The sequence below is a fragment of the Lygodium microphyllum genome, chromosome 14 (assembly GCF_053477565.2).
Source record: "Lygodium microphyllum isolate KBCC chromosome 14, Lygodium_microphyllum_v1.1.10, whole genome shotgun sequence".
NCBI classification, from domain to species: Eukaryota; Viridiplantae; Streptophyta; class Polypodiopsida; order Schizaeales; family Lygodiaceae; genus Lygodium; species Lygodium microphyllum.
The window spans coordinates 19,408,183-19,472,828 of record NC_141148.1 but is presented as its reverse complement, the minus strand read 5'-3'; the positions used below and the strand labels follow the sequence as shown (position 1 = coordinate 19,472,828).

The 64,646-nt window shown below is 39.2% G+C and overlaps 1 pseudogene; it reads right to left on the bottom strand.

The window, feature by feature from the left end:
* Window positions 1-28,099: 28,099 nt before the first annotated feature.
* On the bottom strand, window positions 28,100-29,032 carry LOC148025385 (3-dehydrosphinganine reductase TSC10A-like; annotated as a pseudogene).
* Between the last annotated feature and the right edge of the window lie 35,614 nt (window positions 29,033-64,646).

The window sequence follows — 64,646 nt, the reverse complement described above, 5'->3', positions numbered from 1 at the left end:
TAAAGGGACTTATGAATTTTTTTTTGGCTAGGAAGGTTGTTGATAGCTCCATGTTTAGTGAATATTTTTTTAGAGAGGAATTGTGAATTTTTTTTTTGCTAAGAATGGGTTGTTAGCAACCCCTTGTTCGACGGAAATTTTTTTCAGAAGTCCCCTATAAGAAACGATGGAGGAGACGTGAAAAAAAAAATCATCTTAAAAAAGGGGTCGCAAGCAATCCTCTTCTCGACAAGTTCTTAGGAACCCCCTTCTCAACTCAAAAAAAGTCAAAGCAAGTCACATAATCTCTTTCTCTCTCTCATTTATCTTTGTCTCTCTCTTTCCTCTCTTTATATTTCTATTTCGTAATTAACTAAAAAATGATTAGTACTTCAGTTATTCCCTAAGCAATAAATTAAGTAGTGCATGTGTATATGCACATCTCTCTCTCTCTCTATGTGTATGTGTATGTGTTTGTGTATGGCCCTTATCTTCATTTCTCATTATGTGTATCTCTTGCAACTCTCTCTCTCTCTCTCTCTAGAGTCATTAGGACTCAATAGAGTTGAGAGAGACGAGTATATATTATATATATATATATATATATATATATATATATATATATATATTTATGAAAAAGAAGAGAAAAATAAAGTTTTAAAATAATGTTTGATGAGAGAGAAGAGATAAAAAATAATTATTAGCTAGGAAGATCAAATTGTGTGTATATTTATGATATGTTTTAATGTGAGACATAGTAAATTGAGACTTTTTGAATGAACTATATTGAAAATTTTGGACCTTCTGAAAAAAAAAATTCATCGCTTTTGGAAAAAAAATTTCTCATAACATAGAAAATTAATAATTAACATAACATACAATGGCTATTGTCTTTTGCATTGTGTATTTGGAAAAATAAAGACCTTATCAAAGATTTAAGAAGTTTTATACTATTGAAATTATAATCAAAATGTGACTTTTTAGTCTAATTATACTTGGGCTAAAAACTTTTAAATAGAGGAATTTCATCTATGAGAGAGAGAGAGAGAGAGAGAGAGAGAGAGAGAGAGAGAGAGAGAGAGAGAGAGAGAGAGAGAGAGAGAGAGAGAGAGAGAGAGAGAGAGAGAGAGAGAGAGAGTGTGTGTGTGTGTGTGTGTATTTGTGTAGGTGTGTAAAGATCCAAGGCTATTAATGTAGGAGAGGGTCTAAGATAGTATTATATGAGAGAGTGCTAGAAAATTTTGAAGCCAAAGAAGGGGGAGTTGGGACCTCCTTCTTTGGCTTCAAAATTTTCTAGCACTCTCTCCTATAATACTACAATACTACTTTTGGGCCTCTCCTACATTAATTTGAAATAGGTATATCTCTATCCAAACTACTTTTCACATTTCTTTCTCTTTTCTCTTATTAGTGATTTTTAAAAAGATACATCTTTCTTGTTTCTCATCAATAATTATTTTTATCTCCTCTCTCTCTCTCTTTCTCATCCAAAAGTTATTTTTATCTCTCTCTCTCCTCCCTCTCTTCTCCATTGAGTCCTAAAACCCTTCCATTGAAATTCCTTACATTCAAAGTATCTAGAATATATTTTTTATTTTAAAGGCTAGGCAAACCATTGATGAATTACTTAGTTAAGGTGGATTAGAGTTTATATGAGCAATAATCTTTAAAGCTATGTCTTTAGTTCTCTAATATACACTAGACAAACCTACTTGATTGTTCTCTCTATGTATATGTATGTGTGTATGCATGCATGCATGTTAATATGTGTGTCTCATTAAGGACTTGTTTCTATCTCTCTCATTAATATATATACATATGTATGTGTGTATATTAGAAGTCTTAACACGTGCATACACACATATACACACATATGATTAGTTCAAAGAAGTATAACTATATTTTATAGCCTATGAATATTAATATTTCAACAACATGATGTCAACTTAGCAAAGACTTGCACAATGAGAGACCAAGATGATAATCACACACACACACACACACACACACAAATGATATTGACTAAGCATCAAATTTATACTTGTTTTCACCAATCAATATCCCTTCTTGCCACCATAATAAATAATAAAAAAATGTGCAAGCTTTAATAATGAGTTTTTATTTTTTAACCAACATTTAATAAGGTCACTAGAGCCATGTATAAAGAAAAATGTTTAGTGAGTATTTGGAATGGATGCAAATGAAGATATGCTTATACATCAACCCATGCTTACCGAAGAAAACTTACATCTCATATTTGGAAAGAGAAGAACTTTTCCAGTGTCGCCCATAGTGTGACCAGCAAAGCAAAGACTTTGCTAATTATTAGAGTAAATGCATTTTATTTTGTTGAGAAAATACAAACATGTCTCGCTTTGGTTAGCTATAATTAAATTTATGATAATCTTTTACTATCATTATCTGTCAATTTGTGAAACAATAGCACACTTACCAGAGATCACCATAATATGAATCTAGATCCAGATTGCTTGCAAAAATGGTTTTGTATTGTAAATATGAGAGAGAGAGAGAGAGAGAGAGAGAGAGAGAGAGAGAGAGAGAGAGAGAGAGAGAGAGAGAGAGAGAGAGAGAGAGAGAGAGAGAGAGAGAGAGAGAGAGAGAGAGAGGAGAATGTGTAAGTGTATTTGATTTTGCTTATGTGTGCACAATAGAAGTTCTAATACATCATGATGTAATTATAACATATATACAAATAATTGGGAGAGGGGAGATGTGAATGTATACAGAGTGTGATATCGCTTTGTGTATGTGTAATTCAACCACTAACATTGTGATAATATTATAAAAAATAATCACATAAGTTTAATGTGGTGATGTAAAGCAATGAACGAGAGAGAACTACTAATGTGCTGTTAAAGAGAGAGAGAGAGAGAGAGAGAGAGAGAGAGAGAGAGAGAGAGAGAGAGAGAGAGAGAGAGAGAGAGTTGGAGGTAAAAAAGAGAAAGAGAGAGAGAGATAGAGAGAGAGAGGGTGTTATTGAGGGAAAGGAGGAGAGGGAGATGCATGTTGTGGGTCTCCAAGATATGAGAGAGAGAGAGAGAGAGAGAGAGAGAGAGAGAGAGAGAGAGAGAGAGAGAGAGAGAGAGAGGGGGAGGAGAATGAATTGTGGTTCTGATAAGGAGGAGGAGAGTAAGATGTGGTGGTGTAGTGTCGGGGCTAGTGGTGGTAATGTTATTGAAGGGGAGTGAGATGTCGGTGGTTGGTCTCCAACATATGAGGAGAGAGAGAGAGGGGAATTGGTTGCAGCTCTAATGAGGAAGGGGAGAGTAAGATGTGGTGGTGGTGGTGGTGGTGGTAGTGATGGCAATGGAGAAGCATCATTGGTGCTTGATATATGACCAAAGGAAAAAGAGGGCCAAGTGGAATAAAACTTGAGGTTGCCAAAAAAATCTCGCTCAAAAGCTCACTCCAAAAGCTCGCTTCTCGCACGCACTTAGTGATAAAAGTCAGAGAGAGAGGTTGGAACTAACACACAGTGAGAAGCCTCTTGCTCTCTCACGTATATTCCATTGTATATCTTTTTCATAACTCAAAATACTATTTACAACCTAAGGTCACAAAAGGACCATTCACACCAAACAATTAAGTCCTAATCACTGACTTATTTAATGTCTGCATCATGTAGTATAGCTGGACAACTCAAGTGTCGGGTACAGTCATACCAAAGATAGAAAGCTGAGCTTGAAGTCTAACACTTCCCCTCAAGCTCAAGACAGCATCTGTACACCAAGCAACTGTCTGAAAACACATAACTTATCTTTACCTAGAGACTTAGCAAAGATATCAGCAACATGTTCATCAGTCTTCACATACATGAGATAAACTCTTCCTGCAAGAACCATCTCTCTAATGAAGTGGTAGTGTACCTCAATGTGTTTTGTCCTGTCATGGTATACTGGATTCATGGCCAAGAGTACACTACTAAGATTGTCACATAGCAGAGTCATTGGAGCATCTACCTATATATCCAAATCAGCCATAAGCTTGAGTAGCCATGCAATCTCACATGCTGTCAATGCAGCACCCATGTACTCTTCCACCTCAGTACTTGATAAAGCAACTGTAGGCTGCTTCTTGCTGCTCTAGCTGATCATTTTGCTTTCAAACCTGAAAGCATAGCCACTTGTAGATCTACGGTCATAGAAGCATCCTGCCCAATCTGCATTCGTGTATCCAACCAGTTTCAAGGGCTTATCTCTCACGTAGAACAACCCATAATCTACAATGGACTTAATATATCTCATAATGCATCTAGCCGCATCCAAGTGTGGCTTCTAAGGCTTTTGCATAAACTGGCTTATGAGCCCTACAACATAGCTCAAATCAGGCCTAGTGATGGTCAAGTAAATCAGACTGCCAACCATCTGCTTGTACATAGTCACATCCTCAACTTCAGTCCCAGTGCTCATGTCTAGCTTTACATTCTGATCAAGAGGTGTGTCCAATGGTTTGCATTCAGCCATGCCATACTTCTTTAGCATTTCCATGGCATAGTGCTTCTGCATCAACCATAAACCATTTTTAGCTGTAACCACCTCAATGCCCAAGAAATACTTCAAATTACCTAAGTCTTTCATATCAAATTCAGTTTTCAGCATCTTCATTACATGATGTATGCCCAAGTCATCATCACTAGTGATCATCGAATCATCAACATATATGACCAACACTACCAAGCCACTATCAGTCTTTTTCGTAAATAGGCTGTGATTAGCCCTACCAACAGCAAATCCCAAGCTCTGCATGTAGTTATTGATTCTTGCATGCCAGGCTCTCAGAGCCTACTTCAGCCTGTACAATGCTTTTTTCAGCCTGCATGCATAAGTGCTGAAAATCAGGGTGTACATACCCTTCCGGCTGACCCATATAGACATCCTTTGCCAAGTCACCGTTGAGGTATGCATTCTTCACATCCATCTATTGCAATTTATAGCCTCTAGTTGCAGTCAAAGCAATCACAGTGTGTACGGTTGCCATGTTGGCAACATGGCTAAATGTTTCTCATGATCAAGTCCATATTGTTGGGCATACCCCTTAGCAACCAGCTTGGCTTTGCACCTTTCCACACTGCCATCCGACTTGCATTTGATTTTGTAAACCCATTTGCAGCCAATGGTCCTTTTTCCCTTCAGGCAGTGGCACAAGATCCCATGCTTTATTTTCGGCCAAGGCATTCATTTCTTCATCCATAGATGCACACTAGTTCTCATCTTTTACTGCTTCAGCATATGTACTTGGTTCTTTGATCTCCATCACTTTTGTCATGTAAGAATAATGCTTTGCAGAGTAGCCACTATACATCAACCTGTCGATAGGATATCTGACCCTCTACGAGCGTCTCGGCTGTGGTGCACTGCTCGATTTCCCTTTCTCATGAGGCGGAATGTACATGTTCTACCTAGTACCAGGTGTATACACAGCCGGAATACCAAGTTCACTGTCTAGATTATTAGCTGAGTTATAGCTAGAAGTCATCCTGCCAGGTGTCATCACACCAGATATATCATCAATGACTTTTCCTTTTCCTTTGCTATCCACTACATCATGTCTCCCCCTCACTAACATAGTGGTGACAGTGGATGGTGAGCCAGAGCTCTGCAATCTCCCTGTCCATGGAGATACCGTCTGACCACTAGGACCTATCATAGTAGTACTCTGCTGCAAATCAGTTGTTGTAAATACATGAGTAGAAGGCGTATCTGATGGCACTTCAGTCGGTGATACACTCGGGGGGTTCACTATGTATATATTCTCTATATAACGTGCGTTCATGGTCTATTTATAAATATCCTAACCTGTGAATTTTTCTTGAATAAAACACAACCCTTTTCTATTCAATCTGTAAGTAACCCCTTTATATGACATCCTTCTGTATGTAAAAATGGTGTTTTAAAAACCCCTCATTTTGAACTCACGTTATATATACATATATTCATGAGTGGCCATCTCATCAAAGATGACATCCCTGCTCACCAAAGTCTCCTTGGTAGAGGGATTGTAGCATTTGTATGCCTTCTTCTCTTGCGAATATCCAATGAAAATACACTTATGCGCTTTTGGATTGAGCTTCTTCCTTTTCTCATCTGGGATGTGCACATAAGCAAGACAGCCAAAGACTTTCATGTGATTTACATTCGACTTATAGCCATACAGCTTCTCAAATGGCGTCATCTCATGAATACCTGCACTGGGAGTCCTATTCAAGATATACATGGCTGTCATAATAGCCTCAGCCCAATAATAGAGTGGCATCTTCTTTTCGTTCATCATGGCACGAGCAGCTTCCATCAATACCCTATTTTTACGCTCAGCCACTCCATTCTGTTGTGGAGTATAGCTGCAGGTAAGTTGCCTACGTATGCCATTTTCAGCCAAAAAATTATCAAACTCATTTGACACATACTCCCTACCGCTGTCTGATCTCAAGTAAGAGATATAGCAGTCAAATTCCTTTTCAACTTGCTTTTTAAACAGCTGAAAAACAGCAAACACCTCATCCTTTTTCCGTAGAATATACACTCAAGTATAGCGATTGTAATCATTAATAAATGTCACATAGTACTTCAAACCTCCCATAGATGCATTATGGGCTGGCCCCCAGACATCAGAGTGCACTAACTGTAGTAGACATGTACTGTGCCTTATATGCCTAACAAATGGCAACCTCGACTGCTTACCAAACTGGAAAGCATCGCATACATGACCAATCTCTATGTATTGGAACTTGGGTAAACTTGTAACAAGCTATTTTTTCTGCATAATTTGCAGCCTTTGCAAATTCACATGTTCCACTTGCTTATGCCAAATTTCCAAATCTCTGATAGTGCCAGAACCATGAACAAATATAGCTGAATTCAGCTCTAGCACAGTGGCATCAAGAGTAAACATTCTGCCATTCTTGTGACCGTGAGCAATCAACTTGCATCCATTTCCAAACTCTTCAATAAAGCAACCATGCTTATTGAACCTAACCTGCAAGTTTTGCTCCTGATAGAAAGTAAGTTCTTCGTTATCAATAGGACATGCAATACGTCATGCAAATTTTTTCTTTTTGCCATCATGAACCACAAGAGGCACTTTGCCTTTATGCTCAATGCTATGCTGCGTGTCATCACATGTGCATACATAGCCATGTCTTTCAGCTACCACGTTAGTAAACCAATCACCGTGAGGGGTCATGTGGTTCAATGCCCTTGAATCAATGTACCATACTGCATCATCAGTGGATTTTTCAGCAGGCCTATCTTTCACATACTGCATGGCAAACAATCTATCTCCTGAAGCATCATCTGTCTAACTGGATGTAGCAAAATGTCCATGCTGTTTGCCCTTCTGATTGCCTTGCTTCTTCCAGCAGTCCTTGGCAATATGACCATACTTCATGCAGTAATGACAATCCTTATCCTTATTCAGATTGTCAGATGGACGTTGCTACTACCAAGAGCCTCTACCTCTAGGGCTAGATCTCCCCCTGCCTCTAAAGTTTCCACCACCTCTTGCATTCAATACATGATGGTTGTTATTGCCATAGGATGCATTTTGATGGCCTCCTCTGCTAGAACCATAGCCTCTGCCACGACTGCCACGACTGCATTGATTGGAATAAAAGACTATATCCTTGCTTTTGGAACTGCTTGAGCCTGTAGCCAAGCAAAGTTTAGCCTCCTCATGGATAAGCAATGCAACCAGTTCATTGAAATCAGGCATTTCTGTCTGCATAGACACAGAAGTATTAAAAGACTTGTACTCTGGACCCAAGCCATTCAGAGTCACAGCAACCATATCTTCATCTTCAACTTGAGTACCAATAGATGCCAACTGATCCGCAATGGTCTTGATCTCTGTCACACAATCCTGTATAGACCTGCTCCTTCTCTCCATATTGTTAAATTTTTGCTTTAACTGTATCTTCCTAGCACTTGCAGTGGTGCCATAGTACTCGATCAAAATGTCCCACGCATCCTTAGGAGAGTTGCAGTTCATTATCTGCATTACCATGGCATTTGATATACATAGAGACAACTAATGCAACACCCTGTGAGCTCTTTCTGTCCAAGCTCGATATAATCACCTTTGATCAGCTGTAGGTCTCTCTGGGAGATCAGGTTCGATTTCTACTCCAGTCACCAACTCCCAATATCCTTTCTCGATTAAGAAGTTCTCCATGCGGAACTTCCATATGGCATAATTATGGATGTCTAATTTCTCCCCCACAATCTAGGTAATATTGTCTGTCATGTCAGCATTTGCCATGTCGTATGTTCTGCTTGACTACCTGCAAGCCAAAAATCTTTTGGACAATTCAGTTTCAGCTCGCAATTGTTTATGATAGTTTCTAGCACTCTATGTGCTCAGACAATCAGTATTTCAGCTTGAAAACCAATGATATATACATCTCTTGACACTTGGCAATCAGCTAGGTATGGCAGCCTACATGTAATATGGATTGCATTCAATGCAAAACCAACATGTATTTGGGCAACTTGTTCATGTACAGACAAGCAGTCTCTATAGGCTGAAAAATAATAGTAAACAACAACTCCTCTTTGAGCTCAACATAGAGGGTACGTGCCCCAAGGACACTTATAGTAGTTCAGAGATCTATTTCTACATACGGGGTTCCAGACGTGTCAATTTGACACTGAGTACATCATGTACTGCAAGTACAAGTGTAGAATATTCTACTTCAAATTCCAGCCAGCTAAGACCAGCCAATCACAATGTATTTCAGTCCACAAAGCTCCTCACAATGTCACATGCATATGCCGCCATACATGGAGTCAATACACGAACCTGACAGTATCCAAGATTGTCCTGTGTTCCAAAATGCAGTGACTTATAAAGCATTTACGTTTCATTCACTGTTCATTGACATTCAAGACCATCTCAAACCATTTGCTTCAACTCTACATATTTGCATCAACTCCCTCCTCATTGCTCAATGCATTTGACAGACAAAACTCAAGTCATCAAGTACCTGGAGCCAACCAGAGTCATCTAGTTCTCTTCAAGAGTCAAGAGATACATGCAGCCCACAAATTTGTTAGTTTTCAATCAAGTAAAATGCTTCAAATCTAAGTGCATTTTATCAGTAATTTTCAGCTCCAAGACATTCAAACTAATACATATGACTTCCAGTGTATGGCCAAGCTCAATTGTAGCTAGAGTACATGTCAAAGACTTCAATGCACCAACCAAGGTCAAGTATATGCTGCCCTCTCACTGTTAATAGCAGGTCTTCACTGTATTCAGATTTGTGTATCACTGTTACAGCTCACACATGAGCTCCCATCAGTGCATTTTCCTCTTATAATCTTTGAGTATCTCCCCAAGAGCATAACCAAGCATTTTATCAGTTAGAATGCAACCAATGTGTTGATTCAAGAGCAGGGAAGCTTTAGCTTGCATTAGGCACAATCACGTAGATTTGCACTCTTGTTCCAACAACACTTGATGAAGATACTGATGATGCCCATGCACTCTAATAAGCTCAATGAAGTCTTACAAGACTCCCCAACAAGCCATTGCCAGTATTTCATCCAATGAAGATCACAACCTTACAATGCATATCTTCAAGAAATAATGGCAGCCTGCATCTTCAAGGAACATACTTTGCCTTCAAGCTTCAGGGTCTGCTCCACCAATGCCATCCTCCAAAGAGCCCATTCATGGCTCTGATACCATGATAAAAGTCAGAGAGAGAGGTTGGAGCTAACACACAGTGAGAAGCCTCTTGCTCTCTCACATATATTCCATTGTATATCTTTTTTACAACTCAAAAGACTGTTTACAACCTAAGGTCATAAGGACCATTCACACCAAACAACTAAGTCCTAATCATCGACTTATTTAATGTCCGCATCATGTAGTACAGTTGGATGACTCAAGTGTCGGGTACAGTCATACCAAAGATAGAAAGCTGAGCTTGAAGTCTAACACTTTGCAACTCAAAATATATATTTTTATAATTCATTGTATGTAATAAAAATCTAGAGATTGCAACATGTCCCATTACCGCCACTATAGTGGTGAATGGTTGATTGGTAGCTTGGATTTGTCATGAGCATGTAAGTCCAATATAAAATCTGACATCAATAGTGCTATGAAACCCACAGGCTCCAAAGATGTGCATCTTAGTTGGTTTATTGCAGTCTCATTATTTGCACATTTGTTTGGTTCATGTGATGTTCTGAAGAAAACAAAGATTACTTATCAATGTAAGTGTCCATCCGAGGTATGGATGAGTCAGCTATTGGGTGAGTATTGGCAAGTGAAAAGAACACATTTTGATGAGACGATTGAGTGCAGGGTCAACCAATCTGATCTCACATTCAGGTAAACCTTTTTTACTACTTTGAATGCCTTGATTTAATTGATATAGGTCTTGCTTAGATGAATTGTTGTGTTATTCGCATTTACTTACCATTATTTTTGTTTTTATTACAGGTATTTCATCACTAGACAAACTCTGTGCATTCACTTTTGATATAGAAGATAGCAACTTTTGCGAGGGGAGCGGATAAGCTTGGATCAAGATACCCAAGATGAGACACATATAGCTCTCATAGAGGTGGTTATCTTGTGGAATGGTCATAATCCTTTTGTGGTCAGAGCAGAGAGCCATTGGCTCATTTCTTTTCTGAGACAAGAAATCCAATTAATATCCAATAAGCCCCTTTGCAACTTCTATTTCAAGTTAAATAATAGGAAAGTTAGGATTTGTAGTGAGCAATCCATGACATGTAAACAATGTGCTTCTTCACATATCCTTAAGATAGTGGAATCCTTGTAATTTTTTAAAATAAAGAACGAATATAAACTTTTTTTTAACTTCTGAGTACTTTCAATTTAGATAATCTGAGTTTACTATGATCTAAGCGTGCGATAATACATACTGTAATTAGTCAATCGTACTAGTTAAAATCATTATTAAATTGCAAGTTAGAGTTCTATAATCTATGCAATATTGTCTTTGCATAATGATATATTGTAGCTTATCTCTTCTACTTATTTTTTAAAATTAAATATTAAATTGGATCCAAGGGATTTTGAAGGTCTTTTAGATTTCTTTTCTTAAAAATTTTCTATATCTTTTGTAGTTGGACTTAAATATACTCAATGATCCAAGTATATTCGAGGATATAATAATGTAGAACGAGGCATTTGTCTATATGAGTGATTTTAATGGTTACTTTAAGGTATTGAAATAAAGAAACTAAGGTAAGAGTTTTAATTTGAAACTTTAGGGTTAAAAAAGAACATTTATTTAAAACCCTAGATACATAAAAGCTATAACTCCAAACTCATTTTCACTTTCATTTTCTACTTTCCTACACTTGTGCTCTCATTCCTTCTCTCTTTGTGTGCCATGGCTACCACTCCCACCTTTGTCGCACGGATTAACTCCACACACTACGCACACATAGGAGACTAGATATACCCTAGGTTTTGCATGACCTTGAGTCTAGAGAGCTCGCTTTTTGCCATAGACCCTAGCTTTAGTATACTGGCATCATTTTGTGATGCGGCAAACCCTCTCACCTACTCTATTCCGTACTCTACTCTCAAATGGGTCCCCATAGAATTCTTATATAGTTTACATGCTGGATCAAGCCATGCAAAGGTAATAAATTGAGCCCTCATGCATGTTGGGTAGCATCTCTGCACCAGAGCAGTGCCCACCTCATCCCATGACCATGCCACGATGGATATAATCGAGCATGATGCAACATTTGCCATATATGTTTTGTGCACTGAGGTGCAAGAGGACAATGAGGAAGACATTGACACACCCTCTCAGCCACAATTCGAGTATTTCGAGAGGAAGCCTGAGGAGATCACAGTCAATTCGGGAGTAGAGGTAACACAAACCTTAGCCATTGTGCACCCACCTCCTTGCCCTATTAAGACGTCGACAAGTGATGAGCAGTCCCTCACTTCTCTCCATGCTATTATCATTGAAGGGGTGGAATATTTACTCATGCAAGATGTACTAGAAATTTTGGAGCTAAGGGAAGAAGAGATATATTGTATCATGGTGTGTGATGCACCTAACGATTTTATAGATTTTGATATACAAGATGTGCCATCACATGTTAATGAGGTGGCTCGATATGTTGGCATGAGTGTCGATGACATCTTTGCCATTGTGAGCATCCAAGAGAAAATTGAGAATGTGGTGCCACAGTATGAGATCTTAGATGAGAAGTTTGAGCAGTTGCAAGAAAGCATTTTTGGACCTCAACCCAATTACGTAGTACCTTCCCCAGAGAGCATTTTTGGACCTCAACCCGATTACGTAGTACCTTTCCAAGAGAGAGACGAGGGTGGCCCAGTTACAAGAGGAGACCTAGATGCTCCATTACAACAACAAATAGATGATGTAGAGAAGGTAATGTTATTGAATTCGCATAAAATTTTACCAGTAGGGCTTTAGGGCATCTGGAGTGTGTACATAAAATTTTGCCAAGATCGGGCCCCCAGAGCTGCCCTCCTGGCAACCAGAGGCAGATTCAGACCCCTGGACGCAAGCCTCTGGCCAGCAGGGAAACTCTGGGGACCCGATCTCGACAAAATTTTATGTGCACACTCCCATGCCCTAGAGGCCCTACTGGTAAATTTCTATGTGAATTCGATGTATATATCTTTAGCACACTCCATGCATAGTGAGTTTGACACTGAACTTGTGTGATGAAGGACATTTTCTATATAGATGCTTTCATCTAGACAAGGTGGCCGATATGGTAGCCAAGGAAGGGTGCAGGACTCGACATTGAAGGAGTATATCGGCCAGCTTGTGAGCGACATTATTGTATTCCATAAGACATGCTCTCTGGCTTTTGCTGAGAGAACTTCTTGAAGTTGAGGGCACTAACAAAGCTAGGTGCTTCAAGACCATCCCAACAACGAAATCTAGCCTAGAGAAAGTAGTGTTGCTTCAATGTTCAAAGCTCCTCTACTTATTCTCTAGTACTAGGTTTGGGCCACTTTTTTCCATGGTGGCCCGTGGCATGGTTGCTGGTGTTGAAGACCCCAATGTCATTAGGTAGGAACTACTAGGGAAAAATGTGTTGCTACCTATGATAAAAAATAGCTTTAACCATGGGGAGTCTAGCTCAAAGAAGCCTAGGAGAGAGTAGATGTACTTAGTGCCAAATGATATCTCATCACCAATGTAATGTAGTTTGTAATCTTCTCTTGAAGTAATGAAAACCGATATTTGTTGGATTTGCATGCAATGTAGTTTGTCATACACATATTTTATTATTATTATTTACTTGAATGTTATGTTTATTTATCGAATTTATACACAACATGATTCATACCCTAAATTTAATATGTAGTGCTATATCGAGTTCTTGCACAACATGTATTCATTCGAATGCATGTAATGATAACTCAAAGACATAAATAAAACAAATAACAAGTGAATAAATGAAAAAAAGATGCACCAAAAAATTTATATTCATATTCATAACATTTTACATGGGATCCATTACAACCAGGGTTTTACAAAATCTCTTTAGAAGCTACATTCTGTATATGTTTTGGTAGTACACCCTATTGTTGTTGATCTTCGTGAGGACTATCCTTCCATCACTGAAAGAACCTCACTATCCACAAATCCCTATTGATGACGGTGACTCTCCTTGCATGTACTGCTACATAGATTGAGTCTCCAAAAAATTCGATGACGTAGCTTCGGAAGCTTCCTGTAGTGCAATGAGGGCTTGAGCAATCTAGCGATTGGGTTGTTGCAAGCGTGTTCCATCTAGGAAGTGCCTTCTATTGTTCTTAATAAGTATGCCATCCATAATCTCATGCACTAGCTTCTATAATGGAGCCTTTGGTATCAGGAGGAGGTGCGTGGTCTTCTGGTAATGGTAGATCTCACAAAGAGCCAATGTTTCTGGCTTCCATTGACACTTGCGATGCTAGTGTGGTGGTGGTGGTGATGGAGTTGGGGGAGGTGTCCTCTGCATAGGATTTCTAGGGGGTGTCTCCAGGCTGCTTGTTTGGTGCATGCCATGTCTTCTAGGAGAGAAAACTCAAAACTCAAAAGTGAAATGTGTAAAATGAGGTGAAACTTTAAACTTATAGCAAAACTTTCAAAAAAACCTTAAACTTGAATTAATGTATCCAGGCTTTGGAAAATATGACCGGTGATCCGATTGATGTGAAATTTTACATGTGGACTCCTCTAGGGTACATCAACTACCTAAAATTTTTTTGGCGTCATCAGAAGTCTCTAGGACACTTGTCTCGAGACTAGTGTCTGGGGCCATGAATCCCCAGATGCCAGCATCAGGATAGGACACCTGTCCCGGGGCTGGCATCTGGGGCCTTGAATCCCCAGATTCAAGGCCCCAAACGCCAGCCTCGAGACAGGTGTCCTAGAGACTTCAAATCCAGGGCTCAGATGCCGGCCTCAGACAGGTGTCCTAGAGACTTCTGATGGGGCCAATTTTTTAATATCCATAAGTATTTATGATGCCTGTCATGTGGGTGAAATTTCACTAGATTTTGATTTTTAAAATTGACAGTTCAATTATCTTTTGAAAATACATTAATTTGATTATACTTCATTGATAACAGAAAAACTCACCATCGTGCAAACCAAAGAGGACATTATCAATTTTAAACCAAAGAGGACATTATCAATTTGCTACTAAACTTGGCTTTAATCTCTATGTGTGAAAAGATGCATGGAAGGGCCTAAGTAAGGACTTTAAAAAAACAATTGAACTAGGGGAAGTTCTAGGAGCATGTGACAACACTTCAATAATAAGTAGATAAGGGTATAGAGCAATTAACAAGGTGGTGGTGAAAAATCTTTCTCAACATCGTCAAAGTGTTTTGGTTTCTCTTAGACCATTATGATTGCAAAAGAGAGGCAAAGGCAAAACATGGCAATCACAAGGCTCTTAGGTGTCAACAATTGTATTAAAGATTCAATACATTTTACAAAGGGAAAGAAAAAAGATATGATAGTTTTTTAGTATAATTAATTCAATAATGTATGGGTGGACCAAAAGAGTACGTAGGTTGCAATGGTATATGCTTATGCTATGATTGTAGAGAATAGAGAGGGCAGATTTGTACTTGTATTGAAATTATACGAGGCATAAATATTAAAACACCAAAAGATGGAGCATATGAGTATTGCACTTATGAATAGGGCTCTACATTATACAAGGGATTTGTTACCACATGAAAAGGTAAAAAGCATTCAATCAAAGAATAATATGATGAATACGTGTAACATAGGTGCCCAACGAGAGCCATGAGACTCTCAAATGGATTTTTAGTCACACCATAGGTTTCCCAAGCATCATAGAGTCATAAGAAAAATGAGAGCTACTTGTCTGAGATAGAAGGCATTGGGTCATTTGAAGTAGAATGTCATTTAAGTGTTGGCTTGAAAGCCTTAAAATGCATGTTTGTGATTTTTGGTGGAGCAACAACACCACATCCATGCTTATATTGTATGGATGAAATGACATCCTCAAATTTCTCTAATACAAAAAGCATGGGTATTTCCCCATCAAGGGACAAGACAAATAGTCGAGCTAGGGCATTGAACAATGTAGGAAGAAGTTTACAAAGCAATGCCATCGATGAAGTGCAAGATAGAAATCAAGAGGCTATCTTTCGAATTCCATTAGAAAGAGTAAATATTTGTATGTTTCATATAGAGACTGAAATTCTTGATGAGCTTTTAAGGTTGCATTTAGATTATGCTTACTCTATCAAGCCTACATCACTTTCAGATGCCTACATCAAGAAATGTGAAGAACTCCTTTCAAAAATGGGCTTTCATAGTGGCTATAAGCAACTTTGAAAATATATACAACAATTTGAAAAATGAGGTGATGTCTTAGCTAATATATCATGGGAGGGGAAAATGATAGAATATTTCTCTCCAACTTTGATAATGTCCAAAAAAATGCAATATGGGAATGTTGGAAAGAATTGTATGCACATAAAAACCAATGTAGCAAGTGATGCTTTAGTAGAAGATATTTATATAAAGGTCTAAATGGAGCTCCATAACTTGAGCTATTGGAGTTGATTCCTTACAATTCTCTTGAGATTATACTTCTTTCCCTTGTATATGGAAAATGTGTAAAGTAGTTGGAATCTTCCATGACTTTCTCTATCCAAACAAGGTCTTTGAATGCCTTGAACTCATCCTAGGTAAAACCCAAGTTGGCCAAAATGACATGTATCACATCGAAGGGAGCATTGAATGTAACCCTTACATTATCAAAACTTGAAGAATGCCCATCTTTGTGAAGGAATCACAATAGCTTCTTTGTATGAGTTTCTTCAATAATGACCTCCTCTCCAATACTAACACCACTTTGGAACTTAGGATTCTATTGCTCCTCTAGATTTTCTTCAGATTCACACTCTCCTTGAAACAAGGCTCCTTCCATAGCAAGGTATTCCTCATCGATGAGAATATCTTTCAAACTTGGAGAATCATTCTTAAATTCCATTTGATCCTAGGAAGGGAGTGAGGGAAGCAAAAAAAGAAACAATACATAAGGGCAAAAGAAACTAGTTGAGACCCAATGATACATAGAAACAAAGTCAATCTCTAATGAAAGACGGCATGGAAGATAAGACAAAGAAAACTTAGTGAAAATATCAATATTGAATAGTGACTTTCATGTTGAAGCCTTTGTGATAAAATGGGATTAGATGTTGAAAGCACAATCACATAAGTCTAGATATGGAAAGTGGAGTGAAGGCCCTATGGTTGTGTCCTTGGACATATGGTAACCTAGTCCCTATGGTGCAGAAGGAGAGTTTTTGAATAACTCATTGTTGCTATTTGCATGGCATAGGGTCTGGAATAATTTACTATATTGATAAACCCAATTGAAGAGAGTAATGGATCTAGAAAGTTGTGTGAAGTCCTAGCAGTAGGTGAGTTACAGGAAATTTGGAAGATGTGGATCCTATGGCACATGAGGAGACTTTCAAAAACCTTGAGCATTGCTTTTTGCGTGCTGTAGGTTTGATTTTAGAATAATTTGATGTTGTGTAACCCAATAAAGGGATAACTAGATGTGGAAAGTGGCATCAAGGCCCTACGAGTGGGTCCTTAGCGAGATGGACATATGGCAACCCAAACCCTACAATGCAAGAGGAGACTTTCAGAATGGATTAGCATTGTCCTTTGTGCACTATACAATCCAACTAAAAAATAAATTGCTATTGTGTAACCCAATAGAAGGGATAGCTAGCTATGAAAATTTGTGTCAAGGCCCTATGGATGGGTCCCCCTCTAGAACCTATGATGCGGGATAAGTTTTTTTAGAATGGATTAGATTTTCTCTTTGCACATTGTATGGTTTGACTACAAAATAATCTACTATTTTGTAAGGCGATAGAAGTGATAACTAGATGTGGAAAGTGGCATCAAGGCCCTATGGGTGGGTCGTCAGATAAATGGCACAGCTGCACCCTATAATGCTAGAGGAGGTTTTTGAAATGGATTATATTTTCTCTTTGCATGTTGTGATGTTTGACTCTATAATAATTTGCTATAGTGTAAGCCAATAAAAAGGATAACTAGATGTAGAAAGTGCCATCAACAAGTACCTCATTGGATAGCCACCTTGCACATTACATTCCTTCCCTTCAATAATAAAAGCCTATATTACATTCCATCCATTTAGTTGTAATAGTGTGGCGTGATTGTTTATGTAGCCAATTATGGCTTGTACCTATAGTTTGGAAAAGATGTAATGGTTCGAATGAATGGGAGATACAGTTGTGGACTTAGCCACATAAGACTAAATCTTTACAATTATTGTAGTTGAACCATTAGAAAGGGAAGTGTGTCACACAATCACAAGAAAATATCATGAGAAGGAAGGATCTCTTACAAGTAGGTATATTATTTGTAGAGCCAAAGGAAATGTCCTTACCTCTATGAAAATAGTTGGGCAAAAATGTCAAGAGCATAAAGCGATTGGACCTCACTGTGCACTTGAGGACGATTGGACAAGGAGAAACTTGACAATCACGCATTGTGTATTTTGACTGGATAAAAATGGCTTACATAATGCATTGTGTGTATTTATAGAGGGTTATAATCATGATGATGTTGACAATTGACGGTTATGTAAAATGTGGGATGAGTACCATGTGGATGGTATGTCGAGATTTATGGCATAATTGACATGTGGCAACACAAGATTTTTTGCATGTTTTTCCATGTGGCAACTTGGGATTTTTGGCATGTTTTGCCATGTGGAAACCAAAGATATTTAGTATGTTTTGCCATGTGGCATTTATATTTGCTTTTCTTGACACATGCAAAGTGACCTTGTCTCATATGCGTGGCTCCCACCCATAAATATTAACCACCTCTTCTTTTACTTATTCACTCACTACTTAGGGTGAAGAATTCACTTCTACTCTTCAACTTAACTATTCATGCCCACTTCTCAAGTCAACCTTTTTTGTAATATAGGTATTGTTCTCTCACATTCTTGATACTTGTATAAGTTGGATCCAACATAATGCATAATGTTTTTTCCTTTCAACAATGAAATCGCCATTTTATGTGTCATGTGGTTTGCAATTTTGGATGATCCTATCAGGGCAAAGTGGTGATCTTTTAGCTCCAAATTTTGATTTCATTTTGCATGTTTTAATTGGACCCCATGAAGTGCATATTGTGGTCTTTCTTGCTCCAATCCACACTTAAGCATGTTGTAAGGTTCCAAAATCAAAGTTTTGTTGTTGCATTGCTTGTACAAGCCAAACCAAGGTAGTGCAAAACAAAGGTTTCTTTCAATGAAACCACCACTTTGAATGCCATTGGTTTGGAATTTTGGTTGGATCCCATGGCATGCACATGGAGGTTTTTCTTGCTCTAGTCTACACTTATGCACATCGTAAGGTCTAGATATATCCAAAATCAATGTTTTGTTACTTTTTTGTTTCAAGTTCTAGCAGTCTAAATAATGTCAAGAATTAAAAACACAAGGAAGAAAGTGTGAAAGGAACATGTTGGTAGTTTATCAGAGGCCACACTTGAAGCAAAGTGAACTCCAGGGGTCCAAACTCCTGTGCATGAAGTAAATACAAATTGCACTCTCGAAGCACTACCTCATGCTCAAGTTGAAGTTCAAGGTGAACAGGAAGAAGCACCACATGATAAGAGAATCATCAAAGAAGGAGCCAAAGTTTTTGATGCTAGAATTCCTAGAGCCTCAACAATGCACATGAAATCAGTCATTCCAAGCTTAGTGGCATCATGTGGCTGAATCTAAAAGGTAGGAACTTTTGAAAAGGGCAAGCAAGGTGCTTATTTTCTTGTACAAATAGGTATGTAGCAAGCAACTTTTTTCAATGCTTGGATTGCTTTTTTGATTGAGTTAATCAATAAAACCAAAATGCTTGTAACATGAGCAGGTTCTATACAAATTGACATAAAAGGGGATTGTCCATACTTTATTTCTAGATCTCATGTGCAAAGCGAGAATATTTGATACTCTAAATGAGGACATAAAAGCATGGGTGCAAGCACATAGGAAGTCATCACCCATTCACACATGGTACCAAGCACTATTGATTGCTCTCACCCATGTTGTATAGAAGGTAATTCCTTCAAGCTTAGTGCATAATATATTTTTTGATAAACATTATATCCAAGTCAATACCATTAACATAACTATTTATTTTTTAAAATCATATTTGCAATGCTCTATTATTTTTTTGTTTCTAGTAAGTAATATAACCATTATGATAAATTCATGTATGAGAGATTGGAAGAGGTACTACAAACTATGATAGGGGAATGCAAGGAATAGTTCGACTTGGAGTAGTAGCACATATACAAGGATTACTAGATTGAGCAACAATGGGATGAGGAGGTGTACAAGAGACACCCTATCCTCCTTGACTACCTTGAAGATCAAACCTCTCCTAGTGAGAAGGTATTATATCTAAAATGCCCATAGAGAAGAAAAGTGTAGGAGACACAAGCATTCAAATATCTAGTAAGTATTTTTCATATGTATTATTTAGAATATATAGTATTTGTATGTCCCCTTCTAATGAGAGTATGGTTGCTCTTGTAGAAAAGTGAGACCATCAGTGCAATTGTTGGTTGAAAAGGGAAAGAGAAAAAAAAAGTAAACACCTAGTATTGACCAAGAAAGGGAGAGTGGAAATCATCCCTCATCATTAATAAATCTTATTTCTCCAATCCTAGAGGTTTGATATATTACCAATTGGTAGCCATCAATTTTCATCTACTATAATGGAAATATGTGTCCAACCATAACTTGTGACTATAATTATGTAAGGCCTACAAAAGCCAAAAACCAAAGATATGCACACGCTAGAAAGCTAGATCATGGAGCATGTGGGAATGGAATGTTGGTCAACTAAGACCATTGAAGATGAAATCATAATTCCAAAAGTACAAGAAATAGGGTAGGAGAGTAGTAGATGTATGGAGGTTGTACAATGACAAATTGCCATCTTTTACATATTTGTAGCTTTGAATTCCAGATGTTTTATATTTGTATTTGATTTAATTTTTTAATACTGGTAGTGGAAATACTAAGTGAAGAAGTATGTATTCTTTGCATAGAATTAACAAGGGAGGAAATTCTCCGAACTCTTGTAGTGAAGACATTTGCCTACCATACTATTGTATCGAGAGGCACAACAGTGGTGGGGAGCACAGGCAGGATTGATGAGGACACAATATAATAATCCATTCAAATGCCAAATCTAGAGCACATAGTTGATAAGATTCAATCTTCCATAATCACATGATGTGTGATTTTTAATATCTATTTCTTTCTTAAATAATCAACAATAATATTTTGACATGTGCATAAGAGGAAAGAAATCAGGAGCGTAAACCTACAGGGATATTATTTTCATCACCACAAAACCCTCCATGGTGGAGCTCATTGAGCAAACTGTGGAGGATGGGTGCCAAAGAATTGAGTTGGGGCAGAGATATTGGACCTTGTGCATGACATAGATAATTCACATTGAGTTAGCTATATACATTGTTGGAGATAGAGAGGTATGCGGTGTCAAGTTGCAATATGATCATACCAATTCCTTGTAATAGTATCAAATCTAGAAACTACATAATTGTAGTAGATAATATTAATACCTATATTTGAAATGTAGGTATGTGTGATACAAATATTAGCATACATTGTATACATGTCATAACGATGGAGGAATCATCCCTCCAAAATTCATGATAGATGATATAAGAATGGATGATTCTATCAATATACAATAGGAGCTCCCAGAGTAAATATGAGATCCATTATTTTGAAGCCAATGGGGAGATATTTTTTAAACTTTTAATATAATCTTAGCATCTTGGTATCAATATTACGTGTTGTAGGTGGCACATAGCGTGGCATAGCTTTTTGGAAGTCAATTGTGTGTATATACATGAGAAAAGGGGACACAATCTTAGATTGCAATGCAGCTTGTGATAATCTTGCATCAATAGCACTACATTCTGAAAGACAGGTTATATGCTTGTATTGCTCCACTAAATAGGGGAGATTTTTAAGAGCAAGGGTGACATATTTAATCAAACCTTTATAATGACCAAAGCTACGAAAGCTCTCTCTTTTTCCATAGCAATATATATATGTTCTCACATTCCCTAATGTCCATGTGCAACTATCCCCCAACAACTATGTTATTGTATTTGATGTTAATGGGGTTCTTTTACATAAATGATTGAAGAAAAAGGAACCATTTTACCAATAAAACCCTTGGAGATAGATAGATATTGGGTCATGTTGTAGCTAGGCATTGCAAAGTTCTTGGTAAAAATTACATGTATTGTTTGATATTTCCATATGGGGCTTGATAAAGGAGGAGAACTTGAGTGAGCTAATCCAAGTTATAAGAAGTGAGTGTATAACACAAACTATATGAGCATCATAGTTTGTGTTTCAATATGGCCAAGCTAGGTGCATGACAGTTCCTAAATCTTAATCTTCGAGAAAGAGTCAAGCCAAGCTATACTTCTTAAAATGTTTTGATATATTGAGTCGCCACACTTTAGCCCTACTATGATACCATTTGTAGATGATAGAATAGAGAATATGTAAAGTAATCTAGCTAGCTCCTTTATATGTCTACCTACATTTGAGGAAAATCCCATGGATATGGTCCTCTTAGAAAATATGCTTCCTTATCTCATAGAGTTAGCAAGTTTTCATGGGGGAGGCCAAGAGTTTATTAGAGAACAGCCCATTGCCCCCTCCATCAATGGAGTTGGATTGAAAATTTATTGTTTGCAATAAATACATTCATTTTCTTTACACATTATAGTTCTTTAGCTTGCAAAACACAATGGATTTTATATATATGTTGTATAGTATACTCATACAATGTAATGTGAAATATATTTATCCATCAAAATACACAAAGAATATTTGATTGCTAAAATTTTTAGTGTAAAAATTCACATTCTTTGGGAGGAATATTTAATGCATGCAATGAAGCAACATGGAACTATATTTTATAGAGATTGTGAAGCAATCAAGGGTCTATCATCAATGGATGTATGAGTTCAATCCATATGTAAGCCTAATCAAATGATCTGTGTGTCCTCTATTAATGGAGTCGGATTAAAATTTGATTTTTGCAATAAATATGCCCATTTTCTTTATGCATTGGAGTTCTCTAACTTGCAATATGACACAATACATTCTATGTATGCTTGTGTCATATATTCATGTAGTGCAATGTCAAATAAATTTGTGTATCAAAATATACACAAAATATTTGTTTGCTAAAGTTTGGAGTGTAAAATGGTGCATTCTTGGGGAGGTGTGCATGTGCGCAGATGCACGCACATACACACACACATGCACACACGTACACATGCACGCACGCATATCAATATATATGAAACTGTATGTGGTTTCACTTCTCTGTGCATAACTAAAGTAGTAATATGTTAGGATATAATTATAAAACATGGGCACACAATCTATCTTATCATTTAGATAAAGCAATTAAAGAGAGACAATTACTAATGTGTTGTTTGAGAGAGGGAGAGAGAGATAGAATGGGAATTTGAACCCCTGACATGAGATAGAGAGAGAGAGAGAGAGAGAGAGAGAGAGAGAGAGAGAGAGAGAGAGAGAGAGAGAGAGAGAGAGAGAGAGAGAGAGAGAGAGAGAGAGAGAGAGAGAGAGAGAGAGAGAGAGAGAGAGAGAGAGAGAGAGAGAGAGAGAGAGATTATAATTGGTGAGTGAGAGAGTTGGAAGGGGGGAGAAAGAGATAAATAATTGTTGGTGGTGCTAGTGGTTGTGGTAGTGAGGAGAGGAAGATATGGTGGTGGTGGAGGTGGTGGTAAAGATAGTGGTGCTCACAATATGCCCATATAGAATAAAGAGGAACAATCGAACTATGTGGAATAAAAAATGGAAGTTGCCAAAAAAGCTTGCTTTTCACACACACTCTTGTTTCATATAGTTCCACTAGGATTCCACCAGGCCTAGGGGACTTCCTTTTTTACATCTTCTTAATTATATATCATAGTTTCTCTAATCTAAAAGGCCTTGCAAGTGAAATCTTTCAAGTTATGACCCTACCACATGGTTTGAGGAAATAATTCAACAAGCCTTCATAAACATTAACATGATAGAAGAAAGATTAGTAAACACTTGGCAATAAAGTGATCATCATAGTGAGTCATTCCATTTTCATCTTCTATCATGACAATCATTTCCCTCCTTTGATTGTCTTTGAGTGCTTGAAGTAAAACAAGGTTGGGTGCATCATCAAGATCCAATCATGTTCTCAATTGCACCTTAATATACTCAATCTTATCCCCTTTCCTAAGCTTTAAGCTAATCCTCAACATCTTGTAAGAGCTAAATAGGAATATTGCATTAGCAAAGAAAGAAATAACATTAAGAATATAGGATTTGCATATTCTAAAAAGCAATAACCCCATGATATTGGAGTAGAAAAGCACCTATATCTCACTTGCTAGCGTAGTCTAGTCTTTCTCTCTCCTCATCAATATTTCTCTCTCCTCTTTTCTTTCTCATTTGCACTTTTCTCTATCCTCCCTTAGCTTCTCCATGCATTCTTCTCTCCCCTGCCTAGTCTCCTCCATGATAAGTGGTATCAAAGCTTTGGTAATTTGGTCCCCTTTAGTTACAGCCTAACCAAGATTTTTCCATTCAAACAATCAATCCAAGGTTATGTAGATACATGTAGTACAACGCTTGAAGCAGATTGGTGCAAAGATCAAAGGTCCTTCAAGTGAATAAGATAGCCAAATTCATTACTTTTAAGAGTCACAAGTGTATAGAGAAAGAGATGGCTATGAATGTGTATGACTAGGAGATGTTGGCTATACTCCATGCAATTAAGAAGTGGCAACATTATGATTTTGATGTCACATATACAAGCAGCAAAGACAATAACTAATTCTTTCTAGGATGTGGGTATGCAAAGCTCCAACCGTTACTAAGCTTTATTGGTTGGATTGCAAAGCTATAGGAATATTCTTTTTTTGATGAAGAGCTTAGCCATATATTTTAAAAATTACAGCATGTGCTTATAGAGAAAAACTCTCGTTTTCACCTAAAGAATGGCCTTATTATGAAGGAGATGCATTTTTCACCCACAATTAGACACTTATATGTTTTTAAAACCTATGATAAGATGTCCAAGAGTTTTCACTAGAAAGGATTGTGGAAGGATGTACAAGATTATGTCTCTAAGTGCATTCTATGCCAACAAAATAAGATAGCACTCATAAGTCACCTTACCCATTCTTGAAGGAGAGTGGATATAAATAACCGTGGATTTTATTATTGGATTACCTAAAACTAAGAAGGAATGTAACAATATCTATGTGTGGTGGTGGATAGACTCACCAAGGAGTCCATTTCATTTCCATAAATTTATAGGCCACTACATCACAAATGGCCAATCAGTTCATGGAGCACATCTTCAAGTTGCATGGATACTCTAGGTTATTGTATATGACAAAGACTCTAAGTTTATGAGTAACTTCTAGTAGGTGGTATTCGGCTCCATGAAGTTAACTCCATCTATAGCTTACCATCAATAGAGAGATCGATGGCTAGTAAAAAAGGGTCAATGGAGACCTACCTCAGATACTACAGTCATGATGCGCAACATGTGTGGGACTCTTGGCCACACTTGGCTGAGTTTACTTACAATAATTCTATCCATGCTAGTATCAAAGTTTCTCCCTTTCGAAGCATTGTATGGCTATACAATACTCTTCTTGGCTACACTTGGATGAATTTTCCTACAATAATTCTACCTGTACTAGTATTAAAGTTTCTCCCTTTGAAGCCTTTTATGGCTATAAAGTTCTCCTTCCTACAGTTCTCTCCAGTGACAAGATTAACCCTCATGGGAAATAAGAGTTAAGGAAAATGTATACCCTTCTTTATTAGTGTAAAGTGAATCTTAGGAAAGCTCAAGAGTATATAAAGATGCATGTTGATGAGAAGAGGCATCTTATGGAGTTCCCAGAAAAAGTGTTAGTGTTGTTGAGAGTTCCCAAGTCTCACTACTTCACTTTGAAGGATGGCTTAAGCAATAAGCTTGCTCATATGTTTTGCGTTCCATATAGGAATCTTAAGTGCATAAGAGACTTGGCCTATAGATTGAAACTTAGATCATATACTAATATTCACAATGTATTTCATGTTAGTGAGCTCAAACCTTTCTTTGGCAACTAGATTGACACAGTGGATGACTTACATCTCATCGATGAAGAAGATCTTATACCATATGTCCCTGAGGAGATCATAGGTTAGCATAAAAAGAGACTTCAATGCATGTCCATTATTGAATATTTGATTAAGTGGAGATAATTACCACTTTGAAGCATCTTCTTGGAGGCTAATATCTATCATGGATGAGTTTCCCTATCTTTGGGATGCTTTATTGGCTATTGCATAGTCACAATTGGGCTAGTTTGTTCCAAACAGCACCAATCTCATGTGACTACTTAACAATTCCATGGCAGCATGTTTTAGTGTTCCATCAGGGAACTATCCTAGATGGCTTTGCCCGACACTCGCGAGAATGAACAGGGTCTATCATCTAGGTTTCCCAAAGTCCAGCCCGTAACGGAAGGTATCAGCTCTGTGGCACGAGGATCAACTTGCAAGCTGGGGGTCCTAATTTGGCAATTAAGGTCTCGATGCATCAGCTAGCTCCATTTGAGGTGTCCCACAAGGGCTTCTTGTCCGACTAGAGCGATCGTAGTTACCCTTGGTTCATGGAGTGCATCACTTTTTTCCAACGATTGGTTAGGACTCAAGGAACCTTAACAGAGTTCTGGCATAGCCATTGCACCTTTCCCCTTACATAAGTATTGATCAAGGTTTTAAGACCTGACCCTAGGTAAGTCAACGCTCAGCTCTAGGTAATTTTTCCTAATTAACATTTCGTTCAATCTCTTAAGAGAAGCTCCCAACTTACTAGGACCACCCATCCATAGGACGGATCCATTAGGGATCTCATCCACCTGCTTTCCACAAATGGTTTTCTTTAGTTTTCTAATTACCTATCACATTAGGTTATGACATATGAAAGCAACTTTGCTAATTAACCCATTCTATCACAGGTTCCTTTACATAAATTTACGACACAAAGATAAAGAAAACAATCTTTTGGCAAAACATATTTATTTATTATTTTGCAAAGTTATTTACAACGATTTTCCCCTTCTACCTACGCAGAAGGTAGACCTCCGTTCATTGAAAAATCCCTTCTGTCTATGCAGAAGAAAAAACACCCTCCAAGATTTCCGTCCCTTCACTAGTATACCGGGGACTCCAGGATCCCATCCTGATTTGTGTGAGGGTCAGGCATATCCTAGGAGCGATCGAGAGATTTACGATTGGAGCCACTTGGCACTAGTGCCTCCTCCTGCCTAACGGATTTCTCACTAAGTGACCTCTTATCATCGGGGCAGCTGGTCCAAAGCTCCTTGCGGTGGTACAAAACCAATTCCCCTTGGATGAGGGTTTCGCGTCTAGCAGTGGGGGAGACATAACACGATCTTTCCTCTTATTATCCTAATTATATATTTACAATCAGATCTAAGTGCTGCAAGCACAATCAATCTTTCCTATGCAACCATCAATGCATGCACAAATCAAAAGAAACAACAAAAAGTGTCTTTAGCATAGGAAGCACCCCACCTAAATATAAGGTTTCTCTTTTAAGGTACCACCTTATTCTTAGACTTTTGTTTCCTACTTGCAACTCTTTTTTTTCAGGATCCGTAAGCTATTTCACAAATTTGAAGTCTATTTTATCCATATGAAGAATTTGGTATTTCCGCCCTAAAAGATAATATGGGCATTTATACCTATGGTAGGCAATTCATCACTGCCCTACCCTAGCCCACACTTAGCATGATTTCAAATGCTTTTCCAAGTTTGTTTAGACTCTAGAATCTGTATCGACAAATTCTTATCAATGTCCAACAAGTCTTATAGACTTCCGATATTTATTTAATTTCCTGATATCTAATAGTTTTAGGGGTATCAAGTATTTCATAGTTGTTATTGCTTCAACATTCTCGATATTTTAGGTTAGGTTTTATTACTAATTCATATGTGGGTTAACTCATGATATTGACGCTCTCACCAATATAATAATTAATATTAACATTGCATGTGTTTTTAGTAAGAAAATAATTTGTATTTTATTCTACTCATATTCCATGGTTTAGTCGATGATGTGCGACGAACTTTCAACGCTATCTAGAAAGATCAATTTTCAATTAGCTATGTCCTAAGTATCATGCTGATTGTTTTTTTGAAAACTTTATTCTAGGAAAATCAAAAATCATAAGTGTAATTTTTCTTTCATCTTTTAGACATCGAATTATATTACTATGCAACTAATTTATGTTAGACTTCAAGCTCTACTTAGCTGTCTTTGGTGTGAATGGTCCTAGTGTGACCTTAGGTTGTACTCTTTTGAGTGATGATTGAGAATAATGATTGTGTGTCTATGTGAGCTCTTTGCTCTACACTATTAAGCTCCAACCCTTCTCTTACTTGAAACATGGTATCAAAGCTTTGATTTCCTTGTCTTTGTCAGCTTCATCTAAAAAAAAGGGTGCTGCTAAAGCTCGATCAAATCAAGTTGAGCCTGATATTCTTATATGGTAGGAGCTCGAATTTGAGACCCTCTACAAGTCCTCTCACAGCATATTTTGTTGCAAAATACGTGCAATGCTCATACATAAAGAACAAAGAAGTCAGGGAGGTAGTGATGACAAGAGAGATGGGGTGACTCCGGTTTCGCTCTTTGAGCTATGGCAGGGCTGCATGCAGGGGATTCACAGTGCCCATGAAGTTGGTCCACATTATTATCTCCGAGTCTTACACTGAACCCTCCCCCAAATACCCACCCTTGGTTAGCCCTGCATTGCACACTAGCACATCTATGGGCTTCCACTCCCATGCTGATGTCAGTGTAGCCGAGATCACCTCGTAATTGCCCACATCTACTACCTCACACCTTATCCTGTCAGGGCTGCATTGCACTTCCCTTGTCAGACCTTATGCAGAGTAGCTAATCTCAAATTTCTCATGCTTCTTGAGACCAGTGTCACGTTTGCCCCATCTTGTAGAGCCCTCTTGGCTATGGCAAGCCTTATGTTGCTTGATCCCCCGATTATGAACACATGCTTCTTGTTCAAGGAGGCCATGAACGGGCGCCTGAGTGTGAATATGAGAGCCAATGCTACCACTGCAGCTGGGAGGGAAATGATGAGAAGGAAAGAAGTCCAATGGACAGTGTGATAGCAAGCTTCAACGATCTTAAGCTAGCTGTAATAGCATCAAAAGCTGGCTTCTCATGCAATGGACAAGTCTACCCAGTGATCCAAAATTGATGTACAGCTAGACTTTACCTCTTAAACTACTGCCAAATTGCCTCTCAAATTCCAATATTGTTCTCTCCTGCTACCTTGAGCATACATAGCACTGTGAACACATATGCAGTTCCTTGCACACAAAGACCATTTTCAAAATGGTGGATGCTCTTGAAATGGAGTGTGCTTGATCGGAAGAAGATTGATTCGGGGCTTCTTAAATAACAGGAATGTATCCAATTTTGCTTGAGCTGCAATACTAAAAATGGAAGCAATGTTCCTAAGAGAAGGGTAGAAGAGACCAAGCAGAGAGGGGACTGTTTAGTGATGAGAGGCATGCATTTCTATCAAATAGAAAAATTCATGTGACACTATAAGGAGTTTTTGTGGACTGGAATACATTGTGATTGGTTGGTCTTGGCTGACTGAAATTTGCAGGTAGAATATTCTGCACTTGTACTTGCAGTACATGATGTACTCAATGTCAGACTATTAGACATGTCTAGAACCCCATATGTAGAGATAGATATTTGAGCTGCTGTAAGTGTTCTTGGGGCATGTACCCTCTATATTGAGCTCAAAGAGGACCTATTGTTTACTATTATTTTTCAGCCTAGAGGCTACTTGACTGTACATGAACATGGTGCCAAATACATGCTGGTTTTGCATTGAATGCATTCCATACATGCATGCTACAATACCTAGGTGATTTCCAAGTGTGAGGAGGCGTATGTACCATTGTTTTTTCAGACTGAAGTACTGGTTGTCTCAGCACATAGAGTGCTGAAAATTGTCATAACTAGTTGTAGGTTGAAACTGAATTGTCAGGAAGATTTTGGCTTACAGGTAGTCAGGTAGAGCATACGACATGGGAAATATTGATAGGACAGACAATATTACCCAAATTGTGGGGGAGAAATTGAATAGCCATAATTTTGGAATATGGAAGTTCCGCATGGAGAACTTCTTAATTGGGAAAGGATATTGAGAGTTGGTGACTGGAGTAGAAGCCAAACCTGAGCTCCTAGAGAGACCTACAAAGAGCTCGCAGGGTGTTGCACTGGCTGTCTCTATGTATATTAGATGCCATGATAATGCAGATAATGAAATGCAGCTCTCCTAAGGATGCTTGGGACATCTTGATCAAGTACTATGGCATGACCACAAGTGCCAGAAAGATCCAATTAAAGCAGAAATTTAACAATATGGAGAGAAAGAGCAGATCTATATAGGATTATGTCACGGAGATCAAGACCATTGCAGATTAGCTGGCATCTATTGGATCACAGGTTGAAGATGAAGACATGGTTGCTGTGACTTTGAATGGCTTGGGGCCTGAGTATAAGTCTTTTGATACTTTTGTGTGTGTGCAGGCTGAAATGCCTAATTTCAATGAACTAGTTCAATTGCTTATCCATGAGGAGGTCAAACTTGGCTTGGCTACAGGCTCTAGTAGTACAAAAAGCAAGGATGCAGTTTTTTATTCCAATCAATGGGATTGAGGCAACCATGGTAGAGGCTATGGTTCTGGCAAAGGAGGCCAGCAAAATGCATCCTATGGAAATAATAACCAGCAGGGATCAAATGCAAGAGGAAATGGAAACTTCAGAGGCAGGGGGAGATCTAGCTCTCGTGGTAGAGGCTCTTGGCATCAGCAACGCCCATCTGACAATCTGAATAAGGATAAGGATTGTCATTACTACGAAAAGTATGGTCATATTGCAAAGGATTGTTGGAAGAAGCATGGGAATTGGAAGGGCAAACAACATGGACACTTTGCTTCATCCAGTTAGGTACGTGATGCTTCAGGAGATAGACTATTTGCTATGCAATATGTGAAAGACAGGGCTGTTGGAAAATCCATTGATGATGCAGTATGGTACATTGATTCAGGGGCATCAAATCGCATGACCCCTCACGGTGATTGGTTCACTGACATGGTAGTTGAAAGACATGGCTACATATGCACAGGTGATGACACACAACATAGCATTGAGCATAAAGGCAAAGTGCCTCTTGTGGTTCATGATGGCAGAAAGAAAAATTTGCATGATGTACTGCATGTCCCATCGATAACAAAGAACTTACTGTTTGTTGGTCAGATGACGGTGATAGAGCAGAATTTGCAGGTTAGGTTCAATAGCATGGATGCTTTATTGAAGAGTTTGGAAATGGATGCAAGTTGATTGCTCGTGATCATAGGAATGACAGAATATTTACTCTTGATGCCACTTTGCTAGAGCTGAATTCAGCTATGTTTGCCCATAGTTCTGGCATTGTTAGAGATTTGGAAATTTGGCATAAGAGAGTGGGACATGTGAATTTTCAAAGGCTGCAAATTATGCAGAAAAAACAGCTTGTTACAGGTTTACCCAAGTTCCAATACACAGACATTGGTCATGTCTGTGATGCTTTTCAATTTGGTAAGCAGTTGAGGTTGCCATTTGTCAGGCATGTAAGGCAGAGTACACGTCTATTGTAGTTAGTGCACTTTGATGTCTGGGGGCCAGCCCATATGCATCTATGGGAGGCTTGAAGTACTATGTGACATTCATTGATGATTACAGTCCCTATACTTGGGTGTATATTCTACAGATAAAGGATGAGGTGTTTGCTATTTTTCAAAAAAAAAAAGCAGGTTGAAAAGGAATTTGACTGCTATATTTCTTGCTTGAGATCAGGCAGCGGTGGGGAGTATGTGTCAAAAGAGTGACAATTTTCTGGCTGAAAATGGCATACGCAGGCAGCTTACCTACAGCTATACTCCATAGCAAAATGGAGTGGCTGAGCGTAAGAATAGGGTATTGATGGAAGTTTCTTGGGCCATGATGAATGAGAAGAAGATGGTGCTCTATTATTGGGCTGAGGCTGTTATGATAGCCATGTATATCTTGAATTGGACTCCCACTGCAGGTATTCATGAGGTGACACCGTTTGAGAAGCTATATGGCTATAAGCTGGATGTAAGTCGCATGAAAGTCTTTGGCTGTCTTGCTTATGTGCACATCCTAGATGAGAAAAGGAAGAAGCTAGATCCAAAAAAGCATAAGTGTGTTTTCATTGGATATTTGTAGGAGAAGAAGGCATACAAATGCTATGATCCCTCTACTAGGGAGACTTTGGTGAGAAAGGATGTTATCTTTGATGAGATGGCCTCTTGGCATGTATCATCGGCTGCAGTGCCATCAAATACGCCTCCTACTCATGTATCTACAACTCATTTGCAGTAGAGTACTGCTATGACATGTCCTAGTGGTTAGACAATATCTCCTTGGATAGGTAGATTGAGGAGCTCTAGCTCACCATCCACTAACACTGGTATGTCAATAAGGGGGAGATATGATATCACAGATAGCAAAGGAAAAGAGACAACTATTGAGGATGCATTTGGTATGATGACACTTGGTAGGATGACTTTTGGATATGAGTCTGCTGACACTTTAGACAGTGAGCTTGGTATTCCAACTATCTATACACTTGGCACGAGGTAGAGTGGGTGGTACAGTCCGCCTCATGAGAGAGGGGAATCAAGCAGCGCACCATAGCCTAGATGCTCGCAAAGGGTTAGATATCTTGTTGATAGGTTGACATACAGTGGCTACTCTGCAAAGCACTATGCTTACATGACAAAAGCGATGCAGATCAAAGAACTAGATACATATGCTGAAGCAATAAAAGATGAGAATTGGTGTACAGCTATGGATGAAGAAATAAAACATGGGATCTTGTGCCATTGACTCAAGGGAAAAAGACAATTGACTACAAATGGGTCTATAAAATCAAATGCAAGTCAGATGGCAGTGTGGAAAGGTACAAAGCCAAGCTGGTTGCTAAGGGGTATGCCCAACAGTATGGACTTGATTATGATGAAACATTCATCCCTGTTGCCAAGATGGAAACCATACGCATTGTCATTGCTTTGGCTGCTGCTAAAGGCTGGAAATTGCAGTAGATGGACGTTAAGAATGCCTTTCTTAACGCTGAATTGGCAGAGGATGTCTACATGGATCAGCCCAAAGGGTATGTTCACCCTAATTTTCAGCATTATGTGTGCAAGCTGAAAAAAGCATTGTATGGGCTGAAGCAAGCTCTAAGAGTCTAGCATGCAAGGATCAGTAACTACTTGCAAAGCTTGGGATTTACTATTGGCAGGGTTGATCATAGCCTATTTCTGAAAAAGACTGACAGTGGCTTGGTAGTGCTGGTCATATATGTTGATGATTTGATAATCAGTGGTGATGATGACTTAGGCATATAGCATGTAATGAAGATGCTAAAAACTGAATTTGACATGAAAGACTTAGGTGATTTGAAGTATTTCTTGGGCATTGAGGTGGTTACAGCTGAAAATGGTTTATGGCTGATGCAGAAGCACTATGCCATGGAAATGCTGAAGAAGTATGGCATGGCTAAATGCAAACCACTGGATACACCTCTTGATCAAAATGTAAAGCTAGACATGAGCATTGGGGCTGAAGTTGAGGATGTGACTATGTATAGGTAGATGGTTGGCAGTTTGATTTACTTGGCCATCACTAGGCTTGACTTGAGCTATGCCTTAGGGCTCATAAGCCAGTTTATGCAGAAGACCAAAAAGACGCACTTGGATGCAGTTAGATGCATTATGAAATATGTTAAGTCCACTGTAGATTGTGGGTTGTTCTATGTGAGAGATAAGCCATTGAAACTGGTTGGATACACTGATGTAAATTGGGCAGGATGCTCATATGACCGTAGATCTACAAGTGGCTATGATTTCGGGTTTGGAAGCGAAATAATTAGCTAGAGCAGCAACAAGCAGCCTATGGTTTCTTTATCGAGTATTGAGGCAAAGTATAGGGGTGCTGCATTGGCAGCATGTGAGATTGCATGGCTCAAGCTTATGGTTGATTTGGACATATAGGTAGATGCTCTAGTGACTCTGCTATGTGACAATCTTAGTAGTGTACTTCTGGCCATGAATCCAATATACCATGCCAAGACAAAACACATTGAGGTATACTACCACTTCATTAGAGAGATGGTTCTTGCAGGGAGAGTTGATCTTATGCATGTGAAGACTGATGAAAAGGTTGTGGATATCTTTATCAAGTCACTGGGTAAAGATAAGTTTAGTGTTTTCAGACAGTTGCTTGGTGTACATATGCTGTCTTAAGCTTGAGGGGGAGTGTTAGACTTCAAGCTCTACTTAGCTGTCTTTGCTGTGAATGGTCCTAGTGTGACCTTAGGTTGTACTCTTTTGAGTGTTGACTGAGAATAATGATTGTGTGTCTGTGTGAGCTCTCTGGTCTACACTGTTAAGCTCCAACCCTTCTCTGGCTTGAAACAATTTATGCACGTCTAGTATATATTTTCCTATGTAATTTTTTGTCGATTTAATACATTGATTATTTTATGGTATTATCTAAATTACTTTATATAAATTATTATAAAAATTATATGTATCTATTTATCATTAGAAAAATGAAATAGAGATAGTCACTTTCAAGAAAAAATTATAAAATATTCCCTTCCTTAACATTGTCTATCTTTTTTTGTTATTATGATCACATGGTTATTAATGAAATAACAATAACTATCACGAAATAAATCATAATTAAGATATTTTTTAATGATAAGCATATAATCATTTTCTAGGTGAAAGAGTCTTTTCACTAAATAGTTAATTATTATATTACTTAGGCTATTTTTCGAAGTGGCAATTCATATGCATTTTCTTTAGAATGTGTTTATAATCATTTAAAGCCAAATATAGTGATAAGATTATAAAACATTAGTTTTTTCCAAACCAACCGGATGTTGCCTCTCTCATGTCTATTATAACGAGGGTTTTGCCAATTCCTACCACATCATTTTCTCTATCGGCTGCATTCTTTGCTTCCCTTGCTTTAAATAGGCTTTTTGAATTTCCATGACCTCGTGGAGCCATGGATGTTAGGCGAAATTGATGTGGTAGTTCAAGGAGAGTTGGTGGTCATTTAGAAAAAATTTGCAAGCGTTTCGCTTGGCGATATGGCTGTATGGAACAAAGGCATAATAGGGGATAGAGAGAATGGAAATGAGGTAGAAGGGGGGTATTTTCCTCCTTCAAGACTCAAGCTACAGTGAAAAAGAGAAGTAGAGAAAAAATTCCATCATAAGGAGGTCTTCCTTCTTGCTTTCTTTGTGAAGGAGAGGGGGTGTATTTATAGGCAAGAGGGGGAGCATGCAGTTGACTCATTCTTTTGGCTACTTATCAAGAGCCAAGTAAGCTTGATAAAAAATGTATTTTGATTGCCTACCTATTCGATGTTGGCATGGGGATGATTTTAAAATGCTTTCTCTCTCTCCAAGCATAAAAAATGTCATGAATTTTATCCTATTTTTAAAAAAACGTCTTTTTTCTTCAAAACGACTTCATATAGTCGTATTTGGCCAAGTTACCTCACGACTTATCTAGTTTATAAAGTCTTGTCATACTCTTTGATACTTAACTTACTCAATATCATGTTCATTCCTCATCCATTAATTAAGTCTTTTGCAATTTGTCTTGTGGTTACGAAATCAATGCGATCTTTGACGTATTAAATGGAATCGGGAATGCTAAATCAAATATAATGCAAAAAAAGTTATGATCAAGTCATAGTAATATTATTTACAAGGCGTATTTACTTTTTGTTGATTGGGAACATTGAGGTGTCTTCTCATGTCAGATTGCAAATTGATTTAATGCAAGACTCCATACTAAGAAAATTATGTGCAATCACTTAACTCGATGAGTAATTTTTAAAATGTCTCAAGCTTGAATTTGTTTCTTGATATGAAGTGTTATGGTGGGAATATTACAACTAAGATATCATCTTGTTTTAGAGTATTTTATTCTATCTAATTTTTAGTAAATTGCCACTTACATAAAGCGAAACTACTCTTTCAGAGCTTTGTTTTGATATGTGATACACCCTCTTTGGACTAGCCCTTCAAAAGTTATGGAAGATTTGTCCAACAAGGTTTGTTATTATAACAAGTTGAACAAACACATTTCCATGAAGATTTTATGGCTCAAAATTCTATTTGAACACATTCAAATGTTGTAGATTATAGAGGCTTCTACTCTAGTCTTTATCTTAGCCAAATACTTACTTTTTTCTAAATGTTTTGTATTATTTGTAAGATTGTAAGACAAATTAGTACTCTACTCATGAGATACTAAAAATGACTCTAAATTCAATACCAATTCTTTGAGCCCTAGATTGGAATATAACCTTCTATGTGCATATTGATGCCTTAGTTTTCCATGGGAGTAGTGTTGTGCCAACCGAGTGAGCACAAATTGAACTACCTAGTGAGCTTTGCTAGCCACCAACTCACATACACTAAGATGAACTATTCTACCATAGAGAGGGAAGTTCCCATAAAAAATGAAGAAATGGAGCTAACACCAATAATGGCATGATAACCCATTGAGAAGTGGGGAATAGATTTTGTCAAGCCTATGAGTCATACAACTCAATAGTCTCATAGGGGCCAAGTACATTAATTGTAGCTACCAACTACAATTGGTAGAGCTAAAAGAAAGAATGATGCATGATAACAACAAAATTCTTATGGGAGCATGTGATCTCATGATTTGGCGCTACCCCATGGAGTTGTCAGTGATCAAGGCTCACACTTTCTTAATGAGGTGATTGCACACCTACTATCCACATTCATGGTCATACATTAGAACTCTTCCCCTACTACCTATAAGTAAATGGACAAGTAGAATATAATCATAAACTCTTGGTTCATGTGCTAACCAAACAAGCCTTAGCTTCTTGAAGTGATCAGGACAATAGGCTCATAGCAGCATTGTGGGTGTATAGAGTAGCCTACAAAACTACAACTTGTTACACTCCCTATAAATTGATGCATGGCATTGATGCAATTATGCCAATTTAGTTATTTGTCCCAAGCTTGTGTGTAGCTTTTCAAGAAAGGTGGGACGGTTAGAAAGCTTTGACTAATTGACTCTTGGAATCGGAATGGTTATCCAAGAATACTGGAAACACATGCTCTAGTCTGTGAGAAAGCATGATGGAAGGCCTAGTTTGACAAACATGTCAAAAAAAGATATTTCAAAAAAAGGTGACCTTGTGCTACTTTACTCCATCAAAGGGCATAAGAAGAAAATGAAATGCAGAGGCCTAGGATCTTTTTGTGTGTGTGCAATTAGTAGAACTAGTAATGTCAAACTTGAGACACTTGATGGTGAAGGCATAGGCTTTTTCAATGGCAATTGAGTTAAAAAATATTATCCATCATACATCCACTACATTAACCACCAATGGTGTTACCGTCGATCGCCATACATGTTCATGATCACTAAGGTTTCCCTAAGGACAAAGAGATAATACTTGCTACCTATCTCAAAATAAAATTTACAAGAAAAAAGGAATGTACGGTTTAAGGCATTCATTGAGATGAAGGAGCCGGTTGTAATGTCATGACCTAAAAAAATTGGACCATAGCCTAGGACAACTTATACTTATTCCAAATACTGCCAATGTGATTCCATATGGATGGACACCCTATGAATGATTATGTGTTAATCCTTGGAGGACCAAGATGAAAAATTTTGACAATCGAAGATAGTCTCAAGGCAAGAGGAAGAGAGAGAACAAAGGCGTACTCGAAAAAATCCAAAGACATGAAGCACAAGAAAAATTTTGACATCTAGAAAGAAGTGCACAAAAATAAGTGCACCTTAATATTCTAATAAGAAGAGCACCAAGGGCATTGCAATTCATTTTGTAAAAGAGCATCAAGCTCTCTCCCATGCAAGTAGTAAAGAATGAGAGGCATGATCTAAGACCAATGCTAATAGGAAGGAGAAGGAAAGAGAATAGTGGAATTGGACCAAAAAGGGGATACCCACCTAAGGAGGGGATACAGCATGTATAAATGTCAAAAAGTGATGAAGAATCTCATTCTTATGTGTGGTCAAACTTGTTCTCTTTTTGCTTCTTGTTCTTAGTTCCTTCTTGTGCATGAGAGAGGGAGAGAATGAGGGACCGTGGAAAATCTCTTCTCCTACTCTCATCATCATCTTTTTCCCTTTTTTGCATGTATGGCTATGGAGGTCAAATCCTGGAGCTTAGAGATGGAGCTTCCTTGAAGTGCATCTTGGATCATGGAGCTATTGACAGATTCATGGGAGGAGGAAACTTGATCATATTCAAAGGTAAGCTCACTACATTTGTGTGTGGGAGGAGGCAATTTGATTAGATTCAAAGGTAAGCTCACTACATTTGTGTGTGGGAGAGTATGCATGGCTATGTGAGAGGTAGCCATAGCTCTCGGCTTGAAATGCTTAAGGTAATAAGTAGTTTGTGGGTCTTGGTATTTTGCTCGTAAGAGCACCGATATTTTGGTTCCATTGCCAAGACAAAGGATTCAATCTTGAGTGCTTGCATGCTCCAAACCGAGTGACAAAGTAGGAGTTCATCTTCGAAATATAACTTGGTTTTAGATAGGAACCGAGGGATTTGAAGGCCATTCAATCTCTCTTATGGGTTATTTTAGGTTTAAAAATCTTTATGTGCATTGGTTAGAGTAGGAGAAGTGTATTTTGATTAGATTTGAGACATTAAGGTTTGTCAAATAGGGGAAAAGAAGAAAAAGATAACACTCTGTATAACCACAAAATAAAGAACATGAAAGAAATGAAAAAGATTTTTTATGTTTGGGAATAAAAATAGAGTGTAAGGGGAGAAAGAGAGAACACATATGTGAAAAGGGGAAAGAGAGAGTTTATTTGCACACTATGAGATTAAGAGAGAGCCATTGAGAGAGAGACAGAGAGCTACAAGTCCATAGGTAGTAGCAACAACAAACCTTGGCATTGACACATTCAGGTGTTCCATATATGCCCCGAGTCTTCATTGATGATTGTTACATTGATTAAGAATCCTCAGTGCATCAAAGGTTGTTCATTAAGTTAGTAAAATCATCAATATTCATGCCATTCAGCATGTTTCCCTATGCCACTTTCGGAGGACGGTGACTACGAGACTCATACGACAGACTCTCCAAACATTAGGCTCAAACGTCTGAGCCACTTAAGACCACTCGCACGTTCAACTCAGCAAGTGTCTACTTAGACTCAAACCAACTACTTGGCCTTAGATAGCTAACTCATATGCTTGAATGGGCACCCCTTATCTAAGTTTGAGTCTTACCACTCAGATGTCTACTTTTCTTTAGGAGCCCACTCGAATAGCCGAATCTAGGACTCAGATAGTCGAGTTTGGAACTCAAACAAGTTGTCTACAACTATGATTTTGACCATTTTTTCCCACTCTAGACCTTTGAGGCCCCATCTCTAGCTGTCCAGCAACCCAGATTGGAATCCAAATGAGCAAATGAAGCCATAGAGTTGTTTGCACTAAAAACCTTGACCTAGTAGTTTAGATGTGATTGAAATAACTTACAACTGATTGCTCACCTCGGATAGAGACCTAAGTTGATCGTCTTAGCTAAATATCCATTAGACCACCTATCAAAATCCACGAGAAACTTAAAACTAGCTGGCAGGAGAACTCATAATCCGCACGAAAAAACTATGACAGCATGAAGCTGATTGGATGCAATTGGCTTCATCAAAGGTTGTACTTTGCATTGTAGACACTTAAGCACATGTGAAAATTGGAAAGCCTAATTTTGCACAATCACATCGAGTTGCACTACACAAGTGTATAAGTATGTACACATTTGTAGATTAACTAGATTAATAAGGAGCACACTAAGGGGGATTGAGCTAAAACAAACCCACCAGTAGGAGTGCAAACTTGGGAATCAGAGGAGTGACCCAAGACACTAGGAACAAACATCTAGGGAAGATAGAACCATCTGATCATTAAGGGAAGGAAGAACTAGTCAAGATTAGAGACACATCTTTAGCTGGTCTAGTTAACCTCATAGAAGCACTAGTGGGTCAAGAGACAACCACCATGACAAGTACCAGCTCAATTGAGAATGAACTCAACCTTGACCTTGATCTTTACATGGTAGGGTACCCGGATGACATTCATAAACTTGTCACACAGTATGACCAGCAAATAAGGATATCGCATCATGAAAGACTTGAAGTTTTTGATATCATAGCCAACCTTGAGGAGGAGAGGAGTTTGGGAAGGATAGCATCGTAGCACATCATGAGCTAGAGCCTAGAGCAAAGGGCTCAGAGGTTGCACTACGAGAGAGATCTCAATGAGAATCACAAGATCCTAGCCATCTCAGAAGAAACAGAATGGGAGGCAATGCCAATAGGGAGAGAGCCTTAGAATTTGACCTTATAATGAGCACTCTACTCACAAAATGATTGGTAGATAATACTAGTGCCTAGCAAAGTGGGGCAATCTTGGTGGTATTATTGTTGACCTATCACCCCAAATACCGAAAGCCAAATGATGATACCCATTGCGGCCAAGCAACTAGATAAATATCAAGCAGGAAACAATCCCTACAACTTTTTCAAGTAGTTTGAGTAGGTGTGCAAGGCTAACAACCTCATGGACCCTACTCCATGGGCACAAGCATTTGGTCTTTGCCTAGGAGACAAGGGGGATAGACTTGGTTCACCAGTCTAGATAATGCCAAAAACAATAACTTCACCCATCTAAAGGATCTCTTCATCAAGAGATTCTCTGAGGTAGGATACTCTAATAGCCTCATTGTTAAGTTGATGAATGTCAACCAAAAAGGCAAAGAGGACATATGAGACCATCACACATGTGAGGGGTCTCTACAAGAGGATACCTACATTAGAGTTGAGTGACCCAATAAGAGAGCGGTCTCTACCGTATTCATTAATGGGATCTACAATGAAGAGCTCTTTAAGGCCATAGAGAGTAACTTAAACTTGCAAAGGGATGTTCTTACAAGAGTCTTTGAGGAGGCCATATGAGTGGATGATCTACTCAGAGAGATAAGCTCTCAGGCTATGCAAGAAGGGAGTAACACATTTAGAAACACCAAGAGAACTGCAACACTTAGTGAAAGAGCAAGACAAAGAAAATAGTGTCGACTAGACACCCAAGCAATAGCTGAGCTCAAGCCTAAGGAGATGATCAGGCTACAGGAGTCAATACAAAGGCTAGCACTACCTCACATGCAGTGTATGCACTGTGGAGGGAACTGCTTGCTAGAACTAAATGTCCCAATCCTAGATCTCAACCTTGTGCCAACTATGGAAGATTTGGGCATGATACTATGCAGTGCCGATTGCCAATATGTTTTCTTAGGCAACCTCATTTCAGAAAGGGAGCCCCTTTGGCTCTACCCATATCTAACGATTCAAAGCCAGATGCTCCAAGGATGTCGACATCAACCCAACAAGAATCTCTAGACCACTAGGACCTTTAGTGACCTAGCCACAAAGTGATGCTCTAGTGCAATTTGTAGAGCAATGACCAGAGTAAGACTCATACGTGAATCCTTATGTCTCTTATTATGAGGAGGGTAATCCCATATTGATGGATTTTAGGCATGTGTTGGTTAGGTAGAGGAAGAGGTAGAGGCCTAGGAGGAGGGAAAAACCATGAGCCCATAGCATGTTGGATGTGTGTCCATCTAGGTCATATCTCATCCTACTACCCTGAAAAGGAGCAAGCAAATAGAGAGAAGGAAGACTTGAAGTATCCCAAATGTGGAGTTACACACCTTTTCATAGATTTCCCTAGGTGAAAACTTTCTACTAGTTTAGCAATCATACCATTTGTGCTACTAGGAGTCTTTTGTGTCGAGTCACCTATCAATGATGCCACACCGCCTATCCCCATAAATGTAATGACTCGAGCCCAAATGCAACATGTTGATATCTATTACTGAGACCTAGCATCCTAGATGCAGCTTCTATAGGGAAGAAGAGTTGACAAAGGAGGAAAAAGAGGGTTGAGGCAAAAATAATGCTCAAGACAAAGAGTGAGACCATGTTAACAAAGGGAAAACAAGTCAATGATGCAAAAGTAGAAACATCTTCTCCTATGATAAGAGAGAAGGGAAGAACTAAGGTTGGACACCAACCAACAACTAGAGGTTGTGAATAAGGCCAAGGAATGGATTAATGAAGCACAAGCTCCCTTGTGAGATGATGAACCTATCATTGAGGATGAGATCAAGGAACTATCAACCATGAGCCCACCAATATCTTCCATGTACTCGAGAGCAGGAGAGGCCACCAATCTCTTCCATGTACTTGAGAGTAGGAGAGTCCACCAGTCTCTTCCACGTACTTGAGAGCAGGAGAGGCAACACCACCACATGCATAGCTGCATGGGCAAAGCATGGATGCTGCAAATAGGTGGGCCATCCAAGAGCATTGACAAGAAGCCCTCGATGTTGAGGAGGGTAAGACAGTTGACAATTTTCTAACCACACTAATATCAACTCCTATGACATTGTCATTGGGAGAATTGCTTAGGCAAAACCCTGCACTATGGCAAGGGTTAAAGCAATGGATAGAACAAATTGATAAACATGAACCATAAGACTTGCATGACCATGACACCATGACACACATACCCTTTGGAATCCTGAAGGGTTGGCCTTTAAAGATCGTGGAAACCTAATTCTCCATGAACTTCATAGTCATGAAGGGAGTGGATTATGATATCCTGCTAGGCAAAACTTGGATGTAATAGAGGATTGGGGTAATGGCTTGATGTTCTTAGGCAATAGATCACAAGCAATCTGACTAGAGATGGACACTTGGAAAATCTCACTAGGGGACCTAGATGCCATCTCTACCATGCTAAAGGGTGACTCAAAGGCTAGAAGTGAGTTTGGATCTATAATGAACTACATCCCTTGTCTTGAGGATGAGCGCAACTGGATGCATGTGTTGGCAATGATTGATCTTCCATTCTTAGATGATGAGGATGAATATGGGCAAGTTGTGGACTCAGCTAGTAAACCCAACAAATCCACAACCTTAAACCTACTCATAGTGCCCCTATGCATGATGGCTAGGAGTTCCATTAACCAACCTATGCCAATCACCTATTGCATCCCAACTAATAAATTGGAACTCCATAAAATCCTTGAGTGCCTATCAAGTGAGCTAGCTAGCAACTTAGTTGCAAATTTAAATCCCCTCAAGGATCTCATGGAAAGCAAAGAGTGGAAATGGACTAAGGTGCATGACTTAAACCCTGTCAAATAACTAGACTCTCATGACAAGTGAGAAAAAAATTGAGAATAAGAACCCTAAAAATGATGCACAATCCAAGTATAAGGATTTTGAGGATCAGTATGAAGACTATGGCTCCATTAGTAAGGGAGAACAGAGAAAGTAGAGACGATAGAATATGATATGAATGGAAGAGTGTAACGTACTGTCCTTGATTATGTGACAGATAACATTTTGGTAGTTGCCTAGAGTTTACGTTCCAGCTGTCACCATCCGTACTCTAACAAGAATGATTAGATTTTGTCCTCCCGGTTAGTTAAACCCTAGGTCTACCCTGTAAGGGAAACGTCCTGCCATTACCCATGGAGGACCGACTTGAAGGTTCCTAATTGACCTAACAATCACCAATCAACAACTAGGTCACATCTGGAGGTGTCCTTCAAGAGGCTTCTTGTCTAGAAGGAGCAACTACCATTACCCTTGGTTCATGGAGTACAACACTTTTTTCTAGTATCAGACTAAGGATTTATGAAATCCCTCATAGTGCTCTGGCGCAGCCTCCGTACATTTCCCCTAAGATAATTTACAGTTCAGGTTCTAAGGCCAAACCCTAGGTAAGTCACGGAATCGGCCTTCCTAGGGTTTCTTCCTAGCATTTGTTCTTGGAGAAACCTCTCAGCTAACCGAGACCACCTGCGCTAGGATTGGATTCATTGGGAATCCATCCATCTACTTCTCTCTATGGAAGTTCTTAGTTAACCTACCACATTACGTGAAACATATAAAAATAGCTTCATTAATTTAAAAAAAAAAATCCTTTTATGCATAGTTGTTTGTTTGCGTAATTTACTCATGGATATAGAATCAGAATAAAACAAATTCATTGATTATGTTCCATAATGTGTGTTGTCTCGCCCATACAGGAGAAAAATTACAATTTCATCTGCTGCCTCATCCGGCGCATTTGCATGTCACCAAGATCGAATCCACCTATAGCAAGTGTTTTTAGGTGTCCCAAGTAGAACTTGGGCCATATAAGGGACTCAATAGTTCCTAGGTGAGTAAAGGATTTACTAGCCAGAGCCCCCTTGGCACCGTATCCACTTCTTACTTAATACGATCCCTATCAGGAGACCTCTCACCATCCAAGCCGGTCCATGCTTTCATGGAAGTAAAAATATCCCCTCTTGGTATGGGTATTTAGCACCTATGCTTGGGGGAGGTATATGGCTCCTCAATTTATATCGGTTCCAATACTTAATTCAACCAGGATCTAATCTAGAAAATCACAAACAAGATTGATGTCTTTAAGCATTTACGACTTCAAACAATCGTGCAACTTTCAAGTGATGATTAATCTCGTAGCAATCGACCTTTGAAATTCACACAGTGAGTTCTTCCCCTAGGGTATCTAGATTTTGGGGTTTCTAACCTCTCAGTTTAAGGTTTATAATGACATTGTTGTAACCAAGTTTCATGGCCTTAAGTCTGTTTCTTCAACTTAGAGATATTTTCTATCTTAAAATCTTCTATCAAAGCTTCTAGATTAAACTATATCCTTGACTAATTTCTTCGGGGTTCATTCTTAATAAATCCATCTTGAAAAATTACTCATGATTTCTCTTGAGTTCTAGAATTTCATAGTTTTCCTAACACTTTCTATCCTATAAGATGTTCTAATAATTTACCAAGTGAATACTCTAAGATCACAGTATTTCTTAAGAGACTTATCTTATTTCTATTGAATTTGGATATAAATTTTTAGAAAAAATTGTGGTATTGAAATTGGTAAAGGGTTGTTATCCGCGTCTATGAATCCATTAGTGACTCTCGTGCTTGCAGCTCCAACTGTTGCTTCCATGTTAGTAGGTCATTTGCGATTTCCACTTTTGAATTCTTTTTCTTTGGGGCCATGACAGAAATATGATTTGTAGAAGAAGAAGAACACGACAATAATACTGGTTGGCAAGGGTGTAAGACTCTCGATGATGATGATGGTTATTGTGGGATTCAATGATGTAGGCCTCACGTATGGTTCTTCTTGCTTCATAGAGAGCAATACTTCTCTCTCTCTTAGCAAGCAAGGGTAAGAACAAGGGTAGCTCTTTCTCTAGTATAGAGCAAGAGCGAGAGAATAGGTATGATCTCTCTCTCTTGAGTAGAGGGAATAGGGACGAGAGTAGATGTATGACTTCTAATCAGATTGATAGAATAGGATAAAGTTCTTCAGTGTCTTCTCTTCTTGGATTAGAGTAGAATAGGATGAGAGATCTTCAACATATCCCCTTCCTTGGGTTGAATGGAATGATGTCTCTTCATCTCACGAAATAGAGTCTCCTCCTTCTTGATCAGTGTCTTGTCCTCGTCAAGATTGCTCTTCCCTCTCCTTGGTCATCCCCAATCCCTCAATTTATAGTTTTGCAGGGGGGTAAAAGAGAGGACACTTGCTTTTTTAGCTTTTTTTGATGACATCATTGATGACAAAGAGAGAACACTTTCTTTTAGCATTTTTTATGACATCATTAATGACATCAGAGAGGGAGTTCCGTTTTGTAGCACGAAGATAAAAATTTACGAATATATGGGCAAGCACCGTGTGGCGCATTGTCAGGCAGCTGTCACTCCAAGGCTTATGACCAAGGCGATGGCCAAGGCATAGACCTTGGCATCTTAGTCTTGGCATACTTGGAAATCGGCTACAAAGGCTTTGTTGGTGCTGTTGGCTGTGCGTGAGAAGCTTCCACTAGCTTGTAAGAAAAACTTTCCGGGAGGTCACCCACCCCAGCAGCAGTGTCGTCACCCAAGTGCACTTAATTGCCAACAAGTGACTATCCATTAGGCTAGTTCTTTTTGTTGTCCTATACTACAAAGTTTTAATAAGCTAGTCTTGGGAGGGTCTCCCAAGTCTTTCTTCCATGAATTGGCATATAATACCTCATTAATAATAATAATAATAATCTTCATAATGAGAGTCAGTTTCATAGTTAGAGCTAGTTTAAAATGTGCAACATAAATCAATTTTCTTTGGAATGTATACACACATTAAAATAAACTAAGTAATGGGGACATTACAAAGAGTGATTGAGAAAATTAGAGCTAACACTAAACCTTGAGAGGTCAACATGATTAGAGTGAACAAAGGAGTTGCCAAGGTAGATTGCGGTTGAGCTTGTTAGATAGAATGCCTAGAGGTGGTAGATTATGAGCAAGCCGGATTAGTTTAGCCTTGCACCACACTGTTATTTGGAATGGAGTCAACCTTAGAGCTATGGCCACTAGGGGAGACAACCTTGTCTAATGAGGATTGTGAATACAAATCTGAGTTAGAGGTGAGCTTTGATAGTGACCTCGAAATGCCTCGACCACATGAGACCAAATGCACCAAGGGAACCTCCTAGTCCACCTAAGGCACAAGAGGCTAAAGGAAAAGAGAAGGAAACAATCAAATTCTTTAGATGGATGAACGATAGAAGAGACCCTAGGACCTACCCGAGCACTTCATGAGGTTTAAGAAGGGTGATCAAATAGTGGTGTTAGTAGGAGCCAAGTAGAAAGGGCAAGCAAGTGAACCCATCGAAGGACTAGCCAAAGATAAGGAAGTCAACTTGGTAAGGGAAGGGAACAAGCCCCCGAGTACATAGCAGACAACCTAACTAAGGAGGAGGAGAATAATCTCATAAATATCTTAAGAAAATTCTCCAACATGTTTGCATGGTCCTTAGACGAGTTGAAAGGAATAGATCTGAGTATTGTGACTAGTGATATTCCTATGACCCCCTGATGCAGTATGAATTAAGCAACGACCATACGTGATGAATCCTAAGCATGCACATACAATGAAGGAAGAGATTGATAAGTTATTGAAGGCTAGATTCATATAGAAGATAGAGCACATAGACTAGGTATCATCCATAGTCATATTCATGAAAAAGAATGGGAAGACTTGAGTGTGCATAAACTGTAAGAAGGTGAATGCAGCCACAAAGAGAGACAACTACCCATTATCATACATTGAGCACATGCTAGAGAGAGTGGCATAAATGGAAGCCTACAATTTTTTGGATTGTTTCTCAAGGTATAACCAAGTGCAAGTCTATTCGAAAAATAGGTACAAGACAAAATTTGCCACCAAATGGGGGGGATGTTTGCCTACATAGTTATGCCATTTGAACCGACTAATGCCAAAAATGGTGTGCATCTTCAAGGACATGCTCAAAAAATGGTTGGAACTATTTGTCAATGACTTGTGCATTCACACCAACTAGGAAAAACACTTAGAAAAGCTACAAATAGTCTTTGAATGGTGTAGCAATATGGTCTCTCATTGAACCTCCTAAAGTGCTAGTTTTGGATGAGGCACGATTATATTTGAAGGCACGTTGTGTCGAGGAAAATGATAGCCATAGACTCCTTGAAAGTTATAATTGTTGGCCTTCCCCCTGTGACCAACTTCAAGGGAGTTCAATGTTTTTTAGGCCACACAAGGTACTACCAGCGGTTCATGCTGAACTATGCATTGATTACAAGACCTTTGTATAAGCTATTGATAGTGTTTTATTGGACCGAAGAATGTCAACAAACCTATTAAAGGCTTAAAGAGGCTTTGACTTCAACCCCTATCTTAAGAGCCCAAGATTGATTGATTATCTTCCATGTGCACATTGATGCCTCAAAGTTTGTTGTGGGGGCTGTGTTGTGCCAACATGGTGAGCATAACCTAGTCTATTTGGTGAGGTTTGCTAGCAGATAGATCATTGATATAGAAATTAACTATTCCACAATAGAGAGGGAAGGTTTAGCCATGGTATTCATCATCAAGAAGTTTAGAAGCTATCTTTTGGTGACACCCTTTACCTTCTTTGTGGATCATCAAGCATTGCTTTATCTTATGAATAAACCATGTGCAACAGGATACATTGCTTGATGGTTTCTTTTGCTTTTGGAATTCAACTTCTCTGTGGTAATATGCAAAGGAAAATAGCACTATATGGCAGATCATATGTCCCACACATACCTACAGGTGAAGCGGCTAGATAGGGCATCATGGATGACCTACCGGATGCACATCTTTTTAGAATGTCCAGTGAATAAGATTTGTTTAGAGTAGACCTCACACCTTATTGGGTAGATGACATAGTCCACATTCTAAATAATAGATTGCCTGAATGAACCATAGAAAAAGCTAGGTTAAGGATATTTATCTTGAAAATCCAACCATATCAGTTGATTACAAGACAATTGTATTGATTAGGACATGATGGATTCTTAAGTAGATGTGTTTACAAATATAAAATGCATGGTGTGCTCACTGAATCACATTGCAGGATTATTGGAGGACATTTTAGTGGCGGAGACACCATAGTACGCAAGGTGCTCTAGTCTCAATTGTGGTGGCCAACATTTTCGTGATGTAACTAAGTTTATGAAGCACTGTGATAAGTGCCAATAGACTAATGTCTTGACTTGTGAGGACAAGATGGAGTTGACCCTAATGATTGCATGCCAGCCATTCAAGAAATGGAAAATTGACTTCATTGGTCCAATCAACTTTGCAGCACAATACTCACAAGCCAAGTACATCATTGTTGCCACAACCATTCAAGAAATGGGAACTTGACTTCATTGGTTCAATTAGCCCTGCGGCACAGTACTCATAAACCAAGTACATCATTATTGCCATGGACTATCTCACCAATTGGGTAGAAGCTTGAGCGACTTGCAAAAATGATGCTAGGACCATGACTAAGTTCATTTGGGAGCAAGTAATCTCACGGTTCAGCTGCCCCATAGATTTGGTTAGTAACCAAGGCTCATACTTCATCAATGAAGTGATTTCTCACTTATTATCCACCTTCTTAATAATCCATACAAAGTCCTCACCATATTACCCTCAGAATAACAGTCAAGTTGAATCCGCAAACAAGATCTTGGTGAATGTCCCAACAAAAGTAGTCAGTGCTTCATGCAATGACTAGAACAACAAGCTCATGGCAGCTTTGTGGCCATATAGGATGGCCTACAAAACAACCGTAGGATAGATCCCATTCAAATTGACTTACTGAACCAAAGCAATTCGACCAATAGATCCAAGCTTGAGAGTAGTAGTCCAAGAGATATGGGAGGGTGAGCAAGCATGGACAAATCAGTTGGTAGAGCTAGAACACCTATCTGAGACTCATCTCATTGCAATCCATGCTCTAATCTATGAAAAGGCACAAGGCAAGAGTTGGTTTGACAAACATGTCAAACAATGATACTTAAGGCAAGGAGACTTAGTCTTGCTATACTCTGTTAAGTGACACAAGAAAAATATGAAGATTAGGGGATTGGGACCTTTCAAGGTTCACAATATCAGTAGAATGGGCAATGTAGAACTTGAAACCCTAGAGGGGGAGGGCATAGAATTTTTCAACAGGAATCACATAAAAAAGTTTTACCCTCCTCTACATCCACTTCATGAACCTCCAATAATAGGACCACTAAAAAATGTGAGAATTGTAACCATCATAGAACTAGAGGAGGAGGAGGAGGACGCAGTGGTGGCTCCAATGTCTTCCTGTGAAAAATTGTGATTGCTCAAAAAGCATACACCTTTGATGCACTAATTGATGAGGGAGCTAAATCTAATATCTTAATGTATGATCACTGGACTGCCATGAGTCAACCCCAATTGCAACCAACCCATGCAAAACTTAGCCCATTTGGGAGGTAGCCGTATACACTCTTGGGAAAATGCAAAGTAATGGTTTCTATCAAGACTGAGAGCCTACCCATCATTTTTTATGTGCTACCTACAGGAAAAGTGTGGGTCACGTGTTCAAAAAAAAGCTCACTATAATATTGACTATGACTCGCACTGTATCCATCTTGCCATTGGCAATGTTTGAATAATAATAGCTTTTAGCAAGGGCACCATAACCATCCAAGAGCCTATAGTGTCACCAGTAGTTAAACCTAGTGTCAACCCTAAGGAGAGGGGTAGTGTGCCACAATGCACACCCATGATAAAGTCCCACCAGTGTGTCTAGAGACTACAACCAAAGTTATGATCCAAACACTGAAGTGGATCCCCAAGCATAGACCACAATCTTACAAATACCAATCATTTGGAACTCCACACTCTAGACCTAAATAGAGAAGCTGGCACTCCTATAATTCACATGTGACTAGGCTACACTGGATCCCAAAAGCCCTATTGCGAGCACAAGGTTACTATGAAGGTAACACCTTGCTGTAGCTACCTAAACTCTCAAGTGCCATGTATGATCCTCAATCTCATGCTCCAAAAACTAAGGCCCAGAAACATCAATCAAAACAGGGGAAGAGAAAAACCAAAAGAAAGGGTGCTCAATTGATGAGTACTCCAATGGTCTATTGACCCAAAGCTCAACCAAAGTCAATGAGAAACTGTAAAATATTACACGGCACAGCGAACAGAATCTGAGAAAGAGATAGAGAGTACACAACAGATAAGAGGAGAATCAGTAAATTCTTTAACTCCAAACAACTGATACAAAGATGGCTCTGTCCACCCGTGCACTTCCACTGTGTAAAGCTTAGATGGCGATCTAGACAGAAGATAGGTGAAGAGTTTAAGGCTAGCTGGAACAACAACTCTGACTGGGTGAAAGATGAGTGTATAATGGCTGCGAAGGGGTTTAGCTTTTATAGCCCGTGAAGGTTGTTAGGTCGGCCTGCTGACCGACCTACCATATGAGCCTCCACTAGTCGGCCAGGGAATATTCCAGGGAATATTCCCTTTACCATCGGGCTGGGGGCGCTGCCCCCGGACCCCCGCCAGGGGGGCCGCTGGCCCCCCTGGGACCCCCCAGCCAGGGGCCGCTTCTGCGGCCCCCCTGACCCCACAATAGGGGCCCCTTTTAACTCCCTTACCACGCAACTCAATGCAATGTGCCTCGAGTTGCTACTAGCTTAACCACTCCGTCTAACCCAAAGATTAGACCCACAACAGTCACCTTTTTGCCATCCGGTCACATAGACCTCATCTGATATACAAGTCAGGACTCAACCAATGTCCGGGCTCACATTTGGCTTCTCCTCATAATGGGGGCCTTACAACTTTGAGCACCATGGATCATTGGTAGCACCTAATGAGGGTGGGGCATTGATCATATCTAACAGAAACCACTCTAGAATGAGCTTATACCTAAGGACTTTGATGTGACCGATATTGTAAAAACTGATGACAAAGTGTAACTAAAATCCAAACTTCTCACACCAAGCTTGACCCACCCAATGAGAATCCCAAAGTGGAAGTATCGCATATCAACTAGTTCATTCCAACTAAACCAAATCCACTAGAGTAGGCCTTAGGCCGTCCAAAATAATGATGATCCATTCTTGAAGTGGCTTACAACATGGCCATGGACATAGGGGATGACTTAGAAACATGGATTTGATGGTTGGACTCAACTTTCACATTGTTTACTAGAAGTTATAAATGTTTGGACCTAGGCCTACTTGATGAACCCATAGCAAATGAGGTATGTTCCTTGCTATGTTCTTGGAAAGAATACAAATTCATCTTCACTAAGGCCTCCAAATTGTGGAAGAGATGATTGCCCACAAAATCTCACGAGAAAAGGGCTTAAGCAAAAACTTAATCACCTCCTACAAGAGCAACAAAATTTCCATGACACCACAAGAACTTGCAGATCTCCAATGATTAGTTGAGTCTGAGTTTGCTTTCTTATGCAAGTGGTATACTCTGTGCATTCAATGGGATCAAGAGGGTTATCAAATCATGACCAATGCCATGCGGAGCAACAATGTGCCATCAAGACTTCTGAGTATAACAACCCAACGTATGTGGCCCCAACCTCATTTAGGGTATTAGACATGACAAGAAATCAGCTTTTAGATGACAATATCATGCTACATCCATACTAGGATAGAATCCTAACTGAGGAGGAACTTCACATTGCAAGTCGAATCAACTCAGGTGACCTCTTGATCGACATATTGATTTATATCACACAAGTAGGCATTGGTCCACAAGATATGGACTGTCATGCGACACTAGAGTATAACCTAGAGTTTTGTGACAAGCTCTTGAACCAGTAAGGTACATCTAGAATGCACTAAAGATGATTACACTTTTATTCCTACAATCCTAGGAAAGATTTTCATCCTTTCCAAGGGGGGAGAGGTAAAAGTGAAAGATGAATGAAAAATTGAAATAGGAATTGAACTTTAAAGGGAAGAATGAATGCTTCTTCTTTTGGTAAATATGCTCCATGAAGTTCTTGTGTAAAAAATATATGGATTGATTGATGTGTAAATTCTCATTTTATGATTTATATATTTCATCATCGACTATTGATCTTTCTAGTCACTTTAACTTTTGTGTAAGAAATACCCGTTAAGGAGAACTAATTGTGGGCTATTGTGTAGTGATAGGAACCCAAAAATGGAGGGGCAATAAGATAAAGCCAATAGGCTCCCCTTCAGAAAAGAGCAACACAGAAGATACAACTTAGCCATGGAGATATGCATGTTCAACCAACTGAAATACTATAGCATCCACAACCTAGGGGGTTTGGTGTATAACGTGCACGCTCCTCAAATTGCAGGATATGTCTTAGTAGTCCATCGGGATTTATATCTAGAAGACACCACCCGACACTCCCAAGGAATGACACGGGGTTTGCCAACTAAGGTCTCTTGAGTTTGCCCCGCAATGGAACTTATCCAGCCGTTCCCACTAGGATCAACCTTAAGTCTGGGTTCCTTGTAATCAGGTCTTCTTAACAGCCTTCTAGCATCGGTCTACCACTGCTCCACTTTGCGCAAACACAATTGGGCCAAAGCAGTCTCATACCACACTTGGTTCAAATAGAATGGGAAACGAGAGGGATGCATCACTTGACCTCTCTACCCGTAGGGCATAGTCCCATTCCGGTCCTCTAAAATGGTATGAATCAGGGTTCTAACCAACGTTGTCTAAGGTCATCGTTTGACTTTTCTTAATATTCCTCGTTAACATTTCCTTTGAGGAAAGCTCTCGGCTAACCGAGACCACCCTTCCATAGGATAGAACCATTGGTCACATCCACCACGCTTCTCTCGGGGGTTGTTTTAGTTATGTAATTACCTACCACATTATGTTTGACATATAAAAGTAGCTTCCTTAATTAACCCGTTAATCACATGTTTCTTTACGTAATTTAGGGCACATACATGAAGACAAGATAAAAAAGATCAAACACTTCCTTAACTTATCTTCAGATTAATGTTTGTCTCCTACCCATATAGGAGAATTAAGTGTTCCTTTTTGCCTCCACAGAAAAATCCTTCCGTCTCCTGACAATAAAACCCGAAGGTTTATCCTATCAAGATTCCGCATTGTAACTAGTATCAAGGCCTCGAGATCCCATCTCGAGTCATGTAGAACACTTGTGTAGGGGTCAGAGGCATTAGGATTTACGGCCAGAGCCCCCATTGGCACCCAAGCGTCCTCCTACGCCAAGTAATTTTCACGGAGAGACCTCTCGCGGCGGGTTCGGTCCACATTCCTGGTGCGGATTCATAACCCCCTTGGTTAGGGTTTGGCGGTTCATGGGGGGTGGCTAGCGCCATCCTTCCTTAATTATCCCTTTAGGAAATCAACCATAGCTAAAGAAACCAGCTTAAAAACAATTACTAGGGAAAACATCCCTTTTGTTTCCATGGCAATCAGTCATCTCAGACCCGGCCATGCAATCATCAATCACACCCCACTTGGATTAACATCCAAAACCACATTAACAAACAGTTGAATGCACAACCTCTTGCTTCAAGGCATTGCAATCCCATTGCATGCACAATTATAATTTAACTTGGATGTATCAAAACACTTGCTCAAGGGATTGACAACCTTTTCAAACAACCAAGCATAACTTGGGTCAACAATCCATTTAGGTTAGGTCACCAGCTTCAATTAAGCTAGGAGTGTATCCATTTGTGACAGTCCACAACATGATCGATAAAATAATTCGCAAGCAATTCCTAATGCACCAGATCTCATGAAGGTCTAGGTTTCTATCCATTAGTGCAATTGCATCCTATGAACGGAAGCTATCATTTCATGTGTTTCTTTTAGTCATGATCGCGAAGCATGAATTCTAAATGACTATTCATGCATTGAACTAGTTTAAAAGCTATTATTTTATGTGAAATGATGCAAAAATATTATCATTCTATGTGTGTAAAAGCTATCATTTCATGCATATAAACTTATGCGAACTCCATACTCTATCATTTCACGCATGCAACCTAGCGCTTAGAGTAAACAAAAATCCTAAGACTCGTCCTTGTTAATGCACGTAGCTAACCCCTTCATTTCTTCCATAATTAATTATAAAGCTTAAAGAACCTGGGTTTGATTCATGATCATAGGGGCATTTGTTGCGTTGATCGCTCCGCTTGCCTCCCCCGCATTACCGATACCAATGGTAGCTTTGGCACCTACGCTTCCCGCGACTTTCTTTTTGGGAGCCATTTCCACGCGGAGTTTGGATAGACCGGACCTTAACGGCCTTCAAGATGACAGGCTCATGTAGGAAAGATCATTAGATGGGGGTCCTTCGCCAAGGGGGTGGTTTGAGTGTGGCTCCTCAAACCTTCACCTCTCACCAACTCTCTCCCTCTCTCTCTCTCTCTTTCTCTCTTTCTCTCTCTCTCTCCTTCTTCTTCTCTTCTCCTTCTCTCTCTCTCCCTCTTCTTCTTCTACTTCTTCTCTCCTTCTCCTACTCTCTCTCTTCTTATTCTTCTTCTTCTTCTCTTCCTCTTCTCCTACTCTCTTTCCCTCTCTTCTTCCTCTTCTTCTTCTTTTCTCTTCTTCTCCTACTCTCTCTCTCTCTCCTTCTCCTCTTCTCTCCCTCTCCTCTTCCTCCTTCTTCTCCTTCTCTCTCTCTCTTTCTCTCCTCCTCCTTCTCCTTCTCCTTCTCTCTCTCTCTTCCTCTCCTTCTTCTTCTCCTCTCTTCTTCTCTCTCTCTCTCTTCTTCTCCTTCTTCTACTTCCCCTCTCTCTCCCTTCTCTCTCTCCTTCTCCTCTTCTCTCCCTCTCCTCTTCCTCTTCTCTCTCTCTTTCTCTTCTTCTCTCTTCTCCCCTTCTACCTCTTCTTCTTCTTCTTCTTCTTCTTCTTCTTCTTCTCCCTTCTCTCCTTCTACCTCTTTTTCTTCTTCTTCTTCTTCCCTCTTCTCTCCTTCTACCTCTTCTTCTTCTCCTCCTCTCTTCTCTCTCTCTCTCTCTCCCTCTCCTTCTCTCTTCTCTCCCTCCTTCTCTTCTTCTCCCTCTCCTTCTCTCCCTCTCCTCCTCCTCTTCTACCTCTTCTTCTCCTTCTCTCTTCTCTCCTTCTCTACCTCTTCTACCTCCCTCTCCTTCTTTTCTGCTCATGGAGGCCCGCAACAACTGGCGATCAAGGAGGGGGGGAAAGTGTGCTGCAGAACCGAGGGGGGGGGCGCTGTTGTTACTGTTGGGGCCGGCGCTGTAATCGCCAACAGGGGGTCTCTGTTGTCATGGCCAGGTGGTAGTGCCTACACAGAAGATGGAGGGGGGGCCGTTCTAACAGCCGACAAGGGAGGGGGAGGATCCTCCCCTTTTATAGGAGGGGGAGGAGCTGGGCATGGCCACCACCCCTCCCACCTAGGGGCTGCATGCCCCCCATTACCAACCACATCACTCCCTCTCTCTCTCTCCCCGACGTGCTATCGGCGGGGAGAGAGAGAGGGAAAAATTTTTGCATTAATAATAACTTTTTTCCCATTAAAAAGGGGGGGAAAGTTCCTATGCAAGGGGGGGGGGGGGGGGGAAGAAAGGCACAAGCATATTACATGGTGACATTTGAAGAGGCCATTAGGCAAATGATATAATGATGCAATCTTGCCAAGTACCTGGAGAAGGTGGGGCAGGACATCAACCATAGAAAATGCACTAAGTTCTTGAGGATCTTTGATCCCCAACTATGGGATGCTGGGGATGGACAAAAGAAATTATACACAATGATGGAATCAGCTTGGTTGACATCCCTAATCCCACCATCGGACTACAAGAAAATTAAGACCATGCTCTCTTCTCAAGCCAAAGATACAATGCCCTCATGAATATAATAGGAGTGCCATTGCTTGAGAGTCCTGTATCAAATGCACTAGATGAGATAAACTAGGATGCCTATGTTCAAAAAAAAATCCACGCATAAGCAAAGGTGCTAGCAACAATGCTAGAAGGGCAGCAGAGGGGGAGTCTCCAACTACCATAACAGAGTCAGAAAGGACTAGCATCCAAGGCATCGACCATAGGGTTTGGAGGGGTACTCATGGCTATAATCCAGGAAACCTTGGGGGAGATGGAAATAGAAGAAGTAGTAGAGAAAACCTCAAAACCATCATGAATCTAAGAGGAGCATCACTCCCTCACTCTGCTGAGCTTGCCTATTTCATTCTTAGTAGTAGAAGAGTAAGGGGAGGATTAATTCAACAAGGATTAGCAATTCAAAAGCATAATGAAGTGCTAATTAGAAAGAGGCTAATTGGCCCACTCAACAGAGCAAGGGACCTTGAGTGAATGGATAGTCAACAAGTAGCAAGGCTCAAAGCTATCAAGCCAAGGGGAAAGAAGAAATATCACATTGAAAATCCCCATCAAGAGAGTCTGATCCACCTCAAAAGAACATAGAGAATTGCAAAGGGTGAAAGAAGAGTCTAGAAGGCTTGAAGAGGAGTGTAGGAAGAAATTAGAGGAAGATGAAGAAAGACTATTGCAATGAGAAGAGGAACAGATAGCGATGGCTATTAGGAGATCAGTGGATCAACCCTATCGATCTTAGAAATTAACAATGATGAACCCCACTCACAAGGATGTGCTAGGCATGAGTATTGTGGCAAAAGAGGCAGGATTAAGGCTTGTGGTGGAAGGCAAGGAAAGGGCCACTCTAAGGAAAATAGATACCTAGAGCTAGAAAATGAGGAGTTGAAGAAGCAAAGAGAGGACGAAAGAAACAAGCTGCATGCAACAAAAACACAAAAGGATGAGGAGTCCAAGAAGAAGTTAGTAGAGCCACATAACCAACTTCAAGGATCTCTCCATGAAGAAGAAATCCTAAAGGAGCAAGTAGAGCACTAAAATCAGGAAAAAGAACAAATGTGTGTATTGTGGCGGGAGTAGAGCATTGTAGACACCACTTTGACCCAGTACCAGAATCAAGGGCTGAAGCAGATGAAAGAGAAGTTAGAGGAATGGTTAGCCAAGAATGAGGATAGAATCAAAGAGTTAGCTTACTGACTAGCCAATTTAGAGAGTAAATGCCTCATGGTAGAGAGCAAGCCGCAGTTATAGAGACAGGGATGTTGGAGTAACAAAGAGCTTTTTTAAGCACATTGCTAAACATAACACAATCAAGAGAAGAAGAGACCCTTGAGGAAGTAAAAAGGAAATCAAATCTAGCAAGGAGAGCATTGCAACATGGACTCCAAGCCAAGGCACCCAAACCTAGCACTAGCTTAGGAGTGGAGGAGCAATGAGCACATCTGATCTTAGTTGGATTGACCACACAAAAAATCAGTTGGCTAGGGTTTGGGGATCTAGAGCAATCAGCACAACCTCTCCCAAAAGAGCCAACAAAGACAATCAAATGGTAGCAAGGTATATCGAACGACTTACAAACCATCCATTGGGGGGGGGGGGGGGGGGCAAACACCCTTTAAGCTAACCTATGGGACATAAGCAATCCTATTGGTCAAATTCTTTGTTCCAAGCCCATTTGGTGGAATTGGAATGTTTCTCTAAAATGTGACTTATAGCCATACATGTTGAGATATTGGAAATCACATCTAGCTTAGCCTCTTTGTATGGAGTAGTGTGGCTCATGATACAGAATCCCATATGCATAGTGGTGGAAAGTGTAGCTTAGTCTATTCTTATAAAGCATTGTACTTACTCTCATTTTGAATGAAATGTCATAGTACTTTTGTACTTTCAACAAAGTGTTTGTGTCATTGTCAATCCACTACACAAGATTGTGTTTATGAATCCAAGCTTCCATCTTGGAACCTATTTCACTTGTGTGACATTTGGTCTTGATGTCTGTTACCTCATGAACTCACTCTTCCTCTTTAAACCTCCATAGCCATGCTCTAGATCTGGCATTTTTACATGGTATCAGAGCCTAGTCGGGCATGCCTAAGCTCTACAAATCACTCCTTTAGCTCCTTTCAATCTTTTATTAGCTCAGCTTGACATAAACCCTTCATCTTCCACCTCGATCTTCACTCTATCTCTCTTGGCTGCCATAGATACAACCTACCTACCTCTGTGGAGCAGCCATATCTCTTCAACTAGGCCATATCTCTTTAAGCTTTCTCTTGAGAGTTTCTCCTTAGGTCAAAGAGCATCTTTCCAGCCCAAAATTTCCTGACATTGTGTAAGATATAGGCCGACATTGTTGAAAAACACAGATATGGCCAAATTTCAATGTTGTAAATTGGACATATTATCTCTCCCTACTGTGAACATTATTCCATGAGTTACTATAGGGAATTTTTTGCTTATATAGGTGACTTATTTTAGCTAAGAGGGCTTGAGAAAATTCCACTCCAACAGAGAGATATTAGAAGATTACTCAGAGGTTGTACTTCAAGAAGCCATAGCCAACTTGCTGCTATTCAACTGATGGTGCCATCATCACACCTCGCAAAGTCAAGGGCTACCATAGAGATTTTGATGTTTATCATATGGCTACCTCCTAATAAAATTTCAACTCAAATGATCCACTAGGTGAGCTACTACAACCAAAATATCAAGGTGTTGTCATGAAACCGTAACTGGCAGCCATAGCCACTTACCTTCAAGCTCATTTTTTTCCTACATTTTCTCTCTCTTGCCACTTAAACCAAACCTCTGCCACTCTGATCCACTAAGAATTGAAGTTTCCAGCAAGATTTTAGTATCCAACAAGCAAGCCTTGGAAAGTTTTTGAATATTTGAAGCTTTCATTGAAGTATAAGCATCAAGCATAGTGAGATTTTATGCTACCATTGCTTGTATTTTCAACACATTGCAAGTCAACTTGGTTATTGATCAACCTCAATCAAGTGAAGCCATTTTGAAGCTGTTTCAAGCAAGATTTTCCCATCAAATCAACAAGGAGGGGAGAAATCCAAGCATAAAAGCATCAAACTCAAGTGCATGAAAGCATAGTATCTATTGATACTTATCAAGTGTTACTTGACACTACATTCCTTGTGTCTCTTGACACAATTAAATCTTCTACTACTCAGATCTGAGTGTTTTGGTGTTGATTTGCTATTCCAACATGGGCAAAGTGTCTCCAATTGCTTGGTTCAAAGGGGTCGGGTTTCACACCTCGCAAACCCGCATCAAGCTCATTTTGATGAAGAAGGGCCTTTGGCCATCACCAATGACAAGGAGAAGAAGCATTGAGATGCGAACCTTGTAGTTACTTGGAAAAATAATAATGATAAAGCACATGCCATCATTAAGCTAGAATTGGATGACAGCTATATCCACCATGTGGATACCTGTGAAACATCTACTGATACACGGAAGAGATTAGATACTTTGTTTGGTGCACAATCAAAGTCATCTAAGCATGGATTACTGATTGAATTTTTCAGACTAGATATGAAATCAAACACATCTCTTGCAACTCCCTTAAACTACATGGAAGGTTTCTTAACTCAGCTTGTGGGAATTGATCTCAAGATAGATGAAGAAATTTGTATTGGTGTGTTGTTAAAAAGCCTGCCTCCTCACTATAATAGTGTATCAACTACATTGATCAAAATGGCTAGTCCTAAACCAGTTGACATTAAGGCCTCCCTACTAGAAGAAGAAAAGAAGGTAAAATCCAAAGAAAAACCAAGCACCTCTAAAGATGAACAAATGTTATATGTAGGTACCAGGTACAAGGGCAAGAAAGATCAACTGGTATGTGACTTCTACAAAAGGATCGGGCACACAGAGAAATTCTGTCATGTCGAAGAGGTCCCAAAAGGTATGTCTAGTTGCCGTTAAAGAAGAAGAAGACCATGGAGCAAAAGAAGAAGAGGAAGAACACCACTAGGAGAAGGACAAACCTCATCAATCCTTCTATTCTGATAGACTTTTTTAGCCTTGTATTTCCTAGCCCTAATGCTTCTGACATAAGCTTGTAAACTCCTCATGTAACGTTGTACTACAGCCTCTATACACCTCTATACATTTGTGAGTCCCCTGTTACAACCTATGGATGTCCACCATGTCTTTGGTACCTAGACTTAGCCTTTTTTGTGTGACAGCCTCTGTTGTTTACCATGTTTGTGGTGTGCCCACACTTTGCAGGTGGTCGCTCACTAAAGCCTCTACACACTTTGTACTTCTCTGGTTGTGATTGAGGAGGGGAGTTGAGATATTGGCAATCACACCTAGCTTAGCCTCTTTGTATGGAGCATTGTGGGCTCAGGATACAAAATCCCATATGCACAGTGGTGGAAAGTGTAGCCTAGTCTATTCCTATAAATCATTGTATTTTCTCTCATTTTGAATTCAATGTCATAGTACTTTTGTACTTCTAGCAAAGTGTCTGTGTCATTGTCAGTCCACTAAACAAGATTGTGTTTATGAGTTAAAGCTTCCATCTTGGAACCTATTTCACTTGTGTGACATTTGATCTTGATGTCTGTTACCTCATGAGCTCACTCTTCCACTTTCAACCTCCATAGCCATGCTCTAGATCCGACATTTTTACAATACATGCACTGATTTGTGAAAAGGCACAAAGAAATCCTGGTTCAACAATATGTTAAATAGAGGATTTTAAGAAACGTGAATTTTTATTGCTCTATTCCATCAAGGGCCACAAGTGAAAAATAAAGTTTAGAGGACTTGGCCTTATTCGAGTGTGCTAAATTAGCAAACAACGAGCAATATGGAGTTATAAAAACTGGAGGGCAAGGAGGCGAAAACTTCAATAAAAGTTGCATTAAAAAGTATTATCCTCTTGCCCATCCATTGCATGAGCCTTTGATGTTACCACCGCCAATTATCATGTTTGCTATCATAGAGATAGACCTTGAAGATGAGGAACCCATGCAACCCATCTATTTGAGTGCACCACTAAGAAAGAATGTACCCTTGATGGATTGATCAATGAATGGAAAAACCACAACATTCTCACTTATGAAGGTTGGATGATGATAAGACAACCACAATTGATCTCAACAATAGCTAAGATCAACCCACATGGGGGGGTATGCCCTATACAAGAAATGTAAGATTGTGGTAACAATCAAGATTGAGAGCCTCCCCATTATTTTTTATGTATTTCCAAATGCAAAGGGAGTTGGAAAAGAAACAATGTTAGGTATAACATTCAAATGGAAAACCTAATGTAAAATTGATTATAATGCCCAACATATCCATCTAGTTCTGAAAAATGAAAGAATAATCATGGCTTTTAGCAAGGTTAAACCAACTTCCACAAACTTGGAAACACCACCAATGTCCTCAAATAGTGACACCTCTAGTGAGGGGGGTAAAAACTTACTCAGTGAAATAAAAAAAGCACAAAAGAACAAATGAGAGCCAATGAGTAAAGTGGCAAAAACAAAACCCATTCAGAAGCAAGGAATTCCTAAGGTTAAATTTGAGAACATAGAACCTCACACTCTTGCAAAGCATCTAGCTAGACCCACTTACCATAGACCAAGATCCAAAAATTTGAATTACAAGTGATGGTCTAGTGCTAGGTTGCAATGGGTTCCCAAGACCTTATTGCATGTCAAGGGTATTACGTAGGTAACAAATGGATTTTGTTACCAAAAATTTTGAGAGTGTATGTTGATAAAACAACCAAAACCATGATGTCAAAGGGGTTGTGATACGCTAAACATCACTATCATCACCTAGACAAATAAGTGCCAAAAAACATAAAACGAAATGTGAATCTACTAATATTTTAAATTAGTGAGATGGATACATAGAACCAAATGTGGATCTACTAATATTCTCAATTAGATGGATGGATGGATGGATAGATGGATGGATGGATGGATGGATGGATGGATGGATGGATAGATAGATAGATAGATAGATAGATAGATAGATAGATAGATAGATAGATAGATAGATAGATAGATAGATAGATAGATGGATGGATGGATGGATGGATGGATGGATGGATGGATGGATGGATGGATGGAGAGAGAGAGAGAGAGTGAGAGAGAGAGAGAGAGAGAGAGAGAGAGAGAGAGAGAGAGAGAGAGAGAGAGAGAGAGAGAGAGAGAGAGAGAGAGAGAGAGAGAGAGAGAGAGAGAGAGAGAGAGAGACAAAGAGAGAGATATAGAGACAGAGACAGAGAGACAGAGAGAGATGTTTGCTTTTCTTGGATGATCTTGCAATGCTTGTGGGTTTGAGGTTCATGAGGCTTGGAGGTTCTCACAACTGAAGGGACCATCACAGCTTGGGAGCTCTCCAACTAATCTAGACTACAACTATTATGGTGAGTTTCTCTTGCTTTGACAATTGTTTGGGGCTAGCTTGCAATCTAGGCTCGACACCATAGCCATAAGAAGTTATAACAACCTACTCTCACTTTAATCCCATCATTATTGTAGTCCATTTGTGGTTTGTGCATTAGATTTCTTAGTAATGTAGTGAACTTAAAAGGGTCTTAGTCCATAGAATTTTATTTTTTTACTTACATTAGGGGAGATTTGGACTCAAGTTTGGGCCTTATAAGAAATTCCACCTCAACATAGAGAGAGGTATTTCAAAAATAAATCAAAATGGCTAAATTTTCAAAAATTTCAAGATTTGTTTCCTTTTTTTCAAAATACACAAATTAGCATGTAGCCTTTAAGTTGTCAATTAGCCTAATTAAGAGTTTAGATGTCAGTTCTTGGATTTAAGTGCGCAAGGCTAAAAAATTTATGGCTCGTATTTAAATCGATTAGAATTAATAACATAGTCTCTTTTTATCAAAAGATGAGGCAAAACACTATGTGAAGACCTGAGTTGCACCCGCCACATTACATGTAGAAGATGTCCATGTATTCTCCCTCACTTTTTTGAAAGTAACTTCACAAACATTGCAGACAAGGATGGATGAAGTTGAATCAACATCACAAACGAAGATGCCTAGGGTAGAATCAACAAGGATGACTAGGGCAGAATCTCCACCACGAATGGAGATGGCTGGGTGGAATCAACATCACAAAGAGAGATGGCAGCATCCAAATCAGCATCAAAGATATATAGGAGAGAGGCATATGACCTCCATATTAAGCTTGATCGTGAGTATGAGCCATTAAGTAAGAAAAACAAACCATATCTCATGTCGTCTACATCCAAAGAACTTTGTAGGTTGCAAGGAAAGAGGAATATAGATATATGGATTAATAGGACACTATATCCAAAATTTCATTTGCATAACTCCATGCCTCCATTCAGAGATATTACATCCTTAGTGAGCTTTGTTGGAAATGGTTATAATGGCCTCTTAGGATACAATCAATAGTTGGATGCCATTAGCAATGTACACACGTTAGAAAGAGATTCGTTAGAGAAGGAGAATGCCTCTTTGAGGGAAATATTAGAGCAATGTAAGCACAAATTACTGCAGGACAAGGAGACTATTTTAGAGCTGGAGAAACAATTGATTAATCAAGGCTTAAAGAAACAATATTAGGGTTTTGCAAATGATGCAAGAAACTTCAAAATATTCAAGACATGAAGCTATGAAGCTGTGGTATTAAGAAAATAATACATGTAGTGAAGTAAGTAAGCTCTTTGTTATTTTTTTCACTCTCATAAATTATTTGTAAAATAATTTATGATAATTGAATATTTTTTATTGTGAATAAAGGGATATCCTACACCCAATGAAGAAACGACTTTAAGCATGGAGGCATCAACAATTGAACACTTTAAAATGCTTCTAAATAAGAAAGCTATTAAAGAAATATTGAAGGATTCAAAATATTGAAATCTTGAAAAATAGAAGATTGAGATTTTCTTGAGAGGGAGTCAACTTAGCTCAAGTGATATGCAAGTCTTATTGGATGAGACATGTATATCTAGCAAGGGATACACAACTATTTACAAATCTCTTTATAGGAAGATGAAGGAGATGAAGGAATCTAAGCTACAAGATCGATATTGCCAAACCTAATATCTCTTAAAAGAATGTGAAAACAAGTTAATGATCAAGTTCTACAACTCTTGGGAGCTCCATTTCATATCGAAGATATGTATCATTTGGCAGTAGGGGAGGTGATGGTTTACCACAAATACAATAATATATTTTACAACTTGGAGGCCCTACAGTCATACTCTGTTCAATTATTTGAGGTGACTCCTTATGAATGTGATGGTCTCCTAAAATTTATACTCATGCTTGATGATTGCTATATTGTGAAGGATAATGTAATATTCCCGCCATAACGCTTCATATCAAGAAATGAATTCGAGTTTGAGAAGTTTGAAAAATTACTCATTGAGCTATCACATAAGTGACCACACGTAATTTTCTTGATATCGAGTCTCACATTAAATCGATTCCACAATTCGACATGCGAAGAT